The 72,089-nt window shown below is 29.8% G+C and overlaps 2 protein-coding genes, 1 long non-coding RNA gene and 3 pseudogenes across 5 annotated transcripts; 4 read left to right on the top strand and 2 right to left on the bottom strand.

The window, feature by feature from the left end:
* Positions 1–2,333: 2,333 nt before the first annotated feature.
* LOC129323225 (uncharacterized) lies at positions 2,334–6,457 on the bottom strand. 3 transcript variants are annotated; one of them, XM_054969832.1, is made up of 6 exons: positions 6,297–6,457; positions 6,166–6,223; positions 4,244–4,383; positions 4,061–4,142; positions 3,847–3,963; positions 2,334–2,691 (listed from the first exon to the last, which is right to left on the bottom strand). In XM_054969832.1, the coding sequence occupies exons 3-6, from the start codon at positions 4,360–4,362 to the stop codon at positions 2,641–2,643; spliced, it is 369 nt and encodes a 122-aa protein (XP_054825807.1). In that variant the 5' UTR covers positions 4,363–4,383; positions 6,166–6,223; positions 6,297–6,457; the 3' UTR covers positions 2,334–2,640. The 3 variants fall into 3 exon arrangements, with proteins under 3 accessions (XP_054825807.1, XP_054825808.1, XP_054825809.1); XM_054969833.1 differs by lacking the exon at positions 6,166–6,223 and having other exon boundaries at positions 6,297–6,456; XM_054969834.1 differs by lacking the exon at positions 6,166–6,223 and having other exon boundaries at positions 4,244–4,386; positions 6,301–6,453.
* Positions 6,458–19,982: 13,525 nt separating this feature from the next.
* Positions 19,983–26,245, top strand: LOC129323224 (disease resistance protein RUN1-like; annotated as a pseudogene).
* Positions 26,246–26,568: 323 nt separating this feature from the next.
* LOC129322442 (peroxidase 21-like) lies at positions 26,569–31,533 on the bottom strand (annotated as a pseudogene).
* Positions 31,534–44,248: 12,715 nt separating this feature from the next.
* Positions 44,249–62,218, top strand: LOC129322441 (probable aldo-keto reductase 1; annotated as a pseudogene).
* Positions 46,321–47,451, top strand: LOC129284360 (uncharacterized). Its single transcript, XR_008586844.1, has 3 exons — positions 46,321–46,417; positions 46,695–46,847; positions 47,311–47,451. It is a non-coding gene; the product is annotated as an uncharacterized LOC129284360 (long non-coding RNA).
* On the top strand, positions 48,070–48,722 carry LOC129284359 (uncharacterized). Its single transcript, XM_054919818.1, has 2 exons — positions 48,070–48,251; positions 48,379–48,722. Exons 1-2 carry the CDS (start codon positions 48,168–48,170, stop codon positions 48,601–48,603), a joined length of 309 nt encoding a protein of 102 aa, XP_054775793.1. The 5' UTR covers positions 48,070–48,167; the 3' UTR covers positions 48,604–48,722.
* Positions 62,219–72,089: the final 9,871 nt, after the last annotated feature.

Raw genomic sequence — 72,089 nt, 5'->3', positions numbered from 1 at the left:
TTTTCTCATTGATTTCACAAGCAATTCTAGTCAGAATGGTTTAAAGATCCTTTCTTTCTCCTTATCATCCAACATGAAGTCAAGGCACAAAGGATTGGAGAGGTCCACCTTTATCTCACTTGTTGAATATGTGACTTCGGTGAATGTGATATATGGACTACTATAATTAGCACGCTTGCCTTATTCTTCTATCTTCTCACATTGATCATTTTCCTCATTGTCCTCCTCTCTCATAAGCTTTTCTTTATACGACCCCTTCGTACTCGTTTCCGACATCTATTCCTCCACTCTTGATACCCTTGAAAACGTAGCTATGAATAATTCGTCTGTTGCCACTAATGATGTTATCCACCTCCACAGCTAACAACGGAGGGGCTAGACTTTCAGAGGTTTTCAGATCGTCCACTCGGAAGGGGCATTTATTTCTTGAAAAAATGCCACTTTATGTTCCCATATTTTAATTGTGTTTTGTTTTAAATTATTATAGTTTATTTCCATAGTGTTTTTTTATCCCTTTTATTTGCTCATTTTGAAATTATTTCCTTCATTTTGGCCAAAAAAAAAATCAAAAGAACCATAAGTTAGTCAAAAAACAGTTTTAATTTTATTGATGTAAACTTAACATCATTAAAACTATGAAATGACTAGGGAAAAAAATATTGACATGAAAAAGAATATTATAGAACTATCTGATTAAAAATTTTGGTCTGATTAAAAGGCAGAAAACGATCTCATTTCCTTAAGATGAAAACATACGAGAGGGAGAATAGCATTAAAGAAGCATTATGATATTAAGCCTCAGCAAAATTAATACCATTTGGGACAGATTTGATCATTCTGAGTACTTTCCAAATAAAGAGACTAATATTCCATATTATAAGAGAGAGGGGGGGTTAATATCTCAAACAAAGCAAACATAATGGATGAAAAATTATAAAAAATAAATTGTAGAAACTTAATACAAAACATGATTAAAGTAGAAAAACCTAAGAGTGGTATTCTCTCTTATTTCTTTTAGGCCTGACGGTCTTCCAAAGGTCGTCAATTGCGGGAATCCATTCAGTTGCTATCCTTTAGGGTCTATTTAGTATAAATAATAATGATGATAATAAAATCTTTGATGTACACAAAAATACTAGCTATGATGTTTTTTTTTTTTTTTTGGCCAAATGCTAGCTATAATTTCATGAATCATTTTAGCAAGAGGCAGAGCCGTACTAGCTATCATATTCAAATAATCTTTGTTATTTTTGTTCATTTAAAATACAAATTATTATTTCTTTATTATTCCTGTTCATTACATGTACATCAAATAAAATTGTAATGTGTCTCGCTCTCCCCATAAGTTAAAAAGAAAATTTATATGATGTCAATTAACAATAAAAATAAGGGAGCATGACATCTGGGCCTGTTCAAGGAACAATTAACATTTTGGTCCCTACTAAAAAAATAAAATTGACACAATATTATCATATTCCCTCTTACTAAAATATAACCACAATATAAAAAATTTCTAAAAACCCCTACTTGATCTAAACTATAAGACACTAAGATGATTATATATATATATATATATATTCTTTTCATTTAAAAATATAAGACATTTTTTATTTTTCAATGTGTAATCATTGCTTTTTTTTTTTTCAAAAGTACCCCTATTGATAATAAGTTTATATTTATTATAAAATGTTTAATAAAGATAAATATAAAAAAATAAAATTAGTTGAAAAGTAAATAATTACTTTATTGGGAGATAAAATTCAATCAAAAATACCTTACATTTTTTTAACAAAAGAAGTATATTTTAATTATACCTTTACTTCATGATATTCTACTCAAGTAATTAATCAAAATATGTTGAATAAATCAAATATTATATGCAATTCACTTGAAGGTACAATTGAAAAGATATAAAAATAAAATTAAGAAAAACAAGATTTTAATTTATTTTTTTTAGAAACATAAATAAGTTAATAATGACTTATATTGTTAATAAAAAATATGAATTATCTTGCGGTCCAGGAGAAGTTGTTAATCTCAAGGGTCAATGTTTAAATGACAAAAATATCAATAATTCTTTTACAAGGGACTCAAATATCATTCTCCCTTGTTTGTATATAATCATGAAGGCATTGATCATTGCCTATATACTCTTTGGTGATGGAGAAAAAAAGTAGATTAGGGCATGTAGAATATTTCACATTCACTTATTAAATTTGCAAATATCACCTTAAGGGCCAAGATCAAAGAACTAGATTAAAGATACTTTTTAGCTGATTCCAAACCAAGATGTACTAAGTATCAGACAATGAGCCATTTATATGATCAACCTGTTTAACCATTCCAAGGCAAACAATCTTTAGACAGGCATTTATATGATCTCAAAATATTTAGGCCACAGATATTATTCGAAAGTAGAAACTAAAAACTACATATTTGTTAACATAACAAGGAAAATAAGATATGTAGCATTTACAGCACTTCTTTTTCTTTCTTTTTGCCCCCTTTTTACTTGCTCAAATTAAGGTTCTAGCATTCCAAGTATAACAAAACTCATCAAGCAATTGAATCTTACTCTCTGTTGAATTTAATTGCTAGCTACCAATTTGTCATGTGTCAACAAGACATCCACCTTACTAGCTAACCACTTCCATCAAGTTGTCCAAGGGAGAGGAGGTGTGCCATATATTGCTGCAATAATTCAGAGACACAATATATATGTATACACGTAATAATTTTGGCAAAAAAAAAAAAAGTATCCACGTCATGAATAAAAAGGATCAAAAAGAGAGATGCTAACATCAGACATCTTATTTGAGACGGCTAACATAATGAACCAGAGTTTCCAGTTCTGACATTCACATACTGGTTTTATATAAGGATTAAGGTCTATTTTTGCCCTTGAATTATGCTCCTATGATCACCCAATGTCCTAAGCTTAACTTTGATGCATTCTTCCCCATAAACTCTCAAAACTGGATCATTTTTGCCCCCTGTTAGCTAAGGTTAAGTTTGATTGTTAAATGCTGACATGGATCCAATTGCTCCTTGACACGCTAGTTAACGATCAAACTTAACTTCAACTAACAACAGGGGCAATAATAATCTGGTTTTGAAGCTTAAAAGGAAGAATTCAAAGTTGAGTTGAAGACATCAGGTGCTCTTGAGATTATAGTTCAAGAGCAAAAATGAATTTTAACTTTTTATAGAAAGGGGGAACCAGCTTTTGACCATATTTCGGGAACCAACTTTTGATCATATTCCAAAGTGTCACTGAAGTTGAAATGTGAGAAGGCTTACTTTTAAATTTTAATCATAATAGATGATTTCGTTGACAACTTTTCTGAAGAACAAAAGAAAAAGGAAAGGGGCAACAAGTGGAAACGCTTGCTTTAAACAAAATCTCATTCCTTCTGCCAGGCGGCTAAAAAATTACCTTAGCTGGAAAAAAAAAACAACAAAGAACATGGTAATTCTTCATGAAATAAAATAAATATATATATATATATATATAGACAATAAGGTCTGATTTATGAGTACGGTTCACTAATATTTCTGTCATTATGATTTAAATTTAATTACAAATAATGTGATATTCTTCAAAACTGTACGGGTGGTGGCTTTATTTACACCAATAAATAAAATCCACCTCCCATGATATCAACCATAGCCAGGTGGACAAAATTTAATTTCTTTTTTAAAGGGAAATGGTAGATTAAGATGAATGAATAACAACATCAATCTTTCTCCTACTTTACATGCACAAAATAAAGATGTAGCTCCATTAAAAATGAAAATTGTCTGCACATCACTAACAGAAACAAATATACGCATTGTGTAACTTACTGCATGGTATGCATATGGTGACTTTCCTTGACGGTCAAAATGTTTTGCCATGATACAAAACTCAATTGGACCCCACTCCTCAGCTTCAAAGCAATTGCCCAGGGCTGCTTTGTATAACTAATAATAGATTCAATAAACTATCAGCAGACTTTGACTAAAACAATATCAGACAAATTAACTCATTTTTCCAATTTACAGGCAAACAGCCAAATACCTTAGCAGTATCTGTTAAAAGCTCAGTTCCAGCTGGATAAGATGCATAGAATTGATCAGCTCTGGAATAACCAGCCCTTGTTCTGCAAAACCAAAAACATACACCAACAAACTTGAGATTAATATGAAAAACAATCTCATATCAGTCCATTTACAATAAGTTTTCAACAATTATCTAACCCACGTATTGCCAGTATAAGCATAACTCAGAACTGCGACAAAGCTGTAGAACCCAACATAAGATACCAATCTACGGAACTTTTGAATCTTCAATATCTCCATAAATCCATCATAGAGCTTCATGGATAATGTTTAGAAGTTAACCTGAATCAAATTGTGCAAAAAGTCATGTAGATTCATAACCGGAAAAAAAAAAATGCTATGCACGGCTACCATATACTTCTCCAAAGCTCTCAACAGACAATGCCAACAACATTTAGGAACTCGTAACAAATGCCATCTTCAAACTCTCTGACATATTTGCTCATTTTTAAAATATAAACTATGTAATTACGAACCCGGTATGTGGGAAATTGGAATAATTATTATGAGTTATTAGCCTTCATTATGTTTATTCTGTAAATAGTCAGATATCTCTAGGATCGATTTTTATTTTGCACATCCCTAATTTCCTGCTCTGAAAATATTGAATATATTGTTTGGCCATCATCTGAATAACACAAGAAATATTGTTTGAAACTGTTTTTGTTTCTTTGTTTTGAGAACCGGTGTTTTGTAACACATTTTGAGGAAAAAAATGAGAATAGGTGTTTTTCTCATTCTCCTTTGTTCTCCAAAACAATAATCCCAAAACATCTAAAAAATGTTTCCGTTTTTTATTCTCTATAACAATATTTTTTTTTTCCAAAAAACTTTCTAAAAATACGTTACCAAACAAATTTTTTTGTTTTTTTTATTCTAGAGAACAGAAAACTATTCTCAGAACGAGTTTTCAAATAGGCTCATATTCTTTGGCCTTTACTCTCACTATATTCATGTATAAGTTCTTAGCCTTCATTATATTTATTCACAGAATTAACAGAGGTAACCATAGTCAATAAATCCACATGGCTCAGCCAACAATTAAAACTTTTATCTAATTTATCTTTTTCCTAACCCAAACCGGCTGGAAATGTTATATTCTTAGCTTTGTTTCCGCCAAGAGGAATTGAGGATTTGATGAGAAAGTATGAGAAGCTAAAGCAGATCCATAGTTCAAGTTCTTTTAATTAAGAGGCGTATCATTAACAGAGTTTATTATATTCAAAAACTATAGCAAAACTAAAATATCATTTAGAACCTAAAACTTCCCTTTGAGAATGATGGCCAGAATGAATACAATTCAGGTTGTCTGATTGAAGCTAACATGACAATAATGGTTGATTGACCTAGACCTTTGAGGCTGACAGCACATGCCTCACATAGGAATGGTGTTCTAAACATCAAGACATCGGGCATTATAAGCTATCTTTACCTCTATAATAATTAATCTCTACAATAAAAAAAAAACATTAGTTCAGGTTAAATGAAATGGAGCAAACCCACTTCCTGAATCTGATAAACCCATAATATAGACCCTCTTGCCATACAGTGTTTAAAGTTTTTCGGGGCCAGAAATACCTCCACTTAAAATTTTAACTAAGAAGCAAGAAAGCCCATAAGACAGTGAAAAATGAAAACCAACTGGAAAAGGAAGGGAACACACGCAATTTTAAAAAAGAAAAAAGAAAAAAAACCATCCATAACAATAGGGTATTGAAATTTACAGCGAGTAATTCTCAAAGCATATGTTATGAATGTCCTTGAGTATTTAGAATACTTAAAAACATTTATTTTAGGGGTACTTCCACTGTTTTTTGTAAAAATCTAGCGTCCCTTTCTAATTATAAGTTTTGAAACTAAATATGTAAATCAAGTTATTCAACTACTGTGCATGTCCTAAACAAGAGAAATTGTGATCCACAGTCACACACAGACAATGTTTCAAAAGTAAAATAGCTATAGATACAACTGTTGTCACGGCAAGCAGCTTCTCACAGGCAAAAATACAAACACGTAGCATTCAACTATCAGACATGAATCGAATATAGAAAGCATAACAAGTACCTCAGACCCAAATGCATGCTTGTGAAGAGACTCAAAAACCAGAGGTAGAAAGGGATACCTTCGTAAAGGAGATAAGAGAGAGTAAATTAAGGAAATCGGAAGTAATGGGACCGAAAGAATATTAGACTAACCTGTTCGCTGTGACTTGATGGAAGGACACCACACGAGTACCAGCTTGTAGCACGCTCAGCACGGAAGATGAAGACGCACCGAGCAACGGAGTCGAGAGGAGAGGACGGCGAGGGTGAAGAAAGTTTCAGAAGCCACGGAGAGAACTGAGAAGGATGAAGTTGGTCAGGGAAATGACCAAAAGGATGTTGGGAACTGTGAAGGGAAAAAAATAGTGTAGGGATATTGTTGTCTTTTCAATTTATAATTTGATTTTTATTTTAAGTTAATCAAATATGAAAAATTGAAAATGATTGCGATTCTAATATTTTTTTGTGAACCTATATTTCCAACATTTTTTTTTAAATGTATGTAACATGTTTATTTGATAATTTCCGATGCTTATGAACATTAAAAATATGAATAACAACTTATTTATTTTCAAATTGTTTACCCATGCAAATTAAAATATAAATAATGACTTGTCTTATCTTATGATTTTTTTAAATATTCATATTACAAAACTTTGACCAACATATTTAATTCTATTATTTATTACCACATACGTCCCTTTTGTCATATTTTTTTAACAACAATTTATTATTATTTACATTTTGTCACTCTTGTACACAATTTAAATACAAATAAAAATTTATTTTATTCTCTAATTTATTACTTTTTATTTATAAAAAAATAAAGGAACATATTATTTTATTACAAAAAAACATATTTTGTGTAAATTAAAATTTCAAACTCCTACCTTTCTAAAATTTGTGCAAGTTGAATTTGTTATTTTTTTTAAACTAAAATATACATTTAATCTTTTAACTTTACATAACATTTAATTTTAGTTATTAACTTTATAAAGTATCTTTTTAATCTTTTAACTCTAATATTATTAGTTTTATTCTAAATTTTTATATTTAACTTTTAAATATTAATAAAACATTCTCAAATGTTGATATATTAAGTTTCATTTTTTCAAAACAACAATAATTGATGGAAAAAAAATTAGTTAAAACTAACGATGTTAAGATTAAATGATTAAAAAGATAAATTATAAAATTAAATGATTAAATTAAAAATTTATCATATAAAATTAGAGAACTAAAAATATACTTTAGTATTTTTTTTAATATTTGTTACTCTCTCATTTTTGCCACATATTTGTCACTCTTTTTGAATACTAAGAATAAGAATATAAGTAATGTGTTTTATTTTTTTGTAATTTTTTTACAAAGTTACTTTAGATTCTGTTACTCCATACTGCCATATATATTAAAATTTTAAAAACAATTTAGGGAGAATTTCATTAAAGTTTCTTGGGTGTGATATAATTTTAAGTGAGTCTCAAAAAAGAAATTTCACTATGGGCTTGAAGCATTGAAATGAAATAATTTTTTTTCTTAAATAGCTAAAATGCTCTTTAATTATAATTAGCATTACTAAAATAACAATAATTTTTTCATAGAATTTTCTCTCAAAAAAATACTTGAGAGAAGTTCTCTCAAAAATTCTTTTCTAAGAAATTAATTGCATAATTTCTTATGGAAACCCAAATAGAGAGAAATTTTGAGAGAACAATATGAGAAAATTAAAGGAAAAAACCTACTTCATGACAAAAAAATTTTCTCATTTTAATCCATAAGAAATATTTGACAAAAATAAAAAATTGATAATAAATAAAAAATTATTTAAGTTTTTTGAGAGAAGCTTTCTCTCAAAAAAATTCAAGAGAAATTTAATGAATTCTCTCAGATAATATAAAGAGAAATATTCTCTCAAAAAAAGTCTCTCAACAAAATTTAAGAGAAATTTAATGAATTCTCTCAGATAATACAAAGAGAAATATTCTCTCAAAAAAAGTCGAGAAAACTTTCTCTCAAATTAAGTTGAGAGAAATATTCTCTTGGCTTTGTAAAAAAAAAAAAACTTCTCTCAAATCAATTAAAAAGAATTTTTTTTGATTAAATCAAGAGAAATGTTTCTCTCAAAACAAGTTGAAAGAAAATTATTTTTAAATTATTTAAAATTTTTTATTAAAATAACTTGAGACTCAAATTTTTTGAGAGAAACCTTTTTTTAAAGTTTATCATGAAAAATGTTAAATTTCTCTCAAATTTTTCTAAGAAACTATAAATAAATATTATTATTTACTCAATACTCATATTTTGTATATTATTAAATGAGATAGTCTAAAATGTGACAAAAAACTATAAAATAAGAGGGGATAGACACTAATAGAGACTAGGTCTAACATTATAATATAATAAACTAAAATTTAAATCTCTACTTGAATTTACATTCGATACTTGTATGCAATTAAAAAAACAACAAATCTCATGGCTGTTGCTTGTGAGGGTATTTTGGATAACAAAAAAACAACAAAGAATAAATTTTAAAAAAATGAAATAGTGTTAATTAACTAATAATTATTTATACAGAGAGATGATTTATGTTAAAGTATTATATAATATAATATTATGATTTATATAGTAATATCAATATTAATTTGTCATACACATCTATAATATATAAGTTTGCTAAAAAAAATTACATATAGAATTAAATTGCATTATATTTCAATTTTTCAATTGAGAAAAATTATTTATATAATTATATATGTATGTATATGTATATATAATATAACTTATTTAGTTTTAAAATATTAAAAATTAAGTAACTCTACAAAACAATATTAAGTTATAGTCTTATTAACTGCAAGGAGAACACGCAAACATATTGCTTTGGTTCACATTTTTGATAGGCTTGCTAGGCAAATTTTTTTTTTTTGGTATGCAAAACATTTTGGCCACTTATTGAGTAAGAAAATGTTTGTTAAAATTTCTCTTTAGTGATGATAATCTATTGCTATTAAAAGTGTTTTTCTTAAAAAAAATAAAAAATTTAAAAAATTTCAAATTATATTAAATAATTTTGTAAAAATATTATTATAAGATTTAAAAACTAAAATAGAAAAATTAAAAATTAAAAATAAAGTATATAATTAAAAAATAATTTAAAAATTAATATAATTTATTTTTAAATCAAGTTAAATTAAATAATATATTATAAAATTATTGGTTAAATTATTAAAAAATTTGAAATTATTTGTTGAGGTCAAATAAATTAAAATCATTTAAAAATATGTTATATTATAAATTAATTTTTTTAAATAAAATAATATGAACTTTATAAAAGTATATAGTGCAGTAATATATATTTAATTTTGTTAATTTAAAATATCAAATTTATTATAGTTCAACTAACAAAAAAGTAGACACTAAAGGTGAAGCCAAGATCATAGATTCTATTCCAATTCCAATGTAAGACATATATTTGTAAAATAAATATGGGCATGACATGACCAATCACATGGCATCACTTGGATGCTCACATAATAGATAATATTGCACAACATGGCTTGCATGTTGGAGGGGATAAAATTTAATTTTTAATATGCTATCTAAATTTTTTAGGGAATTTCTCTTGATATATACTTTGTGAAAAATATCTCTCAAAACATTTCTAAAAGAAAATTCTCATAAAAAATTTTAAAAAAATATTTCTGTTAAATAAATTTGAGAGAAGTTTCTCTTAAATTTTTCTGTGAGAAACATTTTCTTGCGAATTAATCCGAGAAAAAATTGTTTCTCTCCAAATATTTTGAGAAAAAATAAAAATTCCTATAAATCTTAACTCACTAAAAATTTTTTAGAGGAAATCCAAAAGAAATCTTTTTTCTCATGATTTTATGTGTTTTTTCTTAAAATAATTATGAGAGAAATGTATTGTTTTGTTGTAATATCAACTTGTGATTTTTACGAGTAATAGTAGCATAATAACAAGTCAAGTTACATGTTTTATAAGTAATATTAATATTAATAAAATAAACATAATTTCTTATTATTCTAGTAATTTTAGTTGTAAAAAATGTAACTTGACTAGTTATTATAATAATATTACTTGTATAAATCATAACTTGACTTGTTATTATAGCAATGTTATTTATAAAAATTGTAACTTATTTTATTATTTTACTAATATTACTTGTAAAAATATAACTTGACTTATTATTTTAATTATATTACTTGTAAAAATTATAACTTAACGTATATTATAATAATAATATTAATTATAAAAATCATAATTTGACTTATTATTTTATTAATATTACTTATAAAAGTTATAACTAAACTTGTTATTTCAATAATGTTAGTCATAATTGAAGGGTATTTTGATCGTTTAAGTAAGAAAATTTATTTTTTTTAGTGCTCTAAGCTTACAGTGAAATTTCAATTTATTGGGAACCTAATTGAATATTTTTTACCAATAATTTATTATTCTGGAGTATATTATTTATGGGGACCATATTTTTCATTCAGTAATGTACCAAAAAAATTTTCATTTAGTAAATTCTTGGGGCCAAAATTCTATGAATTTTATTTTTTAAACCCTAAATTTAAGGTGCCATATTAATAAACAAAGGATGGAAAAATATGTGGTGGCAGGTATAAATTCACCTCCAATTGCCTATTTAAAAGTCAATCATTTATGACTTATTATCTCATATGCTTCATTTATTAGAAATTATTTGAATAAGAACATCATTTTTTTTTACAATTTATTATTCTGATACATATTAAAAATATGAACAATTTATTTACTAGTGCATATTAAAAAAGTAAGGAACAAACCATTTCATAATATATTTTTTTATTTTGTGTAAATTAAAATTAATAACATGTGTCTTTTTATTATTCTTATAAATTAATTTTTTTATTTTATTAAGGGTCCCACCTTCAATTTTTTTATTATTTATTAATGTTTGTATCTACATACCAATACTATTTTATCCCACCAACTTTGTTTCTTCCACTCTCTTTTTTTATTTTTTTTCTTTTTAACCATAAATAAAAATAACTCTCATTATTACTGTTCAAAAAACTGTTATACAGTAACAATTATCATACCAATTTTCTTTTTCCCACTCTCTATTTTTTTCTTTTTTTACCATAAATAAAAGAAAAAAATAGTAATAAAATTTTTTAAATTATATAAATAAAAATTTGATTTCTCAAAATATAATAATTTTAATGAAGTCCTCAGAAATTTTTCTATCATTAATAAATTTATCTAAATGATCAAATTACTCTTGTAACAATATCAGAAATTTGACATACGAAGTTAAGATCTACTATTATATTGTTATGAATATAAGAAGCAAAATTGTGATAATTTAAACAAAACATGTGATCATTACTTGTTATTTTCAATGCTTATAGCAATATTAGAAATTTAATATGCGAACTTATAATTTGCTATTATATTATTGCGAATATAAGAAAAAAATTTATGATTATTTAAACAAATCTTGTAATCATTACTTGTTATTTTCAACACTTTTAATAATATCAAAAATTGAACATACAAAGTTGTAATTTATTGTTGCATTGTTGTGGATATAAAAAAAAAATTATGATTATTTAAACAAAACTCAGAATCATTTTATTTTCAACAAAAGCAATTTAGTCATTTTTATAAATTTATTAATAATAAAAAAGTTTCTAAAAGTTACAAGAAATTATGATATTTTGAGGGATTAAATTTTATTTATATAATTCAAAAAATTTTGTATCATTTTTCCTAAATAAAAATGATACCCATTATTAATGCTAAAAAACTTTACAATCATTAAAATGTAAGGAATAAATCATCTCTGTCACGCCCCAAAAATAGAGGGTGATTAGCACGGGAGCAAACTACATAGTGCTTTCCCGTAAGCCTTAACATGAAAAAAAAAATTCAATTCATTTTTTAAAAAAAATAATCAAATTATATAGAATTTATAACATTTTTAATATTATTGATCATAAGAGACTTCAATATTTTTGTAGAAATTTCGGCAAAATCTCCCTTGTAACTAGAATCTCTCGAAAATTCTGCAACAGATATTTTTACAGATAATAGTATAAATTAGGAGCGTAGCTTCTTCCAGCCAGCAACCAATATACAAATAAAAAATAAGGTCTACCAACAACCTATGTGGAGTATCTAATCTTTTTTTTTAAATCAAAAAGACCTGCAAATTATTTATTTACATTAAAAGTAATAGTACCAATCAAAAACTTTCACCCACTGTAGCTATTTTGCCCTTTAGAAATTGATGATAGGATCAGCGTCAGCCAACAAATTTGAGGCCAAAATAATTTTTTTTAGTGAATAGCATTTCCATAGTAAAATTCTTAAAATTAAATCAACCAACTCTAATGATGGTGTCAACTAATTAAAAATAATTTCACAAAAAATTATAAGCCTGTAAGTCATAATCATAATTATAAAGTAAGAGTAAATTAAAAATAATTTATGTTATCTACTTAAAGAAAATAATTTACTCACATATAACTCAAAGTAGTAAAGTTTGCTAGCCAAAATTATGTAAATTTTAAAAACACATATTAATCAACATTTAAAATTTGAGAAACTCAACAAAACAGGTTACAAATGTGGACACACAGTCCACGAAGGTAAATAACCAAACGCGGCTTATGCCATGAAAACAAACATGGACACACAATCCACGAGAGTAAATAACCAAATGCGGCTTAAGCCATGAAATCAAACGCGGGCATAAAGCCCACGGATACCAAACATGAGAATAAAACTCACGAAACAAACCAACTAGCGTTTAACCACAGCGTGCCACAGGCTAACGGAACTACCGTTAACAGCAATGTTCTCTTTAGAGCCCTCTTAAAATCATGTTTCAAACATGCGAGAAAAATAATTATTACTGTAATAAAATTACCATTCTCAATGCCAAACTCGCATGAATTATTTCAATTCTCAAAATTTACAAAAATCATACTTAATTGCTAATATACCAAACTTGTAGTAATTAAATAGCCAATACATTTCAAAGCTTAACAACCATACGTGAATGCTTTCATCAATCTTGAAATATACCCTTTTAAAAATAAATAAATGCACATATCATAACTCATTTGTCCTTCATTAGTATTTCATAATTTTCAATATTAATGTAATTTATAAGAATAAAATATTTCAATTAAAAATTATTAAAATAAATTAAATGAAATACTATTCACTTACTTATTGAAGTTTCAAATTCTCAAAATATTCCTTGCCTTTAATTCTGGCTAGGGTCCCGTTCTTCCTCACATCCTTGACTCACCACAACAAAAAAACAAGGATGAAGAAATTGAAATAACCGACTGAACAAGGGAGATATAATCTAAACATTGTCACCATGCATAGCAATAGAAGAAGCCTGATTCCACAGCACCAATACAAGCTTATAAACAACAGCTCTACTCTAGTTTTGATGCTTTGTGATTTCTCAGCCCAAAAACACAAGAACAAAAACAGCACACAGAGAGGATGCAAAAGCAGAGCACAAAGCTTAGCACAGAGCTCGTGTTGAGCTGGGAAAGAAGACTCGTGAAAAAAAACCTTCTAGCCTTAACAATTTGGTCCTTTATTCCGTCCACATCTCAAATGTGAATGACGCAAGGAAAGCAACAGATCGAGAAGGAGAGGGAAAAAAACAGAGTCCTCATGCATAAAGGAGTGTTTGAATGTCATTAAGCAATGGGAGCCTTCTCCGTTGCCGGGTGATAGCCAAGAGTAAAAAAGGGAGAGATGGCCAGTTATGATAGAAGGTTGGAGAGCAATATTGAATACTCTCTTCTGTGTGTGTGTGTGTAAATGTATCGACTGGATAAGGAAGAAGTAAAAGAGAATTTATCAAATGAGGAAGAAGGCATTATGATAATTTTCATATAGGCTAAAACCAATAGAAATAAAATTCCTCTTTGTGCTCTAGAGATTTCAAACTTTAGACTTTTTACATATGGGCTTATATAATAACCACTACGCCAAGTCTTCTTCTTGCTGCATATATTCTCAAAAATTAATATTATTACTATTAAAACACCAACCTTATATCGTTATTTGTATTATATTTATATATATATATATATATATATTTTGGGTATAACAATCTCATAATATAAGTTTATTATTTTGTAAATTAAAATTCATAACTTATGTCTTTTTATTATTCTTATAAATAAATTTTTTTTAAGGGTCCCACATTCATTTTTTTATTATTTATTAAAGTATTGTTTATCTACACCAATACCATATCATTATACTTTTTCCTAATATTTTTTCCACCAATTTTCTTTTTTCGACTCTCTCTTTTTTTATTTTTATTTTTGACCATAAATAAAAATGGGCCCCATTATTACTGTTCAAAAACTTTACAATTGTTAAAAATGTAAGGAACAATTCATCTATATTTGTTATTTGGTGTAAATCAGAATCCATAACATGTCTCTTTTTTAATCTTATAAATTAATTTTTTTTAGTTTATTAAGAGTCCCACATTCAATTTTTCTATTGTTTATTAAAGTATTGTTTATTTACATACCAATACTATATCATAATACTTTCTTCCTAATATTTTTCCCACCAATTTTATTTTTCCTCTCTCTCTCCTCTCTACCTTAAATAAAAATAGGCCCCATTACAAAAACTTTATAATTATTGAAAATATAAGGAACAAATCATCTTATAATATAAATGTTACTTTGCGTAAATTTAAACTCATAGCATATGCCTTTTTATTATTTCATAAATTAATTTTTTTTAATTGTATTAAGGGTTCTATTTTTTAATTATTTTTTAAACTATTGTTTATCTACATACCAATGCCATATCATTATATTTTTTTTCCTAATATTTTTCTCACCAATTTTCTTTGTCCACTCTCTTTGTTTTTTTCCCTTTTCTTTTTTGGCCATAAATAAAAAATGGCTCCATTATTAACATTTAAAAACTGTAGTTATATAGTAACAATTATTATACTTTATAATATAAGTGATGATTTTTAAAAATCTACCTCTATCTCAAATTATAAAATATTTTTAAAAGAAATTCAGCATTTTAAAATATAAGATATTTTAGCAAAAATAAAATTTTACTAATGATATTTTTTAATATTACATTTCTTATATATTCTCTCTTTAATATTATTTAACAAATAGAGTATTAACTGTATGATTTTTTAAAAGCTTTTATTTTTTTATAATTTATCTAGAAGTGTTTTATAATTAGGATGGAAGGAGTACCATATACAAATTCTAGAAGGCATGAAAAATAAAAAAAACGGCATAACAAAATTTTAAAAATGCAAAGAACAGTTGGATGCATGGTTAAAGTTGATCCAACGGTAATTAGTCAGGGTTATAGGTTAAATTGGTATGATAAAAAAAATAATACCCTTTCCTGATCACAATATAAGTATTAGTTTTATAATTTATAGTATAAATCATTATTAACTAATTTACATTTCTAAAAAATTGGTTTAAATCTTAATTTCCTAAAAACTTTCCCATCTTTTCAATTATACTATTGAGTAAAATAAATATAACATTTGACTTATTTAACACATTCTCATTAATTACTAGAATATAATATAATAAAATATGTGTATAATTGAAAAAATATATAAAACCTGTCTAATATCTTATATTTTAGATTATGTTGAGCTTCTAAAAAATGTCTTATATTGCATTTCTTTTAGTCCAAAATATAAGGATTTTTTTCCAACTAATCTTGATTCAAAACATAACTAGCTTAGTACTTAAAAAAAATCATTTTACCTCTTAGATTTATTAACCTAAATTCTCTTTTTTTTTTTATTGTTCATAGGTTTATTAACCTCAAATCTCGTATCTAAAAATTTATGACATTCTTTTCACTTGTTATAAATTGAAACCAAAGGTAAAAGAAAAAAAAATACTTCCTCCACTTAAAAAATATAAGATATTTTTTAAGAAATTGGATGTTCAAAAAATGTAAGGTATTTTTAGTCTTTCGAGATATAATTATTGCCTTTTTTTTAAGAGCGCTTATATTGATAATAACTTTATATTTAATGTAAACTATTTAATAGGAATAAATATATAAAGATATAGTTAGTTAAAAAAATATAACTATTTTATTGAAGAGTAAGATTTAATTAAAAAATATTTTATATTTTTAAACGGAGAGAGTAATGTATATTTATTTTTATTGACACGCATATTATTATTAAAAGCTGCTTCTAAAAGAATGCTGCAATTTAATCGTACTAGTGTATGAAGGGAGTGGCTTAGAATTAAGCAACTATTTTTTTTATAAAAGAATGATGTAATTTTGTTTTGAAAAAATATTATCTACGGATCCTTGAAAAGCTTTTATAGCCAAGAAAGATCTTAAAAATAAAAAATCTCACCGCATTTCTAAATATCTATGTGAAAAAAGCCTAATTACTCTTGAAATTTTATGGATGAATAAACAAACATATATTCCGGTTTTGACAAGTAATAACAACCCATTTAAAATTAATGAGTTGTAAAAAAATGATAGAACATCTAATCATATAAGTGTTAGTTTTGTATAAATAAACATTTATTCAAATTTTAACAAGTAGCCTCATGTTAGTAACCACAATCTATTCAAAATTAATGAGTGATCATAATTGATAACATAGGTATATTTGTTAATCCTTTATAAATAAGCGTCGATTTAAGTTTTAATTTATAACTATATATAATTAAAATCAACCTATTTAAAATTAAAAAGTGATTATAAATGATAATACATGTTTAATTATATAAGTATTGATTTTATATAAACAATCATCAGTTTAGGTTTTAACAACTAATATATGAAATTAAATAACATCCCATTAAATTATTAAAGATAATTAAATATGTTCTTATAAAATTTTATTTTCACAAAGGTAGCAAGGAGGGCAGGCTCAGATTTTTAAGATGTCTCTGACATATAAAACTTGACAGCGCTTTTGTTTTTGACTTTTTGCGGCCAAAGAAATTGCAACAACTTGAAGTCCAAGTTTCTCGAGTGTCCTGCTAAGCCATTGGTTACACATAAGTGTCGAGGCAAATTTCCCCTTCTGGTACGCATGGCCCCATGGCTGAACAAGAAGCGTTGTATCAGAACCGTTGATAATGGCAGCAGAGATGCAATTATATTTGAAACACTTTCAAATCTATCGATTTCTCTCCTAACAGCGTAAAGCACGGAGAATCTGAAATTGCTTTCTCTTCTATAAAATCTCCTCAACATTCGAGAAGCACTGTCTTCCCTCTCAACAAAGCAATACAGATTCGTCACTCAGGAATGTCGTATTTAATAAGAATAAATATAAAAAAATATAATTAATTTAAAAATAAGTAATTATTTTATTAAGGAATAAAATTTAATTAAAAATATTTTATATTTTTAAACAGAGAGAGTATTTTTTTAATATTTTTCCACCAACTTTCTTTCTTCCACTCTCTTTTTTATTCCTTTTCTTTTTAATCATAAATAGAAATAATTCTCATTATTACTGTTCAAAAAACTGTTATACTGTAACAATTATCATACCAATTTCTTTTTCCCATACTCTATTTTTTTTACCATAAACAAAAGAAAAATGATAATAAAATTTTTTAAAATTATATAAATGATAATTTGATCTCTCAAAATATAATAATTTTACTGAAGTTTTCAGAAATTTTTCTATCATTAATAAATTTATCTAGATGATCAAATTACCTTTGCAGCAATATCAAAAATTTGACATACGAAGTTGAGATCTTCTATTATATTGTTACGAATATAAAAAATAAAGTTATAATTATTTAAACAAAACATGTGATCATCACTTGTTATTTTTAACGCTTATAACAATATTAAAAATTTAACATACAAACTTGTAATTTGTTGTTAGATTGTTGCGAATATAAAAAAAAATTGTTATTATTTAGACAAAACTCGCAATCATCATTTGTTATTTTTAACACTTGTAACAATATTAAGAATTTGACATGTAAAGTTGTAATTTATTATTACATTATTGTGAATATAAGAAAAAAATTATGATTATTTAAACAAAATTTGTGATTATTTTATTTTCAACAAGAGCAATTTGATCATTTATATAAATTTATTAATGACAAAAAAATTTCTAAAAGCTATAAGGAAATTATGGTATTTGAGAAATCAAATTATAATTTATATAACTTAAAAAATTATTATTATTATTTTTCCTAAATAAAAATGGTGCCCATTATTAATGCTCAAAAAACTTTACAATCATAAAAAATGTAAGGAACAAATCATCTCATAATATAAATTTGTTATTTTGTATAAATTAAAATTCGTAACATATGTCTTGTTATTGTTCTTATAAATAATTTTTTTTATTAAGGGTCCCACATTCAATTTTTTTTATTTATTAAAGTATTGTTTATCTCCATGCCAATACCATATCATTATACTTTTTCCTTATATTTTTCCCACCAATTTTCTTTTTTCGACTCTCTCTTTTTTTTATTTTTATTTTTTACCAGAAAAAATGGGCCCCATTATTACTGTTCAAAAACTTTACAATTATTAAAAATGTAAGGAACAATTCATCTATATTTGTTATTTTGTGTAAATTAGAATTCATAACATATGTCTCTTTTTTAATCTTATAGATTAATTTTTTATTTTTATTAAGAGTCCGCATTCAATTTTTTATTGTTTATTAAAGTATTGTTTATTACGTACCAATACTATATCATTATACTTCTTCCTAATATTTTTCCCACCAATTTTCTTTTTCCACTCTCTCTCTCTCTCTCTCTCTCTCTCTCTCTTTCTCTCTACCATAAACAAAAATAGGCTCCATTACAAAAACTTTATAATTATTGAAAATATAAGGAACAAATCATCTTATAATATAAATTTTTATTTTGTGTAAATTTAAACTCATAACATATGCCTTTTTATTATTCTCATAAATTAATTTCTTTAATTGTATTAAGGGTTTTATATTCAATTTTTTAAACTATTGTTTATCTACATACCAATGCCATATCATTATTTTTTTTCCTAATATTTTCCCACCAATTTTCTTTGTCCACTCTCTCTGTTTTTTTTCCTTTTCTTTTTTATCATAAATAAAAATGGCTCCATTATTACAGTTTAAAAACTGTAGTTAAATAGTAAAAATTATTATACTTTATAATATAAGTGATGATTTTAAAAAATCTATCTCTGTTTAAATTATAAAATATTTTTTAAAAAAATTTAATATTCTAAAATATAAGATACTTTGATAAAAAAATAAAATTTTATTAATGATATTTTTTTTAATAATATCCTTTCTTGATCACAATATAAGTATTAGTTTCATAATTTATAATATAATTATTATTAACTAATTTATATTTTTAAAAAAATTGGTTATAAAAAATTGGTTACAATTGATTCAAGTTTTAACTTGTAACCATATATAATTAAAATCAATCTATTTAAAATTAGCAAGTGATTATAAATAATAGTACATATTTAATTATATAAGTATTGGTTTCTTATAAACAATCATCAATTTAGGTTTTAACAACTAATATATGAGATTAATAATATCCCATTAAATTATTAAAGATAATTAAATATGTTCTTGTAGTATTTTATTTTCACATAGGTGGCAAGGAGGGCCGCTCAGATTTTTAAGATCTCTCTGACATATAAAAACTTGACAGCGCTTTTGTTTTTGACTTTTTGTGGCCAAAGAAATTACACCAACTTGAAGTCCAAGTTTCTTAAGTGTCCTGCTTAGTCATTTGTTAAACATCAGTCTCGAGGCAAATTTTCCCTTCTCGTACGTTTGGCCGCATGAGTCCATGACTGAACAAGAAGCGTCGTGTCACAACCGTTGATAATGGTAGCAGAGATGCAATTACATTTCAAATCTATCGATTTCTCTCCTAATAGCGTAAAGCACAGAGAATCTGAAATTGCTTTCTCTTCTATAAAATCTCCTCAACATTCGAGAAGCACTCTCCTTCCCTCTCTACAAAGCAATATAGATTCGTTGCTCAGAGATGTCACCGGACGGCGAGGTGGTTTCTTCGACTCCAGGAGCATTCAGGCTCCGGTGGGACGTCTTCCTGAGCTTTAGAGGTGCGGATACTCGTCGTTGCTTTACCAAACCCCTCTTCAACGCCCTCCAATCTCGCGACGTTCGGGTTTTCCTCGACGACGTTGGATTGGATCGCGGTGACCAGATAGCACCGAGTCTGCTGGAAGCCATCGATGACTCGGCCGCTTCGATCATCATCTTCTCCCCTAGATATGCTTCTTCTCATTGGTGTTTGGAGGAGCTTGCCAAGATTTGGGACTGCGGTAGACTGATTCTGCCAGTGTTCTTCAACGTCGACCCGAGTCAAGTGCGAAAACAAGAGGGTCCATTCAGAAAATATTTCAAGAAACACGAAGCCAAGAGGAGCAAAGAAGAGGTTAGCAGATGGAGGGAAGCTATGAAGAAAATAGGTGGAATTGCTGGCTTCCCTTTCCGGCATCCCAGGTAGTTTCATCTATTTACAATTACATTGCAACTACCTACCATTCTCTGTTTTCGCTATTCTGTGTTTACTGAGTGATTTACTGTATTTACTGTTATAGTGGAAATAAAGAAGACCTAATTCAACTTATAGTGGCAAGGATTCTGAGAGAACTGAGTAATGCTCCGGTGGGTGTTGCTGAATTTACCGTTGGACTCGATGCTCGAATTGAAGAATTGTTGGAGTTGTTAGACATGAGATCCAACGGCATAAGAGTATTGGGATTGTATGGGATGGGTGGGGTTGGTAAGACAACCCTTGCAAAAGCTCTTTTTAACAGACTTGTTGTGCATTTTGAGCATCGCAGCTTCATTTCAAGTGTTAGAGAAGTTTCATCCAAAGATGGAGGTTTAATTTCTCTTAGAAACAGAATTATCAGTGACATTTCCTCTCAAGTAGTGGTTGGTGACAACATTCCTGCTTTCAGAAGAATCGTTGATGAATATCCAGGTCTAATAATCCTGGATGATGTGGATGATGTGAAGCAGCTCGATACTCTAATAGTCAAAAGAGAATGGTTCCATGAAGGAAGCCGCATAGTAGTCACCTCAAGGAATACACAAGCTTGGCCTGAGCGTCATGTTAATGTTTTGTACGAGGTTCATGTATTGGGTGAGCCTGAGTCGCTAGAACTATTCAGTTACCATGCAATGAGGAGAAATGAACCTGCGGACAAAAATCTTTTGAAATTGTCGAAGGAAATAGTTTCTTTAACAGGAAGATTGCCTTTGGCTCTGGAAGTGTTTGGTTCAATGTTATTTGGTAAGAGAAGGGAAAAGGAATGGGTTGATGCTGTGGAGAAACTGAAGCAGACTCGACCTGGGAATCTCCAGGAAGTGTTGAAGATCAGTTATGAGGGGTTAGATGAACAAGAGAAATCCATCTTCCTCGACATTGCTTGTTTGTTCGTCCAGATGAGTATGAAGCGAGAAGATGTGATTGATATATTGAGAGGTTGTGGATTTAGGGGAGAGATAGCAATCACAGATCTCACAGAGAAGTGTTTGATCAAAATCAGAGAGGACGAAACGATTTGGATGCATGATCAAATTAGAGACATGGGAAGGCAAATCGTTGTGGATGAAAACCTTGTCGATCCCGGCATGCGTAGCAGATTGTGGGATCGGTCTGAAATTCTAGCTGTTTTGAGGAATTTTAAGGTAAGGATCCTGGACAAGATCTCTTAGTTTGAAGATAAATTCCTTTTGCATGTCTGTATGAGCCGAAGTGCTTCGCCACTCCATTATCATCCTTGTTAAGGCAGGAAACTTAATTGATTTTCCGGTTATTAAATGGCTTTTTGTAAGATTATAATAACATTATAATTTGATTCTTAAAAAAAAAAAAATTTAACCGCTGCGTATATAATTAATTATGCTTTAAAATAAATGGGTGTTTATGTAGATAACTACACTATTCTGTTGCTGAGTTTTTCCAAAAGAATTTGAAGTTAAATGGTGATAGTTGTTTGTACGTTTCGGTAAAATAAAAGAATGCATGTCCTCGCGTTCCTTGTCTTTTGCGGGCAGGAGGAGTGACTAAGACAAACAAAAGAAAAGACAGAATTTTATAAGGCAGCCATGTCAGATTATTTAATCATATTGCAACTATCTTAATCAGATTTGGTTCAATAAAATACTACAATGTCGTAATACGTTCTCAAATTGCATGCTGTGCATATATCAGACCAATGGAAAATCTTGACATGCATTAAATATTATATATAATGTCTGACATGCATTTCACACAAGTGCCTCAGATTTTTGGTGTTAGCGATTTTTATAGCTTCTTCTCCACTCCTCTGATAACAATACCAATTCCTTATATATGTTGTTAAATATTTGGCTGCTTTCGATACCGTAGGGAACGAGGAGTATTCAAGGCATGGTCCTAGACTTAGAGGAAAGATCTACTAAAGATCATAAGGATGAAGTAATTTCTGGGAAACACCTTCAATGGGGTTTGAGTTTTGCAAATGCTCGAGCATTCCTTAAGCAGTTGAACGAGAAATATTTTCAACGAGTTGAGATAGACGGAGAGGCTGTAGTGCTTCAAACCAAGTCCTTCGAAACAATGGTGAACTTGGTGCTGCTTCAGATCAATAATGTGAGATTGGAAGGGAAGTTCAAATCTTTCCCTCCAGAATTGAAGTGGTTACAATGGAAAGGATGCCCTTTAAAATTCATGCCTTCTGATTTTTTGCTCCGAGAATTGGCTGTCCTTGATCTCTCACGCGGCAAGATTGAGAATTTGTGGAATCGGGGAGGCTACAAGGTTTGGTTCATGCTTCAATTCTCAAGTTCATTATCCTGATTATATTGGTTATAAATTTAACGATCAGCAATACAGGGGCCATGATATTATTACGGACACCTTAACGGGTCACATTTTAAAAAAATTGAAACTTAAAAAGGATTATCAAAGTGAGAAGGGTACAAATCCTTGCATTCAAATTATTCATGCAAAATAAACTCCTGTGTAGTTTATAGATATGTTGTTTTATATGATGACGTCTCAAGTTTAAATTTGTGTGAAATACTTTTGAAAGAGTCACCTCTAATTAGTAATTAGGACTCGACCTGGTTTAGATTTAGATTAGTCAAAGTCTAATGTAGTTTCAGATATCAGATGGTTTGCAAAAAAATTTAGGACCAACAAAAAATATAAAAAATTAGAAGATGTTGCTTTTAGTATAAAGAACATGCTAAGCGTAATTTTTTTATATTCTCGCAATAGTTCCCCCCCCCCTAAAAAAAAGTTGTCTAATATTGTTTTGCAAGAAAACATGATATAAAATACTCTAAGAACGTTATTTAAAATTTTCTTCGAACTTCTCATTTTCTTTTTCTGTGGTCGACTATGTTCATTACGAATCAAACTTAATTCTCTTTTTTCCTTTATTTTACCGCGTGACGCGGGTTAAATCTGACATGCAAATCAGTGAGCCACAACTAAGATACTATATCAATTCTATAATATCATAACAACATATTACGTTGGCTTGCAGGTGCCAGAGAACATGATGGTCATGAACATGTCCCACTGCTACAACCTAGAAACGCTTCCTGATCTCTCTGGGTGTCGACGTTTAGAGAAGATTGTTCTCGAGAACTGCTTTAACCTGAGAAGGATTCATGAATCAATTAGCAATTTGACTACACTTCGTCATTTGAATCTGACTCTTTGCAGGGAACTTGCTGAGTTACCCAAGGATGTATCTGGGCTGAAAAATTTGGAGACCCTCTGTCTCTCATACTGCTTCAAGTTGAAATCGTTACCAGAAAACTTGACCAACTTGAAATCACTGAGAAAACTTCTTGCTGATCGCACGGCTTTGGCAGAGCTGCCCGAGACTATTTTTCACCTTGAGAAACTTGAAATTCTTATTTAAATGGTTGCCAGAACTTAAAAAGGCTACCCGACAACATCGGACTCTTGTGTTCTCTGCAAGAGCTGTCTCTTGACCAATCTGGATTAGAAGAACTACCCAACTCTGTAGGGCGTTTAAAAAACCTTGAGAAGCTCAGTTTGATGCATTGTGAATCTCTCACTAGGATTCCTGATTCTATCGGAAATCTCGTATCACTTTCAAAGCTTTGGCTTTTTGGTAGTGCTATTGGAGAGCTTCCTTCTTCGGTTGGATCATTGTCTTATCTGAAAGAACTATCAGTAGGAAACTGTAAGTTTCTGAATAAATTGCCTGAGTCCATTAAGTCTATGGTTTCCATTGTTGAGCTTCAGCTAGATGGGGCAGTGATCACAGATTTGCCAGGTGAGATTGGAAATATGACATTACTCAAAAAGCTTGAAATGAGGAATTGCCAGATGAGATATCTACCTAAATCGGTTGGCAACCTCACAGCTCTTACAACCTGGAACATTTTCAATGGTAACATTGTAGAACTACCAGAGTCCATCGGAAAGCTTGAAAATCTAGTCCATTTAAGGTTGGACCGATGCAGAATGCTCAGAAGGCTTCCTAATTCTATAGGACATTTGAAGTCCTTGTACCATCTTCGGATGGAGGAAACGGGTCTGACAGAATTACCTGAAAGCTTTGGTGAGCTTACGAGCTTAAGGACTTTGAAAATGGCCAAGAAGTCTGAAGATAACTTGCTTCAGGATTCTACTGAAATCTCATCTTTTTTCTGCAAAATGATATTTCTGAATGATCTAGATGCTCGAGGTTGGAAAATATCTGGGTCAATTCCTGATGATTTTGAGAAGTTATCGTGTTTGGAGACTTTGAATCTAAGCCAAAACAAATTTCACAGCCTTCCTTCCAGTTTGGCGGGTCTTTCCGTTCTCAGGGAACTCTTTCTTCAGAACTGCACAGAGCTGGTTTCTCTCCCTGCTCTTCCCTCGAGCTTGACAAAACTGGATGCTGCAAACTGTTGTTCCTTACAAAGCATTCATGACCTTTCAAATTTAAAAAGTTTAAAGGATCTGAACCTCGCAAACTGTATAAAATTGGTGGATATTCCTGGCCTTGAACGGTTGGAGTCTCTGAAGTGGTTGTACTTGGGTGGATGCATTGCATGCTCTTCCACAATCCGCAAGAGATTTTCCAAGGTTCATTCTTTCCCTCTCTTTCCCCCTCCCATCATCAATGAATAAATAAATGAAGATGAAAAATATGGATACATTCATGTTTATTTTAGGGATAAATCAGATTAATTTGTGATTCATCAAATTTTTTTTTTCGTACTAGTCAATTGACTTCTTGCATGATGACAGGTTACACTGAGGAATTTAATAAATTTGAGCATGCCAGGAACAAGATTACCCAAATGGTTTTCAGGGCAAACTGTAAGCTTTTCAAAGCCCAAAAACCGTGAACTAACAGGTGTAATTATAGGCATCATTCTTTCAATCAACCATGATATACCTGAAGCGCGAGATTTTCCTGGGGTAGTGGATATCAAACTAGATGTCCTTAAACTTGGCAAAAATATATGTACTACAGGATTGGACTTGCGTGGGTTGCCAACAACGAATGAAGAACACATACACCTTTGCAGGTTCCCAGATTACCATCATCTCATGCCCTTCTTGCGAGATGGTGACACATTTAGTGTGAATCGGTTAAACCCGCCTATGAATAAGGGTTTAGAGTTGAAAAAATGTGGGTTTCATTTGATCTTCGAAGGGGATGACGATTATAGTGGGGATGAAGAAACTTTGGACAGAAGCTTACAATCTGTGTCAGAAAAATTGGCTGAGTTTTTCAACACTTGTGAAGAAGGAAGCTCTGAAGATGGAATTGAGAGTGAAGATGATGAGTGCCAGGAGCAATTGGAGACACAAGAAATGAGGGAAGAGAAAATCTCATCATCCATTCCCTGCAAGTCCAATGTTCTCTATTATATTATTAGACTGTTTCTTTTCTTGTTGATCTTGCTGCTAGTAAGATTTGCCTTCGGCTATGATGTTAGAAGAGCCTTCGGGATCTGAAAACCCATCATGTATATACTGGATATAAAAGCATGGCACTGTCAAATCGTCTTGTATATATCCCAGGTCTAAACCCAAAAAAAAAAAAAAAACTCGCTTTTACAATATTAATAAATTTTCTGTTACGTGCAGATTATTTAATGTATTACTTATTATTTGATTTATTTCTTTTTCGACCGTGAAACAAAATTAAATCATGTCTCGATTTCTGTGTCTTAAGGTCCTGTTCGGTATGCTGAAAGTTTGACCTTAGAATTGGAAATAAAAATAAAATTTAAAAAATAATTAGCTTGGTACGGTAAAATTCAATTTCATGTAGAACTCAATTTCAGCAGAATTGGCTCCGTGTTTCTATTCCACATTTTTTTTTTCATTTTTTATCCTTTCTTCTTTCAACCTTCCCATTATCGGTAAATGTCTTAGCATCGGCGACCTGTAACAACCATCAATGACAACCAGAATGTTACTGTGAATGGCGAAAGACGCATCGGGAAAGGGAGAATATATATATATATATATATGACATGGGAAAGGGCGAAAATAGGGGAGTAATTGATGTAATGTGTGCAATTTCAGACTAAGGTCTTATATCAAAAGATGTACTTAGTTATTTATTTATTTATTTTTTTTATCCTAAGGCTGCAAGCGGAAGAAAGAGAGAGGGTTAAAGCTTTTTTTTTTTTTAAAGGAAAGCCGTCTGCACGTGGCAATAAAGAATTTATATTAAAAAAATTAATTATTTAGTTCTTTAATTTTTAATTCACTTATAATTTAATTTTTTAATTATGACTCGTTACGACTCAATCTCTTAATTATAACTCGTTGCGACTCAATCCCTCAATTTTTGATTAACCTATAACTCGATCCTTATATTTTAATTTTTTAAAATTTTTTTATCAAATAAGAGGAATAAAAAATGCTTATTTTATTATTTTAAAATATACTTCTCTTACTCATTGATGTGATATAAGTTAACATGAAAAAAATTAACAAAAGTTAAAGAACTAATTTGTAAGTGATTCAAAAATTGAGGGATTGAATCATAAGTGAGTCATAATTAAAAAATTAAATTACAACAAGTCGGGATTGAGTTATAAGTGAATTAAAAATTAGATAATTAAAAAATTAATTTTTCAAAAAAAATAAACAAAAGTAACGGATCCGGATGAGTCGGGCAATTAACATTACAGTGGGAAAATGGTGTCAGAAGCTTCCCTACCACTTGTTCTCAACTTTGTTGTCCATACATAGCTGAGGGACCCTTTTGATGAGGACTCCAAAAAAAAACAGAGAGGGAGAGAGTGAAAGTAAAACAAACAAGATTTCGAGAGAAGCCTAAAAAAGGAAATATTTTAAAATTTTTTCTTAAATCTTTCCCTGCCTTTTAATTATATTAAATAATGTATTTATTCTTTTCCAATATCATTATTTAATTTTTATTAAAATTTGACTTAGATATTTCTCTTTGATTATTTTAATGCTCCTAGATGTATTATATTCCTAAACTGCGCACACTCTTAGCTTGAATAAAAATAAAATTTCTTCGTACCCTTTCACGTGATCCATGAGAGAGAGAGAAGAGGTATGAGAGAAAAGGACAAATAACACGCACATCGCGTTCACACGTTAGAGATTTTAGTAATAATTTATGCTTTCTATATTAGTTATATACTTTTTATAATTAAAAAATTACATTAAAATATGACATAAAAAATTAATTATTATAAAGTTAGTTAACAACTTAACTAAAAAAAATAATAACACATTATATTGTTAGTAACTTTAATTTAATTATCAATAAATTTTATAATAATTAATTCTTTTATGTGAGACATATATGTAATTCTCCTTTTAATAATTGATAAAAATTATTATTTATTTACTTATAGTTACTCATCTAGACTAATAATTCATATCTGTTTCTTTCTATAAGTGTTTGTTACATATACATATTGTTTTAGTTTTATGTAATAATTATTTATTTACTTAGTTAGTGTAATAATTCATATTTATTCCTTTCTATAATTGCTAGTCATATATGTATATACACACATTGTTATTAATAGTTTGTTTTCTATTCCACAGTATATTTAAATTTATTTATATCAATTATTTTTTTAGATAAATAATTAATATTGATTTTTTCTTATAATTGTTAGATATTTATATATGTGCACGGGCATTAATATTCATGCTCCAGTATTAGCTATAGTTATTTAAATCATATATTACCTCCTTAAATTTCTTTTAATTAATAAATTAATATTTATTTCTTTTCGTAATTATTTATTAGTTATATATATATATTCATTGTTATTCCTGTTTAGTTATAGTAATAATTGTTTACTTATTGTGTCAATATTTATTTATGGTATTATGATTGTTATGATTAAAATTAGGATAAATTGATCCACTGGTAAAAGAAAAAAATATCTTATGCCCATAAAATATTGATCAAATTTTTAAAAATGTGAGAATATGGTTGGTTTACATTAATATATAAAAAATTTATCATTGATATATAAAAGATTTATCATTAAAATTTTAAAAGTTTATAAAAAATTTATCATTAATATATAAGGGTATATAATTTATAAATATAATAAATCAATCATAATATAAAATATAATAAATATTGGGTTATTTATTTAGCTTAATCATATAAAATAGGTTATATATACAAAAGACCCTTAAAATTATTATTATGATATATGTGTGCGTACATTTTTTTTTTCCTCAAGGGAATTTCTTTTATGAAAGAAACTACGGGATAAATCTAATAAAATTTCTAATTGAGAAGAAGATCCAAGTAAACGAAATTGTTTTATAGATTCACTCTAGGGAATATCCTAGTACAGTTTCTCAAGATAAAATATCCTTGAAATAGAAATATTCATTTCTAATTATTTAACAATTGTTTTAATACTATTGACTAATGTAATTAATTAGTTCCGTTATAGTATGTTATGCATTTGACTTATTAGTAGTAAAAAAAAATATTTTCTACACTCAAAGCAGCTAGACTATCATTAGTTCTTAAATAAGATTTTATTGAGAGTTTTAAGTAAAAAATTCTTATTTGCTTACTTTCATTTCATAATGTGTCCATATGCCAATAGAGAGGATTGTCATAGAAATAAACTGGATAGCAATCATAATGCCAAATTATGGACTAGCTTGACTGATAGTGGACACTCACAGTCACTCTAAAACCATCTAGGATCCTCCATGTAGTACCTCTCGCGCCCTCCCATTCATTACACCCTTCACTCTCCCCACTACCATTAGTACCCTCGTTAATACTGACTTTAGCCACCCCCTTACTTGTCATGTCGTCATCGCCACTGCCACCACTCTTCTTGCTGCTACCTTCATTGTTTATGCAGTCGCGGTCACCATTTATGTAATTGCCACCTTCGTTTATGCCTTCGCCACTACCACCTTTTTATATGCAGCCTGCTCTAATGCAGACGATGCCTCCAAGTATGCCCAATGGACACATTTAGATATTTTAGAAAATTAGGAGTATATGTGGGACCTTTTTGATGTATTATACTAGGGATTATGCTGGTATATTTTTTGTGTATGTACAAAATTTCCTTCTCTCACACTTATAAGGAATGCCCAAGAAATTTCCAAAAAGATGACTAAACATATTTTGATTGTATGTAAAGAAACAATACATATATTGTTGGGAAAATAGGTCAGCCCGGTCCTATTTTATGTGCATGCATGTGTTTGATGAACGAATACTGGAGGAAATATTCATTATTAGAAGCCAGCTTCTGCACAAAGGGATCAGTCGCTAGCTCTGAATCCATGTGGAAAAGACCCTTGTTCGCCAAAATATGTTTGTGGTACTGGTTATCAATCACTATGGGGTTGTCGAGATCGTTCCTCACATACAGAACAGCCTTCGGATCCGGGTTCGGAGTTAGGCACCTGCATTTCAGGTGCGCCGCATGTTCAGGGTCCAACGTCGGATCCATGGTTGGGCATAGCCTGTCCACCATATTCACGCAATGAACTCTGCCCACCGAGCGACCGCTTGAAATATGCTTGACAAAATTTAATCACACAACGTAGGCCCACGTTAGGTTTATGGGTGATTGTTGAAAGTTATTAGGAGTTAATGAATGTGTGATGTGGGAAAGTACCTAAAAGAGTGACCGTGGCTTCAACGTCAACGCCGATGGATTGAAAACGAGAAAGCACTAAGGAAATGGAGTCGTCATGGTTAGGGATGAAGTCTTCTACTATTAAGGATCCGTTTGATTTTCTTTCATTTTATATTTAAAAAGTAAAATTTTATTTTTAGAAAGTTAAAAATTATTTGAGTAGAATATTTTATAGAAAAACACATCCTAAAAGTACATTCAAATAGTAACTGAAAGTGAATTTCTGAAATATAACTATTTAAAATTTTTGAAAAGTGAATTTAAAAATAGAATATTATTTGACCATACTACCCTAAGTTTAATCTCTTATTTTTTTATTTAAAAAATAGTTAATTCATTAAAAATATAATTATTATTTTAATAATAATAATTAGGTATCAATTTTTTTAGTATTATAAATTGAGTAATTAATCATGTTAATTTTTAACATTAATGTATAATAAAAATTACAAATCTTTATTACATCTTTTAAAATTACAAATTAAAAAATATAAATAATTAGAGATTAAATTTTTAGCATTATAAATCAAAATTTATGTTATTTATAATCTTTATTATATTTTTTAAATATTTGAATATATTACATTTGTATAATAAAAATTATAAATTATTATAAATCAATATCCTTTTTGATAATTGTATATTTAAATGCACATTTTACTGTTACAAATTAAACAACTTTCAATTTATCAAATTAATTTTTAAAAAATATATTTAAATATAAATTTTATTATAATAATTAATTTTTATTAAATTAATTTTTACTGAACGAACTTTTAACAAATTGAAAAGCAAACTTATCCTAAATAGTTTTGCTTGCTGTCCCTACTTCCCGTCTTCATTTCAATGCGTGGACCCCCCGACTGTTTATTGACAAATACAACTCAACTTTTAATTAATGATATACTTGGTGAATCGATGGCTAAACATGCATGTATATATAGATAAAGTCAGAAAGATGCCAGGACGATGCCATCTCTGGCAGAGAGAGCAACGATGTCAGCGCAAGACACAGTGGAGGGGCATTCTTGCTCAAGAGCCTCTTTGATGGTGTTGACGTACTTGAAGTTTCTCATGCTAAAGCTTCTGGGTGACGCCTGCTCCGATATGACGCCGTGCTTACTCGTTCACAGCAGCGATGCATCACATGACTGCATTCATTCATCAAACACATGCATGCACATGAGATAGAAGCCACATTCGAGGAAAAAGGAGGGTTAAGAATGATGGGAGAATATGGAAATTATATATTGCTTCTTTACATATATAACCCCCATTTAACAGGGCGTTATATACCAACCCTTTGGCTCCTTCATAATGCAAGCTTTGACTAAGGTAAACTAATATATGAGATTTGTTATCCTATTGTGAGCCCATTGTTAGAGATATAAGCTATACGTTATCAACTTGTAAAGGGCATGTTAAAATTTCTTAATGAAGTCGTGCATATATGCAATGATCTCCTCTAGCCTTTCTCTATTATATAGTGTTATTTTAAAAAATTTATATTATTCATTCTACTTATAGATCTCTTCGTTTTTAGTGAATTAAAAAAGAGTATTGAGAATTTATGTACCTTCATTTTTATATATTGTGGGAAGAAGTGCCTCTTATGGTAAAAAGAGGTCTTGATGCCTACAGACTTTTTTAATTGATCATCAATGATACAAGTCTTTTACTATCCTATGTGCATTATGTTGAAAATCATTCTATTGATTTTCAACATCTCTTTGTCATACCTTTCACTTATTGTTTTCAATTTAATCTTATTAAATGCATAGAAAATTATGAAAAAGATAAAATTGGAAGAAAGTAATTAATGATTTTTTTTATGTAAATTAACTTATAAAAATGACCATCAATTTTAAATAACATCTTAATTAATCATATGATTGACTATTTTTTTCAATTATGCTATTCCTTTTTATTTGTTATCATTTTAATTCTTAGACAACAATTTATTATGATTATTAATTGTTAAGAATGGCCAAGCGACAGAATTAGATATTTCCTAACAATTTCAAAGATACACCTACCATTTCTTAACAAGTTTGAAATTGATAAGAGAGAGTATATATATGTGGCTATGTACATGTGTATATCTTATAACCTCCTCTTGCCCTTGTTAAGGCAAGTGTCATTCTTATTTGCAATTACATACACATGTTTAATTTGTTTATTGTACTTGATCAGATATTTTATTCCATCATCAACTATATCTACCAGTGTGCTTGTGTTAATGTTGACTATGAATTTTAATTGGATTTTATTGCTTTCATCCCTTATAATTGATGATATCATTATTGTCAACTCTTTATATGTTGTCTCTTCCTTTATTGTTCTTGTTCTTACACTCTCCCCATACATTGCATTTTTCCTTAGTCATAAATTTCAAAATGTCCCCTTATATGGGAAAAATATGTTTTTTTAAAATAAATTACTGTAACATCCTAGAAAATTAATTAGTATTAAGTTAAGTAAAAATAGAGTAATTGAGTTCATTAATGAAGTGTGTGGCCAGAAAGGTCTAATAAGTGTGTTTGGTCTTGATTTCAGCCCTAATTTTCAATTTGAAGTGGAATCGGGACAATTGAGAATCAAAAGGTAAGAAAAGTTGAAAAAGGAAACTCTGTGCCACATGCCGCGGCATGTAGCACGTCTGCCGCGGTGCACAGAGGACAAGCAATAAGGAAGGGCCTCTCCGTGCCATACACCATGGCAGATGGTCAATTTTTTTAATAAGTTGCACATGAATCAGACTTGAAAATTAGAAGAGAAAGAAATAGAAAACAAGGAGCAGACCTCTATTAGGGCACAAGTTTGAGGACCCTTGGGGATATTTTGAAGCCTCCTAACATTAAAGGTAAGTTTGATATGCCCTCTACTTCTATTCTCCTTGTATTTTCTCTATATTAGAGTTGGGATTTGAAGTGAAATGATAATTTTCGGTCCATATGAGTTATGAGTCTGAATCCATTAGCTAGAATAGAGTTAATGATAGTTGTTTAGGTTATTTTAATCTAGTATTATTGTTTTTACAAGTTGTTGGTTGGTGAGGGCTATTAATGCCCGAAAATATGTCATTATGAGAGTTGTTAGGAGTGTTCAATAGTTATTAATGATGGTTTGATTGGTCATTAATGATAATGTGAGCTAAAGAAACTTAGTAGACCTAATGGGTAAGATTGGTAGTGAATTTGTGATTTTGGTAAAAGAAGATTGTTGAGTTAAAGGGTAAAAATTATCTAAATAAGGGTATAATGATTATCCTTGTGATTGGATTGTAAACTAACCAACTTGGCACCATTCAAGCTTCAGAATAAGCTTTGGAAGTTTGTGTTTTAAAAGGTAAACCTTTAACCTCTTAAAAATTTGAGGTAATTGGGGAAAGATTTAGCTTGGATAATTGTTTGTTAGCTAATTAATTATTGAATTAATTTGTTTGAAAACTTATTATTAGTGTATGATCAAGTTTAATGCAAAGCTTGGCAAGTTGTTGTGATATGTATGGTTATTTATTGATGAAATGACAAATGTGATAAGTGCATCTTGCATGTATTAATCATGTCATTAAATAAAAACATGCATATGTAGATGTGTGATTATGAATATCATAGGATTTGTGGCATTTGATAAGGTTTATGGAGCATGATGGATATATCTTATGGTGAATGTGTTAGAATGTGAAGATTGTTAATGGTTTTGCATTCTAGGCATTAATGTGTGCATAGCATGATCATTATAGTGAGAGTTTGCCTGAGAAGATGAGTAGTAGTATAAAATCTGCATGGTAATGGTGACTTACATTTGGAATCAAAATCTAGCTTTAGCACCGACTGTTGAAATCAAAAGGTAGTCAGTGTCCCATGGATGATAAAGGACTGTCCTACTTATTCTTCAAGGGACTCAAACTTAACTAATCTTTACTAATTCATGAGGAGACTAGATTAAGGGTACGATACTCCACATTTGTTAATATTGGAGAAAATTATGAATCACAAGTGAGTGGGTTAGCCCTGGCTTGGTAGCTCCTCACTAGTGGAATGCTACATTAGTTTGAGTTGTGGATGTAGCCACTGAATATCTACTAGTTTTATGTTGAAGGTATCAAGAGGGTATAAGGTTGGCATAAATCATACATTTCTATTTCCAGCCACATGGTTGTTATCATTATGGTCCAATGTGTTTTTCATTAAGGGCATATGGTTGTTATTATTGCAACCCTAGTATGTGCATACTTAGAATATATGTGATGATATACTATTATGCCTGACTAAATGGTTGTTAGTTTTGTAATCGAGGCTAGACTTGAATTATATGCATATGATGTTTGTGAAATTATTTATTACCATTTACATTTATAATTGATTAATATGCAATTATATAGGCTAGATTGACTTTGGTTACTGAGTGGTTGTACTCACCCCTCATTTCTCAATATTACAAGCCTAGCTCATTAGACTGGAATTAGGAAAAATGATAGAAGGCTTATGGTTCTGTGTAAATCCTAATAGTAGGCCTCATATTATTTTGGGTTATGTGTATTTTTGAAGTTATTTTCCAACTAGGATATCATATGAATCATTTTTAGACTACTTGTACTATTATTGAAATTATCTGTATGTGTATTTTGTGTCATAGGCTAGTTATGATGTGATTGTAAAGCTAAATAAGGTCAAAATACTAGTGCAAATAGGGTGTTATGTAATTGAATGGTATGAATGATTATTTTGTTGGTATATGCAAAGTTAACCCCCTTATGTTTTTGTCAGTTAAGGGACATGTGTTTATTAGTCTATGGTGTGTCACACGAGTCCTTATTAGTTCATTATGTATGGTCTAAGAGTAGGCGTAGGCTTTTGGCACTTGTGTTATGGCTTAGAAACCCAATTTGTGTATTTATACAAAAAAAAGTGAGTTTTGTATTAGGTGTCCAACTTTTATTGGAAAAATGATTTAATTATGGAATCAGTGCCATTAGTTAGAGTTAGGAAAAAGCTCACTGTAAATACCTAGATCACCTCAATCAGAAGTTAGATGGAGAAATGAAACATGTTAGAAGTTTGTCCCAGGTGTTATCATTTGACAGCTTTGTTATGTCATGAAACATGTAGTGTGCCACGGTATATGGCACGTACGTCTACTATGCATGACGCAGAGAGCAACACACCATGACGTGTTTCTAGCATGCCACGACACGCATGCTGTTTTTGGCCAGAAAATGTCCTTTTTTGTTTTACAAATGCATTAACTTGTTTTGAATCTCATGCTTCTACATATGCCTAAAACTCTAATTTGTAAATGATAGAAGTATATGGGAGTGTTTTATATTATGAAAACTTAGGTTTCCTATTTACTATATTTATTAAACACGGTAGTCCTTTAGGATTAGACCATCGATTATCTTGGTTTATGGAGATTAACTGTGTTTAAGTAAGGAGTTTTATAACTTGCTATTAGATTTTACACTTGCCATCTTACAAGTCAACTTGCACTATACATAGTGTATTGATAACTACATATAGCACAATGACAATACAAGCATCTACTATTGACAACATGCAATATTATTCCATAACATAAATTTTTCAATAAATCAATCTTGTACTAGATTCTTGGGCATCATCTATAAAATGTCTCCTTATATAAAAAAACATAATATATTATATGTTTTTTAGAAAAACTTGTCATCTTACGAGTCAACTTGCACAATATAGTGTATTAACAATTACTCATAGCATAATAATAACCTAAGCATATACTATTGACAACACGTAATGTAATTTCATATTAGATATTTTTTAATAGATCAATGTTGCAACATATTCTTCTATACTATTAGTTATGCAAAATGAATGAACACCTAAGAAGTCATTGTCCCACCTATAAACAATAATAAAATCATTAATGCACAAGAGTTATTTATTAATGTAAAAGAGTCATTTACCCGTTCAGCAATCACTGTACTTTTTCTCTCCATGAAGTTTTGTAGTTGTGCATGGAGAACACCTAACTTGTAACATCTTAGATTTCAAATCTTAAAATTTCAAGTTCTTTAGAAGGATAAATTGGTAAATTTAAGTGAATTTTAGATTAATGATGTTTTTGAAAGACTAATGTAGTTATTAGATCATTGGATAGCCTTAGAAGAGGGCAAGGTTAGAGTTCAAGCAGACCATAGCATAGAGAGAGGTCCAAAACATGTTTGAGACTCTTTGTACCATCCATTATGGCGGATGCACCATGTGTTATAGCGGATGTGAAAAAATTTGCACATATTAGATTCACGAATTAGACAGAAAAAAACAGAAGAGGGAAAGAGGAAATGCAAGAGGACAACTGTGGACAACTCTTGGTTGTTAAGGCTTGAAATTAGGAGCTATTTAGAAGCATTTGGGGCAAGATTCATCTTTAGGTAAGCTTCCTACATCTCTCCCTCTCCCTTTATGCAATTTTTTTATATGTTTGGGTCAATATGGGACTTGATTTCTATTTGTCATAGATTATAACCAAACCCATTATCTTATTTAAGGTCTTAGAGAGTTAAATCAAGCCTATAAACCTATGTCTATAGATTGTGTAGTGATTTGGAGTTTTTGAATAGGGTTTGGACGAATCCTAAGTGAAAATTGGGAGATTGAGAGCAATATGGGTAGAGATTTAAGGTTATTGGTGTGATTGGGTGTTAAATGAGATTAATGGAGTGCATTGGGAGATTTGATGGTGTTAAATTAAGGTTTTAGGTATAGTAGGTACTCAAAATTGTGTTAAAAAGGGGTTAATTAGTGTGTATGGATTGATGATTAAATATTTAATCTTGTAGATTAAATATTGATCGGGTGTTTTTATATTAGTGGACATGTGTGGAGCTAAATCTTGACTAGACATCCCTTTTAGTGACAAAAGGGTTGAGATAACCAGATTATTTAAACTTTCTATTTGTATGTTTGGATAATTGTATGGTAGTTATTAAAGTTAATACCTTTGTTTTATATTAGTATAATATTAATATGAAATGATTATGAATTTAGAAACTTTATGTGAAGTGGAATGGAAAATCATGTTTTGAACATTTTTTATTTTGAAGACTAAATTATATATTTAAGTATAAGTATTTGTGAATTCTATGGTTTTTATGAAAATAATCATCTTAATGAAAATTATATGTTATGGTTATGTGTGTATTCATTGAGCATATGTTTTGGCATGATTATTGTGAGAGGGTGGAATTTAACCTTGGTATAGTGTTGGGAACATTGTTTGAAAATCCATATGGTACACTGGCATTGTGGAGGCCCCAGTGCACAGTTCTATATTTATTTGAAAGTTTCAGTACTATGTGAGATAAATTGGACATTGTTACCCTTAGTATTCATGGACAGGAAAAATCTATGGTCCATAGTGGGTGAAGGAACTCTTGGCTAAGGTTATCTCTCATGATTGGTGAGTTTGGACCAATCCAGTCACATGAATTTGATTTTATTGAGTTGTTAGCCCACAAATTCAATCAGAAGATATAAAGAAGGTATATGGTGACGTGTTAATCATGCATATCATTTTATAATCTCACACACACACACACACACACACACACACACACACAACTTGTTATGTATTTTATGTGTTACTTCACATTTCACTATTTGTTCTTACATAAGTAGTTTGATTAGACTATTTAGTTACTAAGTTCTTGACTCATCCCATAGTTTCATATTTTAGGTAAAGACTTAAATAAAGGCAAAGGAAAAGAAGGTGTTGTGAGAATTAAGAAGACTTGTGTTTGTATTGTATTTTGTCTTTCTTTTGGTTCTATAACGAATTATTTTTGTTTATACCAACTTAGGATCACAAAGCTATTTTTTTATCACTTGTATGAATTTCTATTATATACTGTGGATATCTCGACTTGAAATGTTATAATTATGGTGTAATGGTTGTGAGAGGTCGAGATACTAGTGTACGTATTGGTTTTGTGGATTTTTGTATATGAATGGCCATAAGAATGATTACTGTATTGTTGTTACCCCTTGAATTTTTCTTGAATTCAGGGTTTTTGATGGCCAAATCTAGTGTAAAATGTTATTGTTGTGATTTAATTGTGCAAACAGGTTGTTTATGGTTCATTTGAGTTAGTTCAAGTAGTTCTATGATTATTGGCATTTGGTATGTGAGTTTGGACACCTTGGTTGCTGTTTTGGAAAGAAAAGGTACCATTTTATATCCGAGTATGCAACTTTCGATTAAATTAATATTTGGTTATAAGACCTGTGTCAATGGCTAAGTGGCTTAAAAAGCCATGTGTGGACTCTTGAATTGCTTGAATTGGACATTGAATGACGAACAGCACACTCTAAAAATTAGCTTGAAGTGCTGTCATGACAATAGGTGTGCCATGGTGCATGACAGGCGTGATGTAGCACAATGTACAAAGAAAGATGTAGTTTTTTTGTGTCATCTACTGTGGCATAGAGGGATGTCGTTATATGTCTAATTTTTTTAGCTTTTATGATAGGCCATTTTTATGGCCTATTGTTATTTAAATTTTTAAATTTTTGTTAATAGATATCATGACAGTCCATTTATGGCCTGTCGTGATATCATTAAATTTTTTAAAATTTTTTTTTTTCATTTAATAGATATCAATAAAGCTGGCGTACATATATAACGACAATGCCTTTCAGGACATGTCATTATATGCAAAATAATTAAATCATCAAACGATAATCAATCAAGGACCTATCGTTAGACTTCCTATTGTTTTGAAACTTGAGCATTGACTTCACTTATAGAACCCAAAACAATTACACTAGCTAAAGGTTCAAGTGCATGTATTATTTATCTAATATTATTTTATTAAATACTAAATAAGTAATGATTTAAAATAAATTATATATTAAATATTTATCTAGTGTTAATATTACTAATATTAATTATATTACATTTAATAAAAAATATTATTTTATATTGAAATTAATTATTATTTATTATATTTTCTGAAAATATATGTCCAATGACATAATTATAAATTATAAATATATATATATATATGTTAATATAATATAATATACTATAAACTAATTACTATAATATATATCTAATGATAATATACTAATACTAATAATAAATTTCTTGTAATATTAAATAATATTACTATAAATAAAACTGTTATGAATAAAATATTTATATTAATAATATTATTAATATTAATATTAAATTTATTTAAATATTAATACATTAATTAACGCAAATTAATTACAAAATCACGACAGTTCATTAAAGAAATGTCGTTAAATGTTAAAAAAATATCAGATATAATTAAAATTAAAATATTAATTAATATTTTATATATTAATTATTATATATACACATGTTAAAAGGAGCTGATGGCTTTCAACAATTAACGACAAGTACCAAAGGTACCTATCGTTAATAGAAATATCTAGGGACAAGTCACAAGAGACATGTCGTTATATATTATAAATTAAATTTAAAAAATAATTTTATTTAATATTATTTATATTAATAACTAATAATAATAGAACTAATTAATGATCTATATATTTTAAGTTATAAATAACACGATAGTTTTATTGTGGACCTGTCATTATAACGTAAGAATTTTAACCCATTATATTTATAACCACAGTTATTGTAAAATGCTCTTGTCAAAGTTGTATTTTGTACTAGTAAACTTGATACGTATACATTTTTTTTTTTCATTTTATTCATTGTATTTATTAATTTAAATTCTTGTCTAAATTGATCTCTCACTCACCATAATGTTTATTGATAATTAAAATTAAGGATAAAAAATAATATATATTTTTATTAGAATGAGATTTTAACAATCTGCACAGATTTTGAAAAAAATTAAAATTATTTATATCTTTCATTCATTTTGAAATTTAATTATTTGCAAACGTAAAGCTATGCAACTGCAAAAAATGAATGACAAGGCATGGGATCATGATGTTAACCTCAGGTGTTGTCCCTGCCTTCATCACAAAATGAAAAATGAGGCAGCTACTAGCGCTTGCATAAAGTCAAAATATTTAAAGCACCGTTTGATATAATAAAAGAGTTTTTAATAAAATTAAAATCAGAATCAAATCAAAATGAAATTGAGTTTTAAATATGTATTTGACATGAAGAGGAATTTTAATTAGTATATGTTACTTAAAATAAAAGAAGATTAAATTGTCCTTTCTTCTCAAAATTAAAAAACCTCCCCTATCATAAGCAGATAAAAAAGATGAGGGTAGTGGAGTTTAAAATAAATTTCAAAGAATTGAAGCAATTCTATGATCATTATAATGGAATTACATTCTAACATTTTTAGCAGAATTAGAATTTTTGAAAATTGCAAGGCTTACATGCCAAATTAGATTAGGATTTCCTTTTTAATTTTATTTCTACCTTATCAATTCAATAATACCAAACTCAGCTAAAGGATACATGCAAATGCGACATCATGAAGAAGAATCCCTGGTCAGCATTAAACAATAAGTTCCCAACTAGCCTAATATATGTTGCTCTCCGTCTAACACTTGGATTTTATCTCTTGTCTTGTCTTAACTCTTCCCTCCCTTGCTAATGTTCACATCCCTTAAATAGGATTGACATTATTAAAATGCACATGGCATGTAGTATTAAGTTTAATCTCCATAATTTTTCATATTCAAGGATAGATTAGAAAAAAAATCTGGAAAATTATAGTTAGATTTCAAAAGATTGAATCAATGACAGTCAGATTTTTTTATAAAAGTTAAATTGTAAATATCAATTTAAATAATTACAACTTACAAATATAAATTCTTATTATAATATAATAGTTGCATTTGATATTTAAATATTTATTTATAATTAAAACTTCTAGATTTGTAATTATCCGAATCGATATTTTAACTTATTTTTTTAAAAAAATTTGTCTAAAACTTGACTATCATTAATTTAATATTCTAGGAGTTAACATCATTCTTTCAATTTTTTTTTTTTTTTACAGATCCTCATTTGATAACTCATCATTAGGAGAGCTCATCCTAGCCTTCATTTTGGGCATGAAATAATCCATGCCCTTCATTTTCAAGTGATTTTTAGATATTTTTAATATGTTTGTACTGAAATAAAAAATATAAAAATTAATATTAAATATGAATTGTCCAAAACAAAAAAATGAAAAATTTTTAATATTAAATTTGACTGTCTAGATTAAACATGTATTATTTAGAGCATATTTGAACAGTCTATTTGTAAAAATTATAAAAAAATTTAATATTAAATTGGATTGTCTAGGCTAAATATGTACTATCTTGATTCATGATGAATAAATTTACTAAAAAAAATATAATTTTTTATAAATTCTTATTTTTTTCCACATATAAATACTTATTTTGATAAATAAAAATAAGAAAAAAATTAAATCTTTATAGTCAAAATCTTATAAGTTGATGAGTATCATGGTGTTTTATTCCCCTGATGAGCATTCACATATATTTTGGACAAGATATATTTAATATTAATTTTTTTTATAATTTTTTAAAAATATTAAAATATCTAAAAATCAATTTAAAATAAAAAGCATAGATTATTTTATACTGAAATGAATGGTTGGGATGACCTCTCCCATGATGAGCTGGATTCTCATCAGGATGAGGATCCTTACTTTTATTCACCTATTTTTTTTCTTTGATATAGAAATTATGACCGTTAAGTTGTTTTAATTGGGATTAAGGTTAAGTGGTGATTTGTTAAAAGTTTTATAGGTATAACTGCTCCTGTATTAATGATCTAAGCTTGACAGGCATGATTGATTAGCAAAGAAGCTGGTTTATTGATAAATTATAATTTTATATATTTTTTACCCTTTTAACTTAGGCTTTTTAATATTATTTGAGGTTAATTAAGTTTAATAATTATCATTTTATTTATTAACAAAGCTTTAACTTTTGAATTTTAACTGCTTAAATCTTGAATTATAAAATTAAGTGATCTCTTTAATATTTTTCCATACTTGCTATTTGAATTTATTTTACTTGTACAGAGAAAAAAAATTGATGAAAATTATTTGAATAGAAGAATATAAACATACTTAAAGATTAAGTTGAGAATTAAATTTCAGAAATTTTATTTATGTTTATTTTTGATTTTTTAATGTAGTTTTCAATTAGAGTTATTAAAGATAGTTTTTTCATTTGATAATTAATAAAATAAAATTATTATTTTTAAATGATACCCAAGTATGTGTTATTTTTAAATAACACCCAAGATAAACATTTTCTTTTAATTAGGGGCATTGAGACAATATTTTTAGGAGGGTGTTTAGTTGAAGGGGAGGAGAAGGGAGGGGGGGAGGGAAAATTTTTATCCTCCAAACCCTCCCCTCCAAATTGGGGATTGGGAGAAGAATGGTAAAATTTATCATAACCTGACCAATGCCCTCTATGATAAGTTCAATACATGTAGATATACTTTTTCAACATATCAACTCTAATAAAAACAAAGGTAATTGTTCACATATAATGATTTTTCTTCTTCTCCCCACTTGAATTAAATAGGTAACATCAAACTCTTTTTCTTTCCTCCTTAAAATTCCTCCCCTTCTCTCAATCAAACACACTCTTAAATAAAATTACTGTGCATGAGATTCATCTTCCTATGCAAGTGTAATGGCAAACTACTTATTATTCATGTTATAATTTAATTATTTCTCTCAAATAAATTTTAATCACATCCCTAGTTTTGCTGCATGATGTTTGACTCAAATAAATTTTAATAAGACTTTAATTATTTCTCAAATGAATTTTTATTTCTTTCTCTATTTTTGTGTCATATGTCTAATGTCCAGATACTAATTCCAAACATTATATCTAAAATTATTGATTTTATCTTAATTAATCATCATCCATGCAACGTCCGGGTTTGATTTAGTCTCATGAAGAAAGGCAGCATGTGGCCACATGTCTTTTAGTTGAAAAAGAAAAGGTGAACCACAAATAGTTCCTATGAAGATTAAATATTTAAAATAAATTTAAAGTATTAAATTTTAAAAATTTATAAATTCATCTTCTAATTTTATAATTTTACAGTTTAAATATTAATAAAATATTTTTTAATTATGTTAATTTTAAAAATAGAATTTAAATTTAAAATTATAAAATTTTAAATATGAATTTACTCCCTTTGTTAAAAAGATAAAAAAATTTTTTGAAGAGTTGGATATTAAAAAATATAAAGTATTTTTAATTCTTTAGTATGTAATCATTGCCTTTTTTTCAAAAGTATCTCTATTAATAATAATTTTATATTTATTATAGAATATTTAATAAAAATAAATATAAAAAAATAAAATTAATTAAAAAATAAATAATTATTTTATTAAAAATAAATTTTAATAAAATATTTTATATTTGTAAACAGAGCACACATTTTTTTTTTAACGTTTTGGGATTTAATTTGAATTAGTTCATCCCTTTAAGCGTTCATGTCATTCACCCGAAAGAAAGCACAGGGTAACGAACGCAATTGCTCTTCGTCATCTTCTTTCCTTCACTTTCAGCGATGGCTTCTCATGCTCTCAGAGATTACTGTGCTTGATTGATTGATAAAAATAATTTTGCGAGAAGGTGGGCTGCTACCAGCCTACCACGGATGCCATTCATCATAGATTTGTTCATTGTATTTCCACTGTGCTCTGTTCTGCCTGACATATTCAGTGACGATTTTCCGATTGACGATGGAACCCTTCACCCAACACCACCGATTCCAGCCCTGCTATATATACTCCCACATGTTGCCCGCATACACATCACCTCTGCATACACATTGCGATACTGAATTGCTGAAATCCATTCCCTGCAATGGCCCGCGCCTCACATGCCTCGCGTCAATCTTGGAACCCTAGGCTTTGAGGTATCAATTATCCCCTTCAACTGCTTCGCCTTTTCTTCTCTTCGTTTGTTGCTATCCCACTAAAAAATGTATTTGAGTATCTGTTTGTAAGTCGTCTGCCTGTGCCTCCTCTCTTAAGGCTTCACTCATTCCTTGTACAGAGTTCAATCTTGCTTTTGTATGAATACTACTACTTTCTGTCTATGTCGATGATGGATAACCGTGCTCCCCTCTTTTTCAGGTTTCCAAGTTAGGATTGGCTGTATGGGCCTTTTTGGAATCTATAACGCTCCTGTCCCTGAAGAGGTCGGAATATCCATTATCAAGTATGCATTCAGTCAAAGGATTACATTCTTTGATACGTCGGACTTTTATGGAGCCAATACCAACGAAGTTTTGGTAGGAAAGGTGACCGTGATCAATGCTTACGGCTTATGTTTTTCGTATTTGAGATTCGTGTTCTTGGAAGTTCTCCAGAAAGCATGTTATTGCTTATCAAAAGATCTACCACGACCACACAGTTCCCCAAAAGCCCATTCTAAGGCTGGCCTTTGGGCTACCAATTGCCGTTTCAGTTTCCTCTGGTCTCGTACCGGGTGAGATAGCTTGAACAGGGTTTTCTTTGTCGGGTATTCCGCTCCCTACGCCATGCTTTAGTCCTCTTAGCCCTCTACAGAGTCATGGGGCTTTCGCTAACGACTTTATTCGTCTAAGGAACAAGCACCGGACTTAGATAGGGGCAGGATAAGGTGCTAGCGCGAAAGCCCTAGTCCTAAGGGCGCGTTAGCGCATCCGTTTTCTTGCCCGTTGCTTGTTCCTTAGACGAGTAGGGGCTAGCAACGGATTTACTGCTAAGACTGATTCGCGTAAAGCTGACAAGGGTACGGCAAAAGTTGGCGGACAGAAGGAGATATTCAGAAGGAAAGAGGCCACAGGTACCGATGCAGTGGAAAAGGAAAACTAGGATATAAACAGATCCATTTCTTTCAAGTTGAGGGCCCAAACAATGGCCCAATAGTGTTCCAAGCTACTGCTTGCGAAGGAAAGAAGACTCAAAACCCAGGTGACAAAAGACCGAGGCAAGCTAGGAAAAGAAGCAGCCCAAGAGGGCCATTATGTAGTTACTGGATGCATTGACAGGCCCCCAGTTAGGAGTTCGGGGCGGGTTGGATCTCCATTTAACCCGGCTAAACTGAGTAAGACTGAGGCTTCTACATCCGTGAATGAGGCCAATCGGGTGGAAAGCCACGTTACCAGCGAACAGTCTTATGATCTCATGGAAACTGTTGATCGAGCTTAATGCTCGGATTACTTACTGTAAGTTTTTCAATTAATTTTTATGATTATTTTTTTACATTGCACGTGTCCTGCGCTAAATTCGGTCTGCGGATTTGTTTAATTTTAAAGTTTCACTGTTGAGCAGGCCATAAAAGAGTTACCCAGATGCTAATTCATCTAATACTCAGATCAAAGGTACGCCAGAATATGTGCGTTCATGTTGTGAAGCCAGCTTGAAAGGCTTGATGTGGAATACATTGGTCTCTATATCAGCATTGGGTGGACAAGTCAGTGCCAATAGAGGACACGGTTAGCGATTTCTTCCTCTAAAATATCCTGTAATTTTTTTTGTATTAAAATGGCGTGTTACAGCAGTACACATTGCTCATGAGTTTGTTGCATACTTGCATTATAGGCAGGTGAACTCAAGAAACTGGTGGAAGAAGGAAAAGTTAAATATATTGGGTTGTCTGAAGCTAGTCCTGATACAATTAGGAGAGCACACGCGGTTCATCCCATAACAGCTGTACAAATAGAGTGGTCCTTTTGGACTCGCGACATTGAAGAGGAGATAGTTCCGCTCTGTAGGTTGGTTTTCTTCTTTCTGTCTAGGTTCTGAAAGCACAACTCTCTCACAATCCTAAGAATTCATTACAATAGCTTAAAGCGAATGTTAACAACCAAAATATAGTCACTGCTGCCGTTTGCATGTTTGCCTATCGAACCAGTGACTTTGGTATATATTGTGATTTCACTTTCTCGATGGATTATTTCTGTAGAGAGCTTGGTATTGGAATAGTGCCGTATGCCCCTCTTGGTTGTGGCTTTTTTGGTGGTCGTGGTGTTGTGGAAACCGTTCCTGCAGTTAGCTCCCTGGTACAGAATATACCTATCTTTTGCATTCGCTTTTTAATCCTTAGTTTAGTTGAAACATTTTTAAGTTGTGTTTCTTTTTCCTTTAATATAATATTTTTATAAATTACTATCCTTATTATTTAGATATGCCATTTTGTCCATTAAGATAGCCGATGGTAGTCTTTAAAGAACATTGCATTGTTCTACCCCTATTGCTAAATTAAAGCATTGAAAGAGCAAAATAATTTTTTATTTAAAAGCCACGGGTGTCTGATGGTTACGTTGTTTCGCACATTAGAGCTCGTATCCCCGCTTACAGTCAGAGAATTTGGAGAAGAACAAGAAAATATATGATCGAATAGAAACGTTGCTAAGAAGCATCAGTGCACTCCTGCTCAGCTAGCATTAGCATGGGTACTCCAACAAGGCAATGACGTTGTGCCTATCCCTGGTGAGTGGCTGGCTCCCTAACGCCTATATTCCTATTTAAACTTGATACTCTAAATTGGACGATTAAGACTTGTTATTTTGTTGTCTGAACAAACCAATGCATGCACGTGTATGTGTTGTTGTCGGTCGGCGTTCCTGCGGCTTTGTAAGACAAGACAATTTACTTTATCAATAAAGGTTTCTCTCAAGATTGTTGCTGAAAAAAACATGATTCCTAATTGTGCTTAGATGACTCTGAAAGCTTCGAGTTTGAAAAAGAAAAAATAGTTTTTATATTTCATCACGTTGAAATTATATGTCAACTATTCAGCGATCATATCAGTACCGGATGTCCGGATCCCAATGTATTTCAAATATTCAAATTCGTTGTTGCGCCAAGTTCCTTTTTGTCCCTTAGTGTAGTTATCTTAATATTTGTCAATCTCTTTTGTATTACTTGAATTTTCTGGACCTTCAATTTTCAGGAACAACAAAGATTAAGAACCTAGATCAAAATTTGGGTGCCTTGGCAGTGAAACTTTCAAATGGGGACCTCAAAGAAATTTCTGAGGCAGTCCCCATTGATGAAGTGGCAGGTGATCAACACTTTGAGAGCTGGGACCAATTCAGCTGGAGGTTTGCTAACACGCCCCCAAAGAGTGAAAGGCTTCGACATGAACGGAGAATGCTGTAATTTGTGCTCTGAAGCAAAAATGACGGCAATACCAATAAGCTGTGAACGGAGGCTCCGAAGTATAGCCTGGGTTGGGTGCTTTGGGAGTTGAGTATTGTTGAAGTTTTAAATTATTGTGTGAGATTTTCCTTGGTAATATGTCCAAAATCATAAATTGTGTTATTGCATGAATAAAATGTGGGGTTTCACCGTCATATTCGCATGAATATTTGTTACGACTCTTGCTTATAAAGTAGATTTGACTTTAAGTAGTTACTCCAATTAGCCATGACATGTATGGAACGGGATGAGGGAGCATGTAGGGGCAACCGTACCTCATTGGCAAATATGTTTGAAGACTTCAATGACTCAGTGACTATAATTTGGTTTAGCCTTTAACAAATCACATAAACTGCTTCTGCTAGAAGTAATTAAACTCAGTGATCAAAACGTCAAATAAAATCCTAGTCATTGGTAAAGGCATTTCAGCGCAAATCTATTTTCATAACATATCATTGACCAGTTAGGTAGAGCAGGAGGCAGGTTGACCTATTTTGTTCAGCAGATGTTGCTGAATGCCCAACGGCTTGACTTTATATGGACATTGGATATAAACATGAAGAAAGGGGTGAAGGAAAATGGTTGGAAATGGAAACGTCAGGTTGATGAATGAAATCGAAAATGGTCTTAAATCTTGGCAGCTCAGATCCTGTCAAATTCAGCCCTCGAATGAAGAACACATACACTTTGCAGGTACCCAGATTACCATCATCCCATGCACTTGCGAGATGGTGACACATTTAAGTGTGACTCGGTTAAACCCACCTGTGGATTAGGGTTTAGTGGTGAAAAAAATGTTTGTTTCATTTGATCTTTGAAGGGGATGACGATTATGGTGGAGATGAATCTTTGGGCAGAAGCTTACAATGTGTCAGAAAAATTAGCTGGGTTTTTCAACACTTATGAAGAAGGAAGCTCTGAAGATGGGATTGAGAGTGAAGATGATGCGTGCCAGAAGCAATTGGAGACACAAGAAATAAGGGCAGAGGGAATATATATCATCATCCATTCCCAGCAAGTCCAATTTTCTCTAATTTATTATTAGTCTGTTCCTTTTCTTGTTGATCTTGCTGCTAATAAAATTAGTCTTCGTCTATGAGTTAGAGAGCCTTCAGGATCTGACAACCATCATGTATATACGGGATATGAAATTATGGCACTGTCAAATCGTCTTTCGTATATATATACCAGGCTTAAAAAGATATGGTTTTAACAATTAATAACTTTCCTGCAACGTGTAGATTATTTAATGGATTACTTATTATTTGATTTATTTCTTTTTTAACCGTGAAGCAACTAAATCAAATCATGGATAAGATTTTTACGTTTCAAAGCCTTATTTGATATGCTGGAAGGTTGACCTCAGAATTGAAAATGAAAATAGAATTAAAAAAATAGTTAGTTTGGTATCATAGAATTTAATTTCATACGAAACTCAATTTTACCAAAATTGACTTTCATCACAAAAGTTCAATTTTCTAATTTCATCTTTCTTTTTTCTTTTTTCATTTTTTATCCCTTCCTCTCTCATTCATCTCCTGTCAACCTTCCCGTTGTTGGTAAATGTCTCTGGTGATTTCCAACAACCATCAATGACCTCTAGAACTAGAATGTTATTGCGAATGCAAAGAGACAGAATAATAATTTAGAGTACAAGAATAGAGAGAATAATGAGTGTGCATGTATTTTTTGTTTGAATAAAGGTATTTTGATCTTTTAATATTATGAATATGTATCTTTGATAAAAGTTACACCAAAATCTCATTAACATACCAAATTTATTTTTAAACCTTATATTCATTTCATTTTCAATTTTATTTTCATCACACTAAACCAGGCATTAAAGGATTTAAAGGTGCATTGTCAAGAATATTGATTTCAAAAGTACCGTTAAATACTTGATGAGCTAGTTCCTAGTTGACACATTTACTTGCTTGTTTGATTTCTGTTTTCCATAAAATGAAGTTCTATTACCAGCATGATTCAAGACGATTAACTGTATGATAATAATTACCTTCTCCATTCAAAATTATAAGATATTTTTAAGAGTTATCATGTGTGAAAATATAAGATATTTTTGTATATTTTTAAGAGTGATTAATGAATTTTTTTTTTAAAAAAATGCCCTCAGTAAATTTTTGAAAAATGAAATTTTTATATTCATTTACGATTAAGTTACTTCATTAAACAATGATAAATGTAAAAAATTAGACAACTTTTAACAACAACATTGATTATTTTTTAAAAGTGAAAATTAATTAAAATGACTTCTCTCTCTATATATAATATAAGAATAATAAGCACTCTTTTAAACTTGACAGGCATTTTTTTTAAATACTGCAATTATAGGTTAATCACATCACCATTAAGTTCTAAAAATGACACAAATTATTTTATCATAATTAAAATATTCTCTCACATGATCTCAACTATAACTTCTCAACTAATTTCACAATTTATAAATTTTAATTTTAAAAATATTCAAAAATTTTAAAAACATTAAAAAAATTCAAGTATCATAATATTCTCAATTTATCTAATTAGTATAATAGATTTTTTCATTAATAACTACCCCTTAATTCTTTAGTTTAAATATTTTATATTTTAAATTTTAAATTTATAGAATTTAGATTTAAATGTGAAATTTTTGAATCATGAATAACTTCCATATCTTATGACATATTTTCATCAATATCATAGCCTCTTTATTTTTGATTTTCAAAATTTGTGCCGTATCATATTTTAAAATTATTTACGTTTAAAACCAATTTATTTAACTAGTGTAATAGATTTTCTCAATTTAATAACTAACCCTTAATTCCTATTAATTTAAATATTATAAATTTTAAATTTATAATTTAGATTTAAATGCAAAATTTTGAATTAGGAATAAATTCTATATCCCATTATCTCTCTTATTTAATATCATCACATTATCTTTATTTTTAGATTTCAAAATTTGTGATGTATTGTATTTTACAATATTTATGTTAAATTAAATTAATTCATTAGTATAATAGATTTTTTTATTCTAATAACTACCCTTTAATTTAACTCCCCCTAATTTTTAAGTCCATATTTTTACACATTGCTTTTTATGTTAACCTCCCCCTCACTCTGCTCCATCCTTACCTAGGAAAAATATAAGGCATTGTGATAACAACTATATAAAGGCGTTGTGTGAACGAGAGGGGATTATACACCAGCCCTTTGGCTCATTCACAATACAATCTTTGACGACCCCACTAGAAGTTGTGCACATATGAGATTTGTTATCTTATTGTGAGTGCATGTTATATATATATATATATATATATATATATATGCTATAAAATATCAACTTGTGAAGGGCATGTTAAAATTTCTTGATGAAGTTATGCACATATGCAATGATCTCCTCTAGCCTTTCTCTATTATATAATGTTATTTTAAAATTTTTATATTATTCATTCTACGTATAGATCTCTTCTTTTTTAAGTGCATTAACAAAGAGTACTAATAATTTATTTCCCTTCATATCTATATATTATAGGAAGAAGTGGCTCTTATGGTAGAAAAAGGCATTGATGCTTTTAGATTTCATTTCTTCATCAAAGAAGCAAGTCTTTTACTGACTCATATGTATTATGTTGAAATCATTCTACTGATTTTCAACATTCTTTGTCATACCTTTCACTTATTTTTTCTTCAATTTATATATTGATTATCTCTTAATTCTTCTTTGTCATTTTTTTGTTTGCATGGTCTTATTTTAATATGCAATTATCATCACATTTGGCAGGCCTAAAAATTTCTTTGCAAATTTTATTTTGAGAAGGGGTTAAGTTGCGTAATTTACTTTCTATATCTTGTCATATGGACCTGAGGCTCTCTAATTAATTCTTAAAAATTATTAAATTATATTTTATCATTTCACACATTAGTAATAATTAATTATATATGACTTATATTAAAAATTACTTTCATACGACCCATGATATATATATATATATATATATATAAAAATAGAAGAATAACAAGCACTCTTCTAAGCTTGACAAGTATTTATTTTTTAAAGTACTATGATTCTAAGCCATTTGTGTCACTATTAATTTCTAAAAAAATTGACATTAACTCTAAAACTAATGAAAACTATTGGGTTAATGAGCTTTACAGACCTTAAATTATTGCGTGAGTAGCATTTTGAACCATAAACTCCTAAAATATGCAAAAACTCTCCTTAACTTTGAAATTTAAAGCAAATTACCCCCCACTGTTAACTTATAGATAACCACCATTAATTATTGACTTTGTAGGGTTCAGTCAAATACTGGTGCAACAGTCCCTTACTGATATGTCATCCTTCCTTATGGATTAATGAGAATCATATACTCTAAACTATTGCACCACCAGCATCCTAGACCTTAAATTTTTAAAATGTGTAAAAACTCCCCTGAACTTTGAAATTCAGAGCAAATTATCCCCCATCGTTTCAATGACGTGTCATCCCTCCTCACATATTAATGGTGCCTTCATCTCTCTGCCTTTACTTAGTCTATCAGTTGAGGGATTTGAAAGAACACTAGCTGTATCTCTCTCAGTTAGCTTTGAGCATCTCTCTGCAACACAGGAAAGAATTCAATCTCTGCAATCTCAATTGTTGCTTGAATTTGTTGATGAAATTGTCAGCTTTTGCATTCATTGTCTGTCAAATCTCATATTTCAAACCTAAATTAACTAGTTAATTAAAATCCTCTAATACTTAAACTTCTTTCAAATGGGATCTCAAGCTTTCACTATTAAATAAATAAACATTATTTAAAATAAGACTAGATTAAAGTTATAGAGTATATAGAAATACAAGATACCAATTGTTTGTAAAACATTGCAAAAAAGGAGGGCAAAAATCTCATTTCATAAAATTTTGGGTTGTTTGCTGTGGCGGACCATATTGAGACTATTTACTATGGCCAATGTGTAATATCCTCTTATTTTTATCCCACAATTAAAACTCAAAATCTCAAGTAATTAGGAAAATGAGACGATAGTAATCATTAAATACAAAATTCTAATTGGTTAACAAAATGTGGACCCGAAGATTATAAATTTAAAGTTAAATCAAGTCTTGCAAAGAGGCAAAACAAAGTTTGCAAATAGGCGGAAGCAAGGGATTATCACATAAGTGGTTACATAGGTGCAAAAATTTAGAATAAGAAAAATTTTAAAAAAAAATAAAAGGCATGCGCTGCAGCTCGTTGAACATATGCCGTGGCGTGTTTGCCTCTGTGACACGTGCCGCGGCTCGTGACGCCATATGCTTCGGCACAAATGCACGAACTTTGACAGTGAGTTCTGTTGTCAATTTGACAGCCTTAGGGCCAACTTCTGACGCGCCCCAAATCTCCGTTCAACATCTGAATGATGCGAACTAAGAGTCTACAGAAAGCCCTTTTGGGGCTCTAACTAATGGCATTAGTCTCAGGCTCAAATTATTTTTAAAATAAGAATTGAACACCCTTTTCAAAACTTACTCTTTTACCTTAACTTTCACAAATTTCAAGTATCCTAACCCAAAATTAGGGACAAATGGCCATCGACACCAAATGACCATATACAATTCAACAAAACTAACTCATGCAAAGCACTAAAACACAAAAAATAATTCCAGATCAAATTTTCACTACTCAATCCCTTAACTCAAAATCATAGGAAGGGGGAGTTTATCACAATTTTCATCAAAATTTCCCAAATCATCACATGATATGCACTACCCTCACTTGCATTAGTATTTTAGCCCTATTAATATAACACATAATAATCAACTCTCTTCTTAGGGTCCAAAATACCATTACAATTTACTTTTATCTTAATGCAAGTAAGTAACAAAAAGGAAAATCCTAGTTAGCAATCGAATTTGTCATACACATAAATTACCCAAAATAAAGAGGCCTATTACAAATGGATCATGATCCTAAGCCTCGGGTTGTTTTTCTCTGTCCACACTTCTTGAGCTACTCCCTGAAATATTGAAGATAATAGGGTGAGTACAACTACTCAGTAACCAAGGTTCGACTAGCTCATATTAATGCATAACAATTAGTTTAGATGTAACTGATAGTAAATATTATTACTCTAACCCATGAGCAACATTTGAAATAAGAATTCACAACTTAGCTAACATAATGGCATTCACTTGGAAAAATAATGCCTTTAGCATCTTTCATATAAATAGAATTGCTCACACAAATCATTGACAAGCGTGAGGGCAAAAATTATTACTTAATTCAACACATCCACATTATGGACTCAATATAGACAACAAGTGTCTTTTCTCATTATATGCATGATCACACCTATCTTATATCCTCCTTATTCCTTTGACACGAAACCGTGGGCTATAACTAAATGGGATAGTCTATATTCCTTGACTTCCCTAGCTTAAACACTTGTGAGGGGATTATCCAGCCAAGGTGTACCTAACTCACTTATCGATCATGGTCTCTTATTTCTTAAACATGGGGTGTCATACACCCTAGATTAGCTTCCTCATTGAACTAGTGAATAGTTAGCTAGGTTCGAGTCCCTCGTTGAACCAGTAGGACAATTCCTTGTTGAACAAGTGGGACGATATAGATAGAATCAATCTAGGCAATCTTCACACGGATGGGGCTTTACCATATGGATTTATCATCTACTCCGCTTCTTAGGCGAACTCCCGCCTCTCTAGAACATGCAATGGATATTCATACAATAATCCACACATATACAATTTATAAAACTTCACATTATCACATTTCATGGAACTTTAAAACTAAACAAGTCGTTGAACTCCCAATTCACAATCATTGTACCTTACACATTCAGAATCATTGAACTTCCCTATTTTCATTGTACCTCTCACTTTTAAAATTATTAAACTTCTCTATTTTCAAATATCATTGAGCTTCCTAAACAAAGATTCATTTTACTTCTCAATTTGTAGAAATCATTGCATTCCCAATGAACATTAATACGAAATCTACCACTATTGTTCTCAAGGAATTTTGCATCATAAGGCCTAACACTTACAAATTGATCTAGTGAATTTCTTCACAAATTAAGCTACATTTGCATTTCTTTTATTTTATAAATTTCAAATGATAATTTATAAATCAATAAGCTAATAGACACACAAGTATAAAATAAAATTTTCTCAGTTACCTCAAACCTTTGAAAGGTCAAAGGTTTCAACCCTCAACTATTCGCTCCTAAAGCTTCCAAGAAGCTTGAATGGTGTCAATGGTAATTACACTACAAGCATTTACCATGCAAAACATCAATATCTATTTTGAGCTATTTTTCACTAGTATTTTCATCATTTCTTAATACTCAAGCTTTACTCTAAACTTATGTAGAAGTACCCATAAGATTTCTTAGCTTCCTTTAACTCTCATTTATAACATTAAGCTCTTAAATGGACATTAATGAAGCCACATTATTCCCAACTATCAAATTTATGGGAATTTTAGATATTTAATGTCCTCCGACTATCAATCATTATAAAATCATAAATATCAAGTTTGCTTAGCTCAATTTACCCCCATTAACTCTATTTAAGTCAAAGAGTTTGGACCCATAACCTCTATGGATCGAAAATCACCATTAGAAATCAAACCCTAATCTCTACCATTAAGAAAATCGAAGAAGAGAGGAAGATTTAAGCTAAAAAGCTTACCTTGGGTGTTTATGAACTTTAAATTACTCCTAACAATCAGTTTCTTCAAACCCTAGCTCAACTTTTTTGCCAATCCTTCGTTCTCTTTTGTTTTTTCCTCATTTAGATTTGCGACTTAATATTGCAAAATTCTAGCCATGCGCTACGATGGACGCACAATGTGCAACAGCACATGGCACAGAGAGCTTCTCCCAAGCGTGTTGGCATGCATGCATTGCGGCGGACCAACCCTATGCCGCGGCATGTGGCACAGAACCACTCCCTTTAGAAATTCTTCCTCTTCTATCTTCGGGTGACCCGATTCTCCTTCAGACCTACGTTTGGTACTGAAATCGAGATCAAACATGCCCATTAGGCCTTTCTAGCCATACACCTTAAAGATTTACTTTACTAATCTATTTAAGCTTAATTAATTTGGATTTAAAATTGAGAATGTTACATAATGTACACATGTGTCACGGTGAGTAACACAGGCATGACGACCTGTGCAACACACCACAATATAAAAATACATACTAGATCTCAATTTCACTCCTCAACCCTACAATTTCATCAAAAAGTAAAGGGAAGGTAATCACCAATTCAAATCATAGAAATAATCATTTACAATTATCCATTTACCAAAAGTATACTTGCACTAGTATTTTGGGCTTAATTAAACTTTAACCACACATGCCTTTTGACTCAAGGCACAAACTACAACCAATGAATAACAATCACCTTAGTTAGCATTATCAATATACATTACACATAAAGTTCAAGGGTAATTTGATTTACATAACATTCAACTTTCTACACATAAATGGTGAAAGTAATTTTCTTTGAATTTCAAAATTCAGGAGAGTTTTTACACATTTTAGGAGTTTAAGGTTCATGATGTTACTCACATAATAATTTAGGGTCTATGATACTCATTAACCCATAAGGAGGGATGACACATCAGTAAGGGATTGCCACATCAACATTTGACTAGATCCCACAAAGTAAACAATTAATAATGATTATCTATATGTTAATGATGGGGGTAATTTGCTCTAAGTTTCAAAGTTCAGGGGAGTTTTTGTACATTTTAGGAGTTTAAGATTTAAGATGCTACTAATCACGTAATAGTTTAAGGTCTGTAATACTTATTAACCCAAAACTATTTTCTCTTATTTCAGAATATTTTCTCCCATTATCTCAATCATAACTTTTCAAGTAATTTACAATTTATAAATTTTAATTTTAAAAATATTAAAAAACTTCAAGTATCATAACTTCCTCAATTATCTACTTAGTATTTTGAATCTATAATTATCTCATCAAAATTAAAAAAGATAGCTAAATGATTGATGTTATTTGAAAAATAATTTTTTTTCAATTGAATGCATTATTTTTAAATGCATTTTTCTTTTATATGTAGCTTTTTACTCTATTCATTGAAAATTATTAAAAAAAATCGGAAGAAAGTAATTAATGATATCTTTTATGTTAATTAACTTATAAAATGAGCATCAATTTTAAATAACATCTTAATTAATCATATGTTTGATTATTTTTTCTAATTTAGGGGACTAGCCAGTAATTGTATAGTCCTTTTCATCATTTTGGTTTTTGTAATGAATCTCATATACATATGCCAACTTAAAAATCATAAGTTATTTTGTTATTCACTTGCATGAATCCTCTTGTAAACTATGGGTATCTCCGCTTGTGATGTTGTATTTGTATTATTATGGCTGTGAGAGGTTGGGATACTAGTGCAAGTGTTAGTTTTGTGTTGATTCATTGTTTGTTTGGCTATTTGAAAGATGATTGTATGTTAGTTACCCCTAGTGAAAATTATGTTAAATATGGGGTTTTGGTGGTCAAAATTTGTTTGGAATATTGTTGTGGTTTGAATGTATGTATAGGTTGTTTGTGATCCATTTGAATTGATTCAAGTGGTTCTATGATTATTGGTAGTTGGTGTATGAGTTTGGATACCTTGACGGTGATTTTGAAAAGAAAAGGTATCCATTTTGAGTTTGGGTGTTCAAATTTCATTTTGTTTAGTGTTTGTCGTGTCCAAAATTTTTATTTGCTTATTAATGAAAAATTTAGAAATACTATTTAATTAATGATATTAGTCAAATATGAGAAATTATTTTTAGAAGAAGTTGAAAGTGATTATTTGATGGAAAGAAATATTTAAAAGAATTATATTAATATCATTGATTAGGAAATACCTAAAAGAATTAATTATAAGATGTAAATATTAGAGTTTTTATGACCATCATTCTTCTTAGTGCCAATACTCTATAATAGTTAATTTCCAAAGCCTATTGTGAGCCCATAGGCGGAATTTATTTTCCCTAGTAGATTAGTGTGAGGCTTATGTTTTGAATCAAAAGAATTATTCATGGGTCACGTAGAAGCAATTGCTCTGAACATGTAACAAATGAAAGTTAAAAGCAAACTTTCATTCTTTTCTTTCTTCATTTTCGGATACAGCAACGTGAGTGGGAGAGAGAAAGTGAGTTAGCTTTCATGGAGTTTCAGAGAGTTTAGAGAGAGGGAGATTGTAATTCAACCAAATACCATCATTTTTAGCTCAAAATCCACATACAAAACTAGAATCTGGACCTACTTAACTCAAGCTTTCATTTAAACCTGACTGTTCATGGAGATTTCTAAATTTTAGAAGGAGCTTAGGAAGATAAAGTCTAGAAACTCAAAGCTGTAGAATGCTTGGAATAAGGTAAGCATAGATTTATGAGTTTTTAGATATATTGGTGAGTTCAGAAATTAAAATATGGGATTGCAAAGTACTAGTCAGATTTTTGTTTTTGTTTTTTTTACAGCTTACTTATGGGTATCATGAGATAAGCAGGTATTATGTATATCTATCCACTTAAGATAGGATTAAGAAAATTAAAAATAAGTTTTGCCCTGTTATTTCGATTATTTTTGTTGAACGGGGGAGTCTCATTTATTATGTGTACCATAGAAGGGAATAATGATTTATTGAAGGTTCGAGAAAAGAAAGAAAATAGTTTTTTTTTCCCTACGGGTGAAGAGTTCCGTCTGTGGCTAATATAGCAAGTTAAAGTGTGATTTATTTATTTATTTATTTGATTTTGAATCCATATTTTCGCTAACAAGACATTATGATGAGTTGTTTCACACTAGTATAGGGTAGTAGTAATATATATTAGGAAATAGAGGTTTTATTGGAAGCATCATTAAACGTACATGTTAGAGGCAATTTCTCTCAATAATAATAATAATAATAATAATAAGAGTAAGATAAGATGTTATAAGTAAATTATGAATTTAATTTATTATGTATATATGAAATTATGAATTCATATTAGATTGTGGAAAATAATATAGTGGTGCTAGATAATTCTTCTAGGCTTTGATATTTGTGAGAAGCCCAAAGAAGTTCATTTTCAAGAAAAGTTGGGACAAGGAAGTGTTGTGATCCAAGGTAGTATTTCTCTAATTCTCACGATAGCAATATTGGTTGATTTAATATTATAGAAATTCTCATTACCATGAATTATAGAAAATTTATGAGTTAATGAGATGCGTTATTGCTAGTATGATACTTTGGCCATTGTATGTCTATACTTGCTGAATTTTATAATTCATGGTTTAAGCTTGTTTATATGAGTGGACCGCTATTGCTTAAAGTTTGGAGTAGATTAATACTACTGAGATTTTTATAAATCTCACCCCTCTTTTTATCTTATAAATAATAGGTGCAGATTTATCCAAAAACTATGACAAGGAGAGAGAGCAATGAAGAATTTAACTTCTTCGCCTTGCTTTTTAATTATATTTTGTTATAGTTTGGAGTTGTAATATATATATATACCTAGTTCCATAATTATATTTTGAGTTGTAACTATGAGTGTAGATTATAAATATGTCCATATTTCAATTATAATCATGGATAGAGTATATTTTGGTATGTAAATATATTTTTTTTGTGTGATAAAATCTACTAGGATAAAATATTTATCCCAGGAACAATATTAGTAAGGGTATTGTAGTAGCTATATGGTGATTATTACCTTAAATTTTTTAGTTACTTAGAGGACTTTTCAAGCTTCAAATGAAGTCCTAGATCACTAAATTTGGACTTGTATATAATGAGATAAGATTTTTACAAAAATAAGGTCAGGAAACTGGAAATTTTTCTGGAAATAACTGTGGCAGTGAGAAGCAAAAATTTCTTGTTCAATATATAGGGACGATTGAAGTTAGGAATTATTTTTCCCTTGTAGAGGACTTCTTAAGCTTAATTTAGAGACTTGAATAACCACAATATGATTTTTATAGAATTAGTTATGAATTTTGTAAGTTGATGATGAATTCTGGACAAAAAATGCATATGTACTCATAAATCATATGGGCATTTTTCTCTTTTTGATGATCATTAAGGTTTAAGCAATGATCCTTATAAGTACTTGTTATTTAAAGGGGTAAAAATATATGAGATGTTACATTGTTTGGATTTGAAATTAGTGCCAATGACTAGGTGGCTTTAAGAGCTATGCATGGACACTTGAATCGTTTGAATTGGATGTCGGACGATGAAATGACACTCTCTGAAAGTTGGCACGAAGTGCTGTCATGATAGCAGGTGCGTGCTGCAGTGCATTGATAGCCTAGTTGCGGCTTGAGGCACAAAAAGGGATGTTTTCCTTTGTGCAGTCTACCACAACAAATGGGGTCTTGCGCTACAGCGCTGTGACAATTTCTAAAAAATTTTCCAAAATTGTTCCTTCTGCATTTCTTATGTATGTTTTGGACTTTTATGCTTCTATTATCTTATTTAATTGATCTTAAATTATAGTTTGAGCTCAAACGAATTCTTAAACAGGATTTTTTTGGGATCACATTTTCTTGAACTTTCTTATAACCCTTGTTATGACAACCACTTGTAAGGGATTTCAATATCCTGATTATTATAACGGTGTTTCGTGTTTGATGTCTTGTGTGTTTAGTAATGTCGAAGATGATGTTATAGATCCCCTCTCGCCTTACATATTTATTCTTTGTATGGAACGTCTCTCACAAGCTATAATGGTGAAGGTTCATAAAGGAAATTGGCACACGATAAACTTGGACTATGAGATGTTCCTTTCTCGCATCTTTTCTTTGCCGATGATCTTATTCTCTTTGGAGACACTTGGGATTCACAAATTGAAGTCATCCAAATAGTTTTGGAACAATTACGCGAGTCCTTTGGGCAGATTGTGAGTCACTCCAAAACTCAAATATACTTGTCAAAGAACGTCTCGAATTCAACTGCGATACAAATTTGTCGCAAATTGGGGTTCTAACGTACTACATACCTTCCTTGGTCATTACCTTGGTGTGCCACTGATCTTGGAAGAATCAATGTCAACACCTATAACTATTATGGACAAATTACACCAGAAGCTATCAGGTTGGAAGAGTAAAACTCTTCCACTTGCTGGTTGGATTGCTCTAGCAAGTCTGTCCTCACATCTATTCCTTTTTACTTAATGTAAAGCACACTGTTACCTTCATCCAGCTGCAAAGAAATTGAGAATCTCGTTAGAAAATTTACATGGGGATATTCGACTTGCGACATTGAAGAGGAGATAGTTCCGCTCTGTAGGTTAGTTCTCTACTGTCTGTCTAGGTTCTGAAATCACAACTCTCGCAACCCTGAGAATTCATTGTAGTAGCTTAAAGTTAATGTCAACGACCAAAACATATATAGTCACTGCTATCTGCATATTTTCCTTTCGAACCAGTGGCTCTGCTGGTAATGTGAGTTCACTTTCTCGATGGATTTTTTCTGTAGAGAGCTTGGCATTGGAATAGTGCCGTATAGCCCTCTTGGTCGTGGCTTTTTCGGTGGCCGTGGAGTTGTGGAAACCGAGCCTGCAGTTGGCTCCCTGGTACAGAATATAACTATCTTCTGCATTTGCTTTTTAATCGTTAGTTTAGTTGAAACATAGTTAGGTTGTATCCTTTTCTTTTACTATAGTATTTTTATAAATTCCTATCCTTATTACTTAGCTATGCCAATTTGTTTGTTAAGATGGCCAGTGCTAGTCTTTAAAGAACACTGGTGCAGGTGACATAGCCCGCATTGTTTTACCACTATTGCTAAATTAAAGCATTGAAAGTGCAAAACAATTTTTTATTTAAGTGCCACGGTTGTCTGATGGTTACGTTGTTTCGCACATCAGAGCTCGTATCACCGTTTCCAGTCAGAGAATTTGGAGAAGAACAAGAGAATATATGATCGAATAGAAAACGTTGCCAGGAAGCATCAGTGCACTCCTGCTCAGCTTGCATTGGCATGGATACTCCAACAAGGCAATGACGTTGCGCCTATCCCTGGTGAGTGGCTGGCTCCCTAATGCCTATATTCCTATTTAAACTCGCGCTACTTTGTCTGAACAAACCAATATGCATGCATCGTGTATGTTTGTCTGTGGGCGTTCTTGTGGCTTTGTAAAACAAGACAATGAACTTTATCAATAAAGGTTTCTCTCAAGATTGTTGCTTAAAAAACATGATTCGTGTTTGTGCTTAGATCACTCTGCAAGCTTCGAGTATGGGGGAAAAAATAGTTTTATATTTCATCACGTTGAAATTATATGTAAAATATTCAGCAATCATATCAGTACCGGATGTCCGGATCCCATTAGTATTTCAAATATTCAAATTCGTTGTTGTGCCAAGTTCTTTTTTGTCCGTTAGTGTTGTTATTATCTTAATATTTGTCCGTCTCTTTTGCATTACATGAAATTTTCTGGACCTTTAATTTTCAGGAACAACAAAGATTAAGAACCTAGATCAAAATTTGGGCGCCTTAGGAGTGAAACTTTCAAATGGGGACCTCAAAGAAATTTCTGAGACAGTCCCCATTGATGAAGTGGCAGGTGATCAACACTTTGAGAGCTGGGACCAATTCAGCTGGAGATTTGCTGACACGCCCCCAAAAAGAGTGTAAGGCCTCAATATGAACGGAGAATGCTGTAATTTGTGTTCTGAAGCAAAAATGATGGCAATACCAATAAGCTGTGAACGGAGGCTCCGAAGTATAGTTAGTGCTGGGTGCTTTGGGAGTTGGGTATTGTTGAAGTTTTAAATTATTGTGTGAGATTGTCCTCGGTAATATGTCCAAAATCATGAATTATGTTATTGTACGAATAAGATGTGGGGTTTCACCGTCATATTTGCATGAATATTTGTTCCGACTCTTGCTTATAAAGTAGATTTGACTTTAAGGAGTTCCTCCAATTAGCCATGACATGGAACGGGATGAGGGAGCATTTAAGGGCAACCGTACCTTGTTGGCAAATATGAATGAAGGCTTCAATGACTCAATGATTATAATTGAGGTTGGTAATTTGAGTCAAGTTTGACAGGCCAGTCTAAATCCGTTCAAAAAATGTTATGGCTGAGTCCTTTTATATTAGTTTTTGTGAAAGATAAGATACTTTAAACCTGATCTGAATAATCCTTATTTGAATTGGGCCCAACCTGAATAAACTAGACTATTGAAATTTGACTCTATATATATAAAGTTGATAACTTTGACTAAGTTTGATGGGTCAGCTCGAACCTAGCTGAAAAAAATTAGGATTAAGCTTGGCTATATAGGTTTTTTTTTTACATGGGTATGATACTTTAAACCTGATCTGAATAAGCCAACTAAAATTGAGCTCGATTCAAATAAGTTTTGCTTGCATGAATTACTGGCTCTAACTATAATTTGGTTTAGCCTTTAACAAATCACATAAATTAAACTCAGTGATCAAAGTGTCAAATAAAATCCTAATCATTGCAAAGGCATTTCACCGCAAATCTATTTTCATAACGTATCATTGACCAGTTGGGTAAAGTAGGAGGCAGATTGATCTATTCTGTTTAGCAGATGTTGCTGAATGCCCAATGGCTTGACTTTATATGGAGGCAAATTGACTTTCATGTTATAAAAAAAAATTTATTTCTTACAATACTACACTTTCAATAATATTTACCTAGATACTACAAATTTAAAAGTTGGCCTGATTAGCACTGAGTTCCAAATTTTTTTTATCAAAAACGTACATAGAACTTGGCTTCTATCAAGCCAAGTTCTATTTAACATTAAAAAAAAAATCTGTCCCATCATCTCTCTCTTCAACCAATTTTTTTTTTTGGTCAAATATCAAGCCAAGTTCTATTTAATTTTAAAAAATTAAATATATATTTCATCAACTCTCTCTTTAGCCAAGTTCTAATCAATTATTTAGGCAAAATTTAAATCATACAATCATTATTCCAACATTATTAACTCCATTAAAAACTAAATAATCAATTGAAATCTCTAAAAACTCAAACTACATCAAACCTTAGGTTTTTTATCATCAAGAAATCAAAAACCAAAGAAAGTATGTGATTAAGAAAAATATTTAGAACACTTATATAGTCTGAAAATGTTTGAGATCATACATTTGATATATATATATAATTATATTTAAATTTTAAATTATATATATATATATAAAATTCATTCACTCTATATTACATTCACTGAATCTAGACATATTCCAGATTCAATAAATTTGGACATTATAGCTTGAATTGGGCTGTTCTTGTGTGCGATTCTCTAGGCCTATATGAAATTAACAGTAGGCTAATTATGCTATTAGCCCACAAGTCACAAGTAGTCTCTAGCAAGACATTGCAACTGCCCAATTTACATGGAGATTGATGATCCGATATAACCTATCATGTAACCATATCATATCTCTTTTGTCACGTGATATTTCGATCAAGTATGAGAAATGAAATTGTCATTCTCCTTTACCTAACCGTTACTTTCTCGATCTCTGAGTAGACTGACAGTAGCAATGGAAAAACCCTTTCCATTGTAGTATGACCATATATTTTTTCAGTCTTACTCATCAAGGGCCCAATAATATCTTTCACTTAATGTGAGGGATAAATTCTATCTTGATCACTCATATTCCTCTATATGAATATCACTAAACTCAATCATAATCTTTATGATCACTTGATCAAAGGTAACTTTTGATTAGATCAAAGTTTAGTGGTCATCATGTAGGAATCCATGATGATCTCAGGTTAAAGGGTTTAGTGATATAGTTACATATGAGATAAGATTATGACTTATACTATGCAGTTTTCTCATAATGGGTCAGTCCAGCACCTTGTACTCTTTCAAGTACTTATGACTTTAATTTATATCTCTATAATTAATTAAAGTCATACTAGTCTTGTTTCATCTATGATTCCTCAAAGATGACTGACCAAGGACATTTAGGATAATCATTATAGTTTATCCAGGGATACAGTTATCATAATTGAACATGCAATTGTTATGATAACAGAAGAGAAATTCATTAAATAACAATATATATAGTACAATGATTGACCAAAGGACACAATTTTCAACATAATTACCTTCTCTGTTCAAGATTTTTAGATATTTTTAAGAGTTATCATGTTAAAAAATATAAGATATTTTGTATTTTTTTAAGAGTGATTAATGAATTTTTTTGCACCCTTAGTAAATTTTTGAAATTAATGAAATTCTTATATTTATTTATGATTAAGTTACTTTATTAAACAATGATAAATGTAAAAAATTAGATAACTTTTAATAGCATTAATTATTTTTTTAAAATTGAAAATTAATTAAAAATGACTTCTCTCTATATATAATATAAGAATAATAAGCAATCTTTTAAACTTGACAGTCATTTTTTTTAAATACTGTAATTATAGGTTAATCACATCACCATTAATTTCTAAAAATATTTTTTCAAAAAAATCATACATACATACATACATACATACATACATACATACATACATACATACATACATACATACATACATATATATATATATATACATACATATATATATATATATATATATAAAAGCTATACACTATCACAAGTGAAGGGCATGTTAAAATTTCTTAAAGTTGTGCACATATGCAATGATCTCCTCTAGCCTCTCTCTATTATATAATGTTATTTTAAAATTTTTATATTATTCATTCTACTTATAGATCTCTTCCTTTTTTAGTGCATTAATAAAGAGTACTGATAATTTATTCGCTTTCATATCTATATATTATATGAAGAACTGCCTCTCATGATAAAAAGGGGCATTGATGCTTTTAGATTTCATTTCTTCATCTAAGAAGCAAGTTTTTCACTGTCTCATATATTATGTTGAAATCATTCTATTGATTTTCAACATTCTTAGCCATACCTTTCACGTTTTCTTTTTCTTCTATTTATATATTGATCATCTCTTACACTATATTTAGGAGATTTTTTTATGGGAGAATGGAGGATGGCTAAAAGACATAAGCTATTGTTTGTGAGTATTTTTTGTTTTTTTAAAGAAGAATGGAATGGCAAGAAAGGGCCTCTAAAGCCCTCTTTTGCCATCCATAACTCAATATTTTTTATTTGTGTGTGTATTTTTGTTTGAGTAAAGGATATTTTGATCTTTTAATATTATGAATATATATTTTTAATAAAAATTATACTGAAATTTTATAAACATATCAGACATATTTTAAAATTTTATATTCATTTTTATTTTTATTTTTATTTTTCTCATACCAGACCAGGCATTTAAGGTTTTGAAGGTGCATTGTTAAGAAAATGGATTTCAAAAGTACCGTGAAATACCTGATGAGCTAGTTCCTAGTTGACATATTTACTTTCTTTTGTTTGATTTCTTTTTTCATAAAATGAAGTTCTATTGTCAGCTTGATTCAAGACTATTAAGTGTATGAGAATAATTTCCTTCTCTATTCAAAATTATAACATATTTTTAATAGTTATCATGTTAAATAAGAGTGACTAAGGAATTTTTTTAAAAAATTCCCTTAGTAAAGTTTTGAAATTAATGAAATTTATATTTATTTACGATTAAGTTACTTAATTAAACAATGATAAATGTGAAAAAAGTAGATAACTTTTTCATATTTTTTAAAAGTGAAAATTATTTAAACATGACTTCTCTCTCTATATATAATATAAAAATAATAAGCATTCTTTTAAACTTGATAGGTATGCTTTTTTTTTTTTAATACTGTAATTATAGGTTAATCACATCACCATTAATTTCTAAAAATATTTTTTTCAAAAAAAATCAACATTTATTCTAAAACTGACAAATTTTTTTATTTTAAAATATTCTCTCCCATGATTTCAACTATAATTTCTCAACCAATTCACAATTTAGAAATTTTAATTTTAAAAATATTAAAAAACATCAAGTATCATAACTTTCTAAATATATCTAATTAGTATAATAGATATTATCATTCTAATAACGATCCCTTAATTCCTGTTACTTTAAATATTTTAAATTTTAAATTTATAGAATTTAGATTTAAGTGCGAAGTTTTTAAATCATGAATAACTTCCGTATCTTATGATATCTTTTCCTCAATATCATAGCCTCTTTATTTTTGAATTTCAAAATTTGTGATGTATCATATTTTAAAGTTATTTACATTTAAACCAATTTATTTAACTAGTATAATAGATTTTCTCATTTTAATAACTAACCCTTAATTCTTATCAATTTAAATATTTTAAATATATTTAAAATTTAGATTTAAATTCAAAATTTTTGAATTAGGAATAACTTCTATATCCCATGATCTCTCTTATTTAATATTGTTGGACATAATAGCTTGTGATATTATGTTTAGTTTAAGTTTTGATAATGATAAATATAGATAAGTTAACTATTCTTATGCCTAATTATTTTTATATATACAATAGCTAATTATGTCTATGAAACAAGTACTTTAAAGTGTTTTTACTTATGATATTCCATATTACATAAGATTTGAAAAATAATTTGTGTGCATCATTTGCATGATAACTCATGATTACAAAACATAAAGATAAAGAGAAGGATGATCCAAGAAGAGCATAAGAAGAATGAAGACATTCATACAAACTTGGATGCACTTTGAAAGCCTTGAACTTGATAGGTATAATATCATTAGGCTAGAAGTCTTTATGTTAAACTCATTGATTTAGATATGAAGCATTGGCTTAAGATATCTTAAATCAAAACATATTTTAGCTATTAAGAAAAAGAGTGAGATATAGTTTTCTATAATCATGGTTTTCATCCTTGATCACACATGTCTCATAAAGTTTGAAATGTTTTGATTACTAACTCCGTAAAGTTTTCAAAGTTATTCTATTTACTCAAAATGGAGTTAAGTTGAAAAAGTCATGAATACTTGAAGTTAAGTCTATGCTTTGAAATGTGAATTGCGTAGAAAAATAGTTTTGACCTTTGGTCATATTTTATGTCATATCTCTCACTACATAGATTATTTTAATATGAAACATATCTCTTTTGAAAATAGACTCAAATAGATTTTTAGTGATAGCTTATTTATTCAAAATGGAGTTTCATTGAGAAAAATATCAACTTTAAAATTTGAGTGCTGAGATATTGATTTTGCATAGCTTTTAATCTTAACCTTCATCCACTATTTTGATCATATCTCAAAATGTGTGATGAATTTGAGTGTGAAACTATTTCACTAAAAACTAAACTTCAAGATCTTTCCAATGATATATACTTTGTCAAATTTAGAATTTTATTGAGTGAGTTAGGACATTATGAAGTTATGTATAATGAAGCTATAAAATCACATATGAGAGCAGCAGTCACACACATGTGATTTAGCACCAATATCCAATCTCACGTGAGAGCACCTTGCATTCACACTTGAAATGACCTCCAAAAGCCTATTTTCATATTGAATAGCCTCTGTATTCTTAATCACTCATGAAACATCTTGTACACACGTGAAAAATGACCTCCATAGCTTTGTTTTTCATTATATAGCCATTATGGTCCAAATCACATGTGGAGACACCTTGATCCCTTGCGTGATTTGTCTTCTGGGCACTATAACATGCATTTTCTTGCGTGAATCAGCACTAGTTTCTCACAAAAATTTGCACTAATAGCTATAATCACAGTGCAATATCTTTAAATAGTTATTTGATGTCTCTAACACTTTTTTCACTCCATAAGCTATAAATTTAATACTCAAAACTAATCTTAATATGAAATTAACTTTAGAAATCATCGAGCTATGAAAGTCATGATCATATTACTCTTACTATATGAAAATCATTATTCTTGAGTCAAGATCATCTGTATCTTCATCATTTGAGTATTAGAACTTCATTGTACTCATTATTACTCTTAAAGAGAGTTTCAATTGAGTGATTCACATACTTAAAACCTTTGTAAAGGTGAGGGAGAGATTTTTCTTAGAATCAAAAGAGGTTATTCTCTTCAGAATAGAAGCTCACTAGTAATTGTAAAGGCTCATAAGTACCTAAACTGAACTTGTAGATGTATTGAGGTGGCAAGCACTCAGTCAAGCTTGTGTTATAGTAGAGAAATCTCAAATAGTTGTTTGGAGATTGGATGTAGGCTCAAGAGATAGAGCTAAACTAGAATAAATTATTTTTTGCAATCTCTCTTCTCTTATATCTTTATATTTCTAGCAATATTGATTTACGTTATGTTTTATTGTATAAAATGTAATTTGATATATTTAAATGCATTTATTCAAACTTGCACTTAAAATTGTTTCTAAACATTCTTACACATATTGAGCTTGTAAAAATAACTTTAGCGTTCTCATACATAAAGTTTAGTTTAGAACTCAAATTTATCTAAACTTTTCCTTGAACATAGTTTTGCTAGAAAGTTTCTAAAGAACCAAAAATTTTCATAAACACCTAATTCACCCCCCTTATTGGTGTATTATCATATCTAACATTTGGTATCAGAATTAAACTTTTGGATAAAGGAATTAATAGTGTCAAGAGTTTCAAATGGCAACTTTTCAAAGTTTTTTAGTTTTTGAGGGAATTGACGTTGAAAAACCTCCAACTCTTGAAAATACTAATTTTTGATTTTGGAAAGTAAGAATGCGATTTTACATTCAATTCATTTATTTAGATATACAGGAAGTTTTCATAAATGATTTTGATTTCAAACCATCAAGAGATTGGATTGAGAAAGAAAAGAAATTATTTTCTTTGAACATTAGAGCTATGAAGATTTTATATAGTGCTTTAACTGAAACTAACTTTGTGAAAATCAAATATTGCTTTAATGCTAAGATTATTTAGAATACTCTTGAATCCATCTATGCTACTAATGATCTTATTAAGATTGAAAGTATTGGCAGTCCTCCACACCTTGAACAACAAGAGGACCAATGTCTATTAACTTTTGGAGAACACATGAAAGATGAGATTGAAGAAGGAGAAATCATTGAACACTTTCATGATTCAGTCAATACACTTGGACAAGAGGAAGATGATCCCCAAGAAGAGCTTCACATGATAAATTTGATTATATCACAATTTAAAGCTCAAGAAAAATTTAACGTATATCATTCCAATTATTCTTGTGCATACAAGTTACATGATTTTAAAAATTTTCATAGAGTCATTTTCAAACTTATAATTGATTCAATTTCAAAAAATACAAGAAATTTGAATTCTAATTTTGCTAGAATTTCTAGAAATACTTTTAAGAAGAGAGTACTTAGAAAAAATAAATATTTCATAAATGGTTCAAGCAACAAGCACACAAATTGTAAAGATTTTCAAAATACATATCATTCTATTATTTTCAATTATTGTGATAAGTTTGGACATGTTTCTCACATGTGCAACATTAGAAGAAATTCTAATATGAGAAACAAGTTTGTTTGGGTTCTTAAAGAACAAGAAAGGTCAAATACTAACCCTCAAGGACCCCAAGCTAAATGGGTACCGAAATGTCCATCTAGTACAATGGACAACATTGCTTATGGAAGAAAGTAGTGTCTAGAAGAGTTTCTTATGAGCATAAAGGAAGACTTCTATAACCTATAAAATTCATGAGAACTCTTAGACCATCCATTGCTAGAATAATAAAGTTTTGTTGCAAAAATAAATAATGGACACATATGAGAAGAGCACCTTACTCCTCAAGGATGGACTACCATAGAGCACCATTCAACTATCTTGAGGACAATAAGAAAAAAAAGACCTCTCAAGTGCCAAGAAAACTTGTGAAGTCTACAACTTATGAGAGAGGATCACATGTACCCAAGGCAACATATATAAAATCTTAACATCCTATGCATTAGGTGAGAAAATGCAAACCTCTAAGTATATAGGTCAAGGTATAACATTGGTAAAACTTCTAACACTATAACTCATGATAATTATTGAGGTTTATATATTGTGACCTTAAGAATGAACATTACAAATTGTTTTGAAATGAATTTTTCATAACATATCCTTTGAAAATCATTATTGATAAGTCTCTTACAAAAGATTTGCAATGTTTAATAGATTAGCTCTTTGTGCATACATATTGATTTCGAATAAAAATATCTTTTATGCATAAAGAAATGTTTAACCTATTATGCTCAATTGTCATGACTTGAAAAAATTATTTAAAGCATATGAATCATGACTCCTACAAACTAACCATAAATGGATCCAAGTCGAAATTGGATACTCTTAAAAAGAAAGGTTTCCACCATTTTGTAGGAAGATCAAGTAAGCAAGATTCACCTCAAGAATGCTATAGAACAAATCTTGAGGAAGTTAAACAATTAAAGTTTGAATCTTGGTGTCACCCAATCAATATGGAAAGATCTATATCCACACACCAAATCATGCAATCTCATAAGGACATGAGCAAAATTGATGATATTATTCCTTACCTTATCCTTTACTTTATGATACATTCACATTAGGATAAGAGTCCTTATTGCATTCCTTTAACAATTCATCATTCATTGCTTTCAAATCAAATTTCATGATTTCTAAATGGACTAACCGAATTGTGCACATTTTGTCAAATAGTTGAAACTTGTGATTTTTAATGCACAATATGAAATTGTTAATGATTTCATAAAATGAATTCTTTTGAAATAGTCATATGCATGATTTGAAACAATCATACTTTGAAATCATTAGGATTTGCCATTTTCGTTCTCTTCAAATAGTTTATTCATCAAAATTTATAGCCAACTTGATTTCATTCAATTTCATGAAAGTTGGTTAAAGGAAACTTGATTTCAAAATGATTTTCATGATTCATATCATCAAGCTTTTTCATATACATCAATATTCATATCTCGAGTTTCAAATTGCCAATTACTTGAATGGATATGAATAGAACTAATATTTTTTAGCAAGTTTGTAATTTCATTTAAATAGAAAGCATGATATGCTAGCTATGGAAGAAAAGCTCAAATCAAATCAAGGAACATGAAGTCATCCATCATTGAATAAGCAAACCTAAGAAGATGACTGCAAGAGAAGAAAAATGACAACTATGCCAAAATTAATGAAAATTCCTATCCCTTACTCTTAGTATTGTTTCATATCAATTTGGATAGGTTCTTACTTGTTAAATTGATAATTCATGGCATAAGTTTCATATTCATATCAATGACATACCTTTAGCATAAATTCATATTCTATATATTTTCATTGATCACGTAGGGTCTTACATTGGTTAAACATCCTTTGCACTTTAATTGCGTAATTTAAGCTATGATCCTAAATGCATAAATGCTAGAATGTTTGCTCATTTTAAAGAAAAGCTCACAAGTTTGAATTTAGTAAACTTTGCATACTTTATGAAAAGGATTTCATCGAAAATTAAGTTTTTATGCTTTTATCAAAGTTTGAGAAATTGCATGCTATTAAAAATTTCATTTTAGAGTATTGTGTTCAAAATGTCATAACCTCTTGCATTGCATGATATAGGAGGAT

Source organism: Prosopis cineraria, unplaced genomic scaffold, assembly GCF_029017545.1.
Source record: "Prosopis cineraria cultivar Desert tree isolate PC_DT_omini unplaced genomic scaffold, ASM2901754v1 PC10, whole genome shotgun sequence".
In the NCBI taxonomy this organism is placed as follows: domain Eukaryota; kingdom Viridiplantae; phylum Streptophyta; class Magnoliopsida; order Fabales; family Fabaceae; genus Prosopis; species Prosopis cineraria.
This window is presented reverse-complemented; position numbering and strand designations above follow the sequence as displayed.

What these genes read in the sequence shown, in the direction of transcription:
- LOC129323225 (XM_054969832.1), bottom strand. Translation starts at nt 4,362, where the DNA reads ATGAAGCTCTATGATGGATTTATGGAGATATTGAAGATTCAAAAGTTC. An exon ending in TTTTAACAGATACTGCTAAG is followed by an intron (nt 3,964 to 4,060) that starts GTATTTGGCTGT and finishes ATCTATTATTAG; the next exon opens with TTATACAAAGCAGCCCTGGG. An exon ending in CACCATATGCATACCATGCA is followed by an intron (nt 2,692 to 3,846) that starts GTAAGTTACACA and finishes GAATTATTGCAG; the next exon opens with CAATATATGGCACACCTCCT.
- LOC129284359 (XM_054919818.1), top strand. Translation starts at nt 48,168, where the DNA reads ATGAAATCGAAAATGGTCTTAAATCTTGGCAGCTCAGATCCTGTCAAA. An exon ending in AGAACACATACACTTTGCAG is followed by an intron (nt 48,252 to 48,378) that starts GTACCCAGATTA and finishes TGATCTTTGAAG; the next exon opens with GGGATGACGATTATGGTGGA.